Raw genomic sequence first — 70895 nt, 5'->3', positions numbered from 1 at the left:
TTTGACTTGTAAAATTCAGAGCCACACTCTAAATTCAGAAACTGTGGCCTTGAGCATTGGAATAAATTTAATTGCAGAGCTGAAGACCCAGTTTCATTTTGGTGAACCAGTTTTCAGCCCAATTCTCATTCTGCACACCAAATAATTTCCCAGCACAAATCAGACACTTCCGAGATTAGTGTTCACTTATAAGTAACTTCCATCCCATGTGAGCAAAAGTGATTTGAAATAACTAAACTTCAAAATGGCCATTTTGTACCATGCGATTTGTTTATTGCATAATACATCTATTGCAGCTGCTTGTGAATGTTCTGTCTGGGCAGCATGTATCTGTGTGTACATTTCAAAGTGGTTGCCTCCACATGTCTACTAAACACGTGAGACAAAGGTTAAAAATCATTTCATTTGTCTCAAGTGCTTTCCCATACAGTGCTGTCTTGCTACAAGCATGCACTTGTGCCCAGTATCTGAAATGTTGTCCTTACATGGGATATCCTAAGATGAAAGAGGTTACCTAGGTACAACACATTCTGCTTAATGTTGAGGGTTCTTAGAATGAGGCCATGTGTGTGTGTTTTATTTACAAGTCTCTCGTGTCATAGGCCTCTCCAAGTTAGCCTGTGTTCCAGCAGGCAGTGCTCTTGCTCCAGCTGCTGCTGCATCTCCGGCTGCTGGTGAAGGCGCACCTGCAGGTAGGTCTTGTTTTTGAGGGAAGGGAGTTCCTGGGTTCTGTGTGAGACTGAGAATGCTTCTCTCTTGAAAGAGGCTCTCTTATTATCAATAAACAGAAAATCCATGAAGAATCTGACCTGAAGCATGAGCCTTCATAGCATTCCTAATTGTAGGAGCTGCTGCTCTTGGTTTAAATGTAGAACTGCTCTTTAAAAAAAAAAAAAATTTAATGTACACAGTGCAAACTTTTAAACCAAGATTAGATTGGGAAACATTTTACAGGAGTGACTGTTCATTTTAGCATAACACTTTGGTGACTGAGGATTGTATTTTCAAAAGATACATGGGTGAGAGGCTCAGATATCCCATTAAATATCAGTTCAATTTTTGCACCTATGTCATTTGGCACTTTTGAAAGTCTCCCCCAGTTTGCACAAAATAAACCTTAAAAATGAGGGCCTGCCTGCCCAAAATTTCTTTTCCTGGAGCATAACTTTTATTGCCTTAAAGCGTAAGTTTTATTGCCTGCAAGTGGCGGGAAGGGAAAGGATTGTTTAAATTCATACATACTACATTTGTCTCAGTGTACATACACACAGTATTCCTTAGTCAAACACTAAATTAACATACACAAGGGTGATCCAGGCTTCTGTCTCAGCTGGAGCTACTGGACTTTCAAATATTAATTTACACTTTCTTTGACTTGCAGAAGAGAAAAAAGAGGAAGAGAAGAAGGAAGAATCTGAGGAGTCTGATGAGGACATGGGATTTGGGCTCTTTGATTAATCACCTTGTTCTGGAAAAACAATAAAAATAGCAAAACCCAAAACTATTTTACGCACAGGTTTGATTTACCTACTGAAGATAGACATCTTAGAAGGTACTCCCTTAGGCTCCTCTGAAAATTCCAGCATCCCTTCTTTATGGAAAGACAAGGAGCCCAGGCCCCTGGGATCTAATCCCAGCTTTCATACTGATTTATCAACCTCAGTGAAATCTACTAATGAGGTTTTCAGAAACATGTTTATTGCATTGCAATATTTTTAGTTACCAAGAGCATATAGTAGTATGGGAAAGAAATGGTTTCAGATCCTTGCATATACATGCTCTCTAAAATTAAATAGGGCTGTACGGGCCTGTTGGACAGCTGAAAACCAAATAAGCTCTCTGATCTTGCTGCTTTCACTGCTGTGGGACCTTGGTTATGAAACGTAACTGCTCTCTCTGCCTCACTTTCCCCATCTGTAAAATGGGAATAGTACTTCACAGGTGTGGTAGGGGTAATATTTATAAAGCACTTTAATATCTTTGGGTGAAAGGCACTATAGAAATGCAAACTGTTGCATTCAGAACCTGGACATGCTCCAACTCTCTGCACCAGACCAGGGTGTTGGAATGCTAGAAGTAACAAATGGGACTTAGTACCTGCAACTTCCACAACTGGGTGCCAGTATGCTTTGCTTTACTCAGTACATTCATGCATGCAATTCAGGACTGGGGCACTACTAAGCACCGTGTATACTTATATATAAATATTCATGTATTGCTTCCTGGCTTTATAAAATAGACTGGTTTGATCATAGAAACATAGCCAATCTATTCTGCTATATAACCATCCATTTTCCCATGTTCTACAGCTTCCCTATCCTGTAGGATCGCACAGCTCCTTTTATTGCACTTAAAAAATGCAGTCAACTTTGTAAAACAATTTGATCCATGAAAGAACTAAAAATCTAACTCTTCTATTCTGCTTTTCATCAGCTTCTCAAAGCAGATAAATCACCATTTTACAGCTGGGGAAACTCAGGTATATGGAAGTGAAGTGACTTGCCGTTGTCACAGAGCAGGTCAATGGCAGATCTGGAAATGGAACTCGGGTCTCTAATTAGTCCACTGTTCTAGCCACTAGGCCACGCTGCCTCCCTAGTAACAGCAGCAGTGGTAGAACAGGGGAAAATACAACTGATTGCTCAGCAGAAAGTAGGATTCTGTTCCTTAAAATATATCATGTTTTCCATCACCTCCGATTTGAAACTCAATGTTTCTGGTGTCAATACATTATTCGTTGTCCTGATGTCTGTATAGGTAACAGTGAAACCCTTCCTAATGTAGAGGATCAATGAAGTTCAGAGCAGTGTACCTACTCTTCTTTGACTCTGTTTAGAAAGCTAGCTTCCATTTCCCTTCGCTTTTGCTCTTGTTAACCTATGCCCTTGTACTTTAAAATAGGGTTAATGGGTGAGTCTTGCATTGACTGATAAAGCAGTGATTAGTCTAAAGTGCCTTCTTCGTAACAGGATTTTAAGCTGTAATGTGTATTATAGTGTTGAACGTCATGTAAACATTAGTAATTCCCTCTCCGGGACAACTCAAATGAGAGAGATTTTCTTGATAGTTGGGAGCTTTTCTAAATATCCCTTCTCTGTTGTAATTATTCCTTGCAGGCTGCCTTGTGCATCCACCCTATATTTAATAACCAAGACAACTCCCAACCTTTCATTTCATCCTCCATGCTTCTCCACTGTGGCTATGCATGGAACATCCTTCCTTTTTTCCATGTGCCAAATAACCTTGTTTTCTTCCATGTCGTAAAATTTCTCTTTTAGCTAGTCTGTTTGCCTCTCGCCGCAAATCATTTGCTCTTGTGCCTCACCTGACCTTGCACTTGGGTGGACCAGACTGAGTTGTTGTAAGCAAGACATGAGAAGTGATTCTTTCCCTCGGTGCTGATTAGGCCTCAGCTGGAATGCGATGACACCCAGAACTGGACACGTTTCAGGAAAGATCTGGACAAATTGGAGAGAGTCCAGAGAAGAGCAACAAAAGTAATTAAAGGTCTAGAGAACATGATCTATGAGAGAAAGTGGAGAAAAAAAGTGGAGTTATTGAATCTGGAGAAGAGAAGACTGAGGGGGAGACATGATAACGATTTTCAAGTACATAAAAGGTTGTTACAAAGTGGAGGGTGAAAAATTGTTCTTAACCTCTGAGAATAGGACAAGAAGCAATGGGCTTAAATTGCAGCAAGGGAGGTTAGGTTGCACTAAAAGAAAAATTTCCTGTGAGGGTAGTTAAGTACTGAAACAAATTGCCTGGGGAGTTTGTGGAATCTGTATCATTGGAGGTTTTTAAGAACAGATTAGACAAACACCTGTCAGGAATGGTCTATTTATTATTTAGGCCTGCATTGAGTGTAGGGGAGTGGACTAGATCAGTGGTTCTCAGCCTGTCATCTTTGGACCATGTCTAAGATTTTCAGATGGATTCGCACCTCCACTTGACATTTTTAGGGGTCCGTAAATGAACAAAGGTTGAGAATCACTGGACTAGATGACCTGTTGAGGTCCCTTCCAGTCCTATGATGCTATGACTGGTGATTCTGAGGCGTCTTTATTCACATTTTAAAATGGAGGCTTTTGTTGAATGAAAGTGCAATTAATGTAAAGTGCCACATGGTGGGTGCGTGGGGTTATGGAATAAACACATTAGTGGGTTTCAGAGTGGTAGCTGTGTTAGTCTGTATCAGCAAAAACAAGGAGTCCTAGTGGCCCCTTAGAGACAAATTTATTTGGGCATAAGCTTTTGTGGGCTAGAACTCACTTCATCAGATGCATGGAGTGAAAAATACAGCGGCAGGTATAAATACACAGCACATGAAAAGATGGGAGTTGCCTTACCAATTGGAGGGTCAATGCTAATGAACCAATTCAATTAAGGTGGAAGTGAGCTGTTCTCAACAGAAGGGGTGAGTACTAGTGAGGCCAATGTAATCAAGATGGCCCAATTCAAACAGTTGACAAAGGTGTGAGTATCAGCAGGGGGAAATTAGTTTTTGTGGTGACCCATCCACTCCCAGTCTTTATTCGGGCCTAATTTGATGGTGTCCAGTTTGCAAATTAATTCCAAGTTCTGCGGTTTCTTGTTGGAGTCGGTTTTTGAAGTTTTTTTGTTGAAGAATTGCCACTTTTAAGTCTGTTATTGAGTGTCCAGGGAGACTGAAGTGTTCTACTGGTTTTTGAACGTTCTAATTCTTGATGTCCGATTTGTGTCAATTTATTCTTTTGTGTAGAGACTGTCCATTTTGTCCAATTTACATGGCAGAGAGGCATTGCTGGCACATATCACATTGGTAGATGTGCAGGTGAACAAGCCCCTAATGGTGTGGCTGATGTGGTTAGGTCCTACGATGGTGTCCCTTGAATAGATATGTGGACAGAGTTGGCAACAGGGTCTGTTGCAGGGAATGGTTCCTGGGTTAGTGTTTTTGTTGTGTGGTGTGTAGTTATTGGTGAGTATTTGCTTCAGGTTGGGGGGCTGTCTGCAAGCGAGGACTGGCCTGTTTCCCAAGGTCTGTGAGACTGAGGGATCGTTCTTCAGGGTAGGTTGCAGATCGTTGATGTGCTAGAGAGGTTTTAATTGGCGGCTATGGGTGACAGCTAGTGGTGTTTTTTAAAAAAATAATAAAACCAGTGAAATAATTCATGTTGATATGTGCCGTTGTTAACGTTAACATTGTCATGAATTGAACAGGTTAATTTGAAACAGCAATTTTTTTTTTTCCAGTTTGCAGACTCAGGAAGGCAATTCAGCGTGGTCTTGCAGTCAGTTTAATATTTTTAAGGTGGTATTCTCAGCCATGACAATTGACAACAACTTTTCCTTTTCAAACAAAAATTCTGTGCCGTGGTTCTGTGGCCAGTGACTTTAATATACCAGGATCCACGCAACTGTTGAATCTGGCAGTAACAAGACAAATAACCCCATTCCTGTCACCTTTGTTACATCCCTTTCCTTGTGTATGCTTTGTCTAATGTTAGTAACATCTTTAGGCAGAGACTTTATTTCTCTCTGATTTCATTTGCTATACTGTAACACTGGAGTAACTCCTTTGAACTCAATACAGTCTAGGGTAACTGAGAGCAGAAAGTGGTCCCTAATCTTTTGCAGACCCGTGGGGAATGTTTTGTACATTATTGGTATTACACCAATAATGAAGGACGTCAATAAGCCAAGTTGCATGGTAAATTTTGGCACAATGTCCTACTCACAAATCTTTATAGTCAGGGAGCAAATAATTAAATGCAAGAATTAGCACTTAAATCCCTCTAATCCACAAAGCGATCCCTCTCTGCGTGTAAAGGCTATGCAAAAAAAGAAAAAAACAATTGCATGTGTGTCATTTTTGTTCTGCTTTTCAGTGCCCTCCAAATAGCAACTCCTGTCTGCAGGACTGTGTGGATTATAAATACACACACATAAATATGAAAAGTGCGGGGGAATTCACCTCAATGGCAGATTTTCTTTGTCATGCAGACCCAATAATATAAATTACATGGTATTTAATGCTGATGTTCAAAAGGATGCATCTGCTTGGGACGTCTCTCCAAGTGGCTCTGTAGGAAGATAGGTTCCTGGAGGATTATAGTAGCTAAAAATGGACAAAGTCCTATTCAATCCTCAAGTTAATTACCATAAGCAAAGGCAGAATCTAGTCAAAGGAATCTTTAAAATAACCATTTCTTCCAAGTGTAGTCAAGATGTTTGAGGTCGAGTCTGAAGCTGCAACATCTATGCCTCTATCACTTCTCAGAAGTTTCACACTTGATGTCATGGCTTTATTTTTGATTAATCACTGTTCTGGTATAACTTAACCACCTAGATCTTGTCCTAGTACAAGATGAACCATTCTGGATTTCAGTGGCTGTAAACCACACACACCCCGGTGAGTTTTCAGACCTGGGTGCCTGAAGTGCCACATCTAAATAGAGTGGCCTGTGCCTTAGTTTCCCTATCTGTAGAATGGGATTAACAACATTTAGAGTGAAATCCTGGTTCTATTGAAGTAAATGACAGAACTCCCATTGATTTCAGTAGGGCTAGGATTTCATCTTCAGTGTGCTTACCTCCTATGTACGTCATAGACTTAAATCCATTCATGTTTGTGAGGCACTCAGGTGCTATGGAAGTTCGTTAATATTTGGGATAAGTACCAGGGTGAATTAGATACTTTTTTTTAAAAAAGGGGGGAGAGAGGGATTTCTGTGGTGAGCAAGTCTGACTTCTAAGGACCCAATTGAAAGCCCATTGAAATCAGTGGGAATCTTTCCACTGACTGATGCTTTTTGTATTAGGACTCTAGAGACCTGCCACAGCAAAAAAAAAAAAAACAAAAAAAAAAACAAAAAAAACCACCCACTTTCACCTGCTGTCTTTAGCTGTGATGATGGGACCTTTAAGCATACGGTTTGCAAGTATTGCAACTGTTCGCTTATAACCTCAAGGAGCATGTTGGAAACAAGGCAATTCAGAGCGCTAAAAATAATGCTACTTCTAATTCACATCTGTCACTTCATAGGCAGCCTGCCAGGTAAGCAAATCATAGTAACAGTAGCTCTAACCTGTGAGCAGTCGCTCCGGTGCCTTCTGAACAACGTTCAAGTGCCTGCACAGCCCTCCTGAAAAGGGCAGTGTGGTAACTCAGCCAGAGCCTGGGCTGCCATTGAGGGACTGGCATAAGATAAAGATGCAACTGGAAAAGCCCCTGACCCCATCAAACATTTGACCGGGCCTTATCAATGAAAAGCCCAAAAGTGATGCCAGGATCATTCGAGCTGCCTTTGCTACATTCCCTGACATGGAAAAGGAGAAGCTCACCACTTATGCCCAGCTTCATCGCTGGTGTAACTCCATTAGTATCAGCCAGGGGTGAATATAGCCCAACATGTCATTTCTTGGATTTTCAGGCCGGAGGTGGGTTTGTTGAGAATTGGCATTAAATGGCTCTTTTGTCATCCTACTTTGCTGTCGGAATTTGCTTCCTTGTGGTAGATCCTGGACGCTCTGGCTCCATCGAAGCTGTAGAAGCAATGCATTTGGGGCTACCAGTTATGAAATATTTGTTCCCTGACTTGGTTAATGCTTGGTTTCTTACTGTAATGTAGCCAGGACCAACTGTATTTTAATCATGTACCTGAGCAAAAGTTACCACTTTGGACACAACAGGGCTATAACAGGGTCATAGTTAAAACACACTTGGGCCCAGATCATCCAAGGAATTTAGGCACTGTAATTTCAATGGCAGTTAGGTACCCCTAAATACCTTTCAAGATCTGGGTTTTAGGTCCTATCTAAAATGGAGCAGGATTTTTACCAGATTGTCCAGGACAGATGAGTGCCTTCATGTAGGAATTCAGGTGCCTGATCCATGCCTAGGGTTATTTTAAAACTAAATTGGGCAAAGCAGTAGCAAATCACCCAGTAGTGAATAATTCTGCACCGCCTTCTTGGGGGCCTGGGTGACGTTCCAATAAGAGTGGGAGGTTAGGGCAAGGGCATGAATCTGTAGTGATGCAGGTGCACTGGTTGTAAAGCTTCCTGTTGCCGGGACTCAGAGAACATGTCACTGTCCCACCCTACTGCAGGGTCTGGAAGAACAGTTCTCTGTCCCTCCACAAAAAGACCTCGGTCTTGGGCTTAGTGGAGGGAAAGGGAGCAATAATTAACCTTGTTGTGGGGCTGAATCCGAAGTCCATCTATAAGAGGTACTTTTGTGGGCCCCGTTATCATGGTATCTAAGTGCCTTAATCTTTAATGTATTTCTTCTTGCAGCACCCTCATGTGGCAGGACAGTGTTGTTATCCTCATTTTACAGATGGGGAATGGAGGCCCAGAGATACTACGGGTCTGCTTTTTAACAGTATATCAGAGCCTAAAGACACAGGTCAGCGTCCAGGTACCTAACTCCAATGTGAGTTAGGGTCAGATTATTAAAGATATTTAAAAGCCCTTCAGGAACCTAAGTGACTCACCCAGGGTCATGCAGGGAGTTTATAATAGAGCAGGGGTCTCTTAAATCCGGCTAGTGCCCTACCCACTGGACCGTCATGACTCTTGAAGTCAACAGGGAGTCTTCCCCTTGACTTCAGTGGGCTCTGGATCAGGTCCTTAAGCATGTGTTTATTGCAGAGGAGAAGAGACTGTTTCCTGCCAAAATGTCCTGGATGTCTCTCTTGGGGGGGGGGGGGGGTAACTGCTGACTGACACGTACCTGAGAGCGAGAGGGAAGCTACCTCTGTAACAAAGGCAGTAGGTGCTGAGGGAGGTTTGTTCCCAGGGGTATCAGGATGCTGACATTGTCTTAGAAACGAACAGTAAGTGCTGTGTTCATGGAGACCTGCTTAATCCCAGCACTGTCCTGCCTCCCAAGGGTTTGTGCAGATAGGAATGTTTAACAGATCGTGAGGCGCTCCGATGTGTGATGGTAATGGGGAGCGTACAAATACCATTAGGTAGATCTAGGCCAGAATTATGCCTCTGCCAGTGGCTGGCTTCAGAGGAAGGTACAAGAAACCCAACCGTAGGCAGATTTGGGATAATCTGCCTCCTAATCTATAATAGCTAGAGATTGGTCTAAACCCTGTAGCATGAGGTCCCATGCTTTTTTTGTAATATTTACTATGATAACTCTGGCTAGTCTTTTTAACTTTTAAATGCCCAGTCCTTTTTGGAACATTGCTAAATTCCCAGCCTCGGTGACATAATGTAGCAAGGAGTTCCTCAGTCTAAATTCATCTTGTGTGGGGAAAAAAATATTTCCTTTGAGTAGTTTTTAATGTGTGGCCCTTTGTCACCATTTCCAGCAGGTGAGAACAGGGCCCTAAATAGGCAAGAAGAGCAACAACTGCTATTGCACTATGGCAAAGGTAAAGGCTCTGGCTTTCCTTTGGTGCCTTTGGTTTTCACTAGCCCTGTTTCATCGACTCTGAGATCTCTGTGGGAAATGCAGAGGAGGCTTGCAAAGATTGCGAGGAGAATGTCAGGACAGAGGAAGAATGTCACACAGATGGTTGGATAGCCTTAGAGTGACTAGATGAGATGAAGAAAATATCGGGACACATGGGGGGGGCGGGGATAGCGGGGTCCGCCAGCGGAGGAGGAGGCAGGGAAAAAGCCAAGTGCTGCCAGCAGGGCAGGGCAGGGGAGGGGCGGGAGCCAAGTGCTGCCAGCAGAGTGAAATATCTGGACAAATTGCGTCCCAACATAAGATCGGACGGGACAACCACCCAAATATCGGGAAGGTCCCGTTTTATCAGGACAACTGGTCACCCTAGATAGCCTCAAAGCCTGGTAACTATGCTGTGCCTGGGGTCTATGACCAAAACTGGGATCTCTAGATTCAAACTGCTCTATCAGTTCAGCTGCATAATGGAAATTCTAACTACTGGGGGAGAGGGTGGCCATGCTATTTGGGGACAGGCATGTTTGGGCTGAGCCTGATATCCAGACATCTATTGATTTTTAGGGGTTCCTTTAGCTGAATTTGCTCTACAGACCACTAGCCATTTTTTTTAAGGCTTGTGTTTGTCCATTCATGTTTGTTTCACACCCATCAGCTTTCAGTCGAAGTGTCAGTTGCCCAGAAGGGACCTGGATTACTGGGCTTAGCTGCTGAGATCACCTCCTATGTCAGACAAGCTGCCTGAGAACACAGTGCTTTCTCTCGGTTAGAGGTAAGAGCAACCTGAATGAGAGTTTCAGCTGGGGTTTATCACCTTTTCACACCTCCAGTGGTCATTAGAGGAGGAGGGAGTGTGTTGGAGTAGGGACAGCAGGTTAGTAACATCAAAAGTCCAGGGCTCTCTTCCTGATTCTGACACCGAATGATTTTGGGACAGTCCTTTAACTGCTCTGTGCCTCAGTTTCCCTACATGTCATATTAGGATAATAAGACTGGCCCTTGGTAGATACCTGTATGGGCCCTGTCACTATAGCATCTGAATTATACTTGTCCACCTTTGTGCTTTGATGTTCTGGGTTGGAAGACGCCATGGAAGTGTATAGTTATTAGTGTCTATTACCTTAAACATCCCACAATGGGTGTTGTCAGAGCAGGGGTGTTAATCTCAGTGTCCTGGCTAAATTCCTAAATTAGGTAATTATATTCTGCCTACAGGTATTAAACACGCCTCCTTATAGCTTGAACTGAATGCAATATTCTTCCTCTCTTATGGTGCTGTGTAACATTGTTGTGCTCAGTTTAAAAACTACTGCATTTCACTTCAGAGAGAGCTGCATATCAGTGGCGCACGTGTTTATAGCAATATTTTTTAAAGAGCAGTTCTAATCTGACTCTGTAAGAGTCTCATGAGCTCTTTCCTCTCTGTACATTTCAGATTCTTACTTGCTCACTTTAGAACCCAGTGTTTGGCCCATACTGTTTTTGTTACTGATGATTTTGCACAAGCCATAAAAGAAACAGCTTGACTTTCAGATCTCAGGATGTGTGCACATCTTTGGCTGTGAAGGGAAAAAAGCTGCCATCATTTGACTGGTACCACACCAAAAACCGCTAAGGCTCGATAAACATGGAACACTAAGGTGTCACTTTCCAGAGTGGAACCAAACTTGGAATCTGAAGCTAGTGAGAGGAACAACCACACGGAAGGTAAGAGCTGAAGGAAACACAAGTCACAGTCAGAGATTATAAACTCTTTGGCGCACGGACCATCTGTTTGTTTTAAAGTTGAGCACGTGCTTTGCTGAACCGGAGCCTAGTACCGGACTTTACAAACAGATGGTTTTGCAGCTCCTATTGATTTGGTCTTCCGCAGGGTCTTTCCCATTAACTGAGCAGTGATTCATCAACAAAGGACTTAACTTTAAGACCAAGAGAAAGTCCTTCGTTCTTCCTAGGCAAAACTCCCCAGTGACTTCAGTGGAAGGTTTGCTTAAGTAAAGACCACAGGATTTGATTCAGATTAACAGACACATTTGTTTCACACTCACTCATTTCTTAAGATTTGTGGCTTCTCCTCTTCCCCTGATGGGGCTGGGTTAGTCAAGGTGCAGCAGCAGAAGGGCTATTTGTTTAAGCTTTTTGCAGTATATTTCATTGTGTAACTCTTACGCCTTTGCCTTCTGTATAATACCCCTTATAAGGGCTGTCTGGTGGGCAGAGATCAGCAGCTGCAGATCATGCAGTTCAGTGCAGATTGTTTCAGAAGACGCACACTGTGCTCGCTCTTGGAGACTTTATTTTTGTTCTTTCTTGCTTAGTTGTTCCCTTAAATCTAAAATAAAAGCTCTTCCTGGCTGAAAGTACCTATTTGCACATTGTATGTGGGAAACGCAACAGATGTAATCAGCTCTGATATATCGGAGGAAAGAGAAATCTTTATTATTATTTTATATTACAGCACCATAGCTATGCATAAAACAAACAAAAAACACAGCCTCTACCCCAGGTCCTTACAATCAGAGAGGAGTAGGGCACCTAACCTCATTCCAAAGGCCACCCCAGGGGTCCTTTGCTGGACTCTGAACCCCATCCCAGGGGTTGCACAAATAGTTGAATAAAACTCAGCGTGACACAGTGAGAAGGGAGGGCAGGCAAAGTGGGGTAGGAATGGGAGGGAGATGTACACAGGCTAGTAGGTTATCTGGTATCACAATTCACACTGTGTTAATCCCATTTCTTTACATACATATTATATATCTATTATTTATTATTATATTATTTATATATGTAAAGCCTGATTTCCAGAGCACCCATGATCTCAGCTGAAGTCAATGGCAGCTGTGGGTTCTGCGCAAGGAAACGGTGTCTTCACTTGGTCCATCCCTTTTGAAGGCTTTCAATAAGAAGTCGCCCTGGTTTAGATTTTCCAGAACAGCCCTCGTCAGCAGTTACCTAGAGAAAATAAAGAGAGATGATCCCTTCCCAGTGATAATATTTTGGACCACCATATGGTCAAGAAAATGGCAAACGCCACTTTGATTCCTCCATGTTGCCCCTACCACCACCCTGTAAATGCCGCTATTTATCCGCCTGCATGTTGCATTTCTGACCCATCTTTCCCGATTCTGCTACAAATTTAGAAAGGAAGTTTAGGAACCAGATTTCATTCTTCACCTACGCACTTGGGGTGGCTGGGTGGTGTTAGTGGCCTGTGAGATACAGGAGGTCAGGCCCTTCTGGCCTTGAGCTCTGTGACTTCATATGTACTTCAGAGTGGGCCCAGTAGTCAACTGGACAGCACAACAGCCTGCCCTGGTCCTCATTCCAGGCCTGATCCAGAGCCCATTAAGTCAGTGGAAAGACTCCCATTGACTTCAGTGGGCTTTGATCAGGCCCTTGCAGAGCGTAGTTATGCAGCTGCTGTCAGAATGGCCTCCTTGGAAGTTGGATTATTGGTTGTCTTCCTGTACTGAGCAAACATTTCTCCCTTGGCACAGATCCCTGGAGCTCTAATAAACAAAGGCCATCTCTTCAGTTACAAGCGTACAGCGGCACATTGTACCAATATAGCTGTGCTGCTGTAAAAGCGCTTGTGTGGCTGCATTATGCTGATGGGAGAGAGCTCTCCTGTCAACATGGAAAACCAGCTCAAGAGCGGCGGTAGCTATGTCAGCGGGAGAGCGGCGCCTGCAGACATAGCACTTATGCCAGCAAAACATATGTCGCTCACGGGGTGTTGTGCTTTTTTTTCCCCTCCCCTGAGTGACAAAAGTTTTGCCAATGTAAGTACTAGTGTAGACACGGCCTACATTGAATTCTTTTTCTTTCTAATTTGGATTCTTTGGGGATGGGGGTTTACAAAGTGACAATAAAAGGCTAGAAGAAGTTTATAGGAAGAATTATTTAACATCTCTACTGTAGGGCATTCTAATTCAAGGACCCCTTGTCCGAATCAATTCAAATTTTGCAAAACGAAAGTTGTACTTTGGCACTGGATCTAACCAATCGATAAAGTAGCTGCTAGGACTTTTCTTGTGGAATATATTTGGGGAGGGCAAAATAGGACGTCAAAGAGAAACCCAATTTAATTTTTAACCCTGGATTAGCCACTCCCACTGATTGATTTAGCTTATTAGAACTTATTCTTACACACCCATTCGGAGATAGATGCAAGCTAAGTGATTTATCCAAGGTGTCACAGCGAATCAGTGGCTGAACTGGGAGCAGAACCCAGGTGTCCTAACTACTTGTCAACTAAGGGACACACAAGTCAGATTCTCAGCTGAGGTAAATCAGAATAAGTCTAACTGGAGTCATTGGAACTATGCCGATTTACACCAGCTGAGAAGCGGTTCCATGCTCTCCTCCCTTAGGCTGTGTCTTCCTTAGGTAAAAAAAGTGTGTTCTTCCGTCAAATTAGCTGAACACCCCTGAGGAAGACAAGGCAGTGCGTAGTTTTCACACAAGTGAACTGGTCGAGCCTTGTCTTCACTCTGCTGCTAACTCAAATGAAGAGCACCCCCTTCTTTCCTGATGAAGAGAGGGCCTTTGTGGCTAATGCTGTTGTGAAAAGAGCTAAAATCCTCATACAGGTCGTTCTCACCTGTCAGTGAGAGGAAGTGACGGGTCCATGTGAAGTTTGCATGGCACAAGATGCTGTGATGTGATCTCAGCAGCTGAGCCCAAGGATCCAGGCGTCTCCTGGCTCTTTGAGGCAGGCAGAGCTACCGCTAAAAGCCAATGGAGGTGAAACAAACAAATGCAATCCTTAAATATCAAGTGGTCAATAAAGGCAAATTCAATTAAGATGAAACTCAAATATCTGCTCCCCCTTATTATTATGGGGTCAGTGCCAGGGGCAGAGGGGTAAAGCTGCAGACCAGCCACTGACCATAGAATCATCCTCAACTCCCTCCCCGCCCCCATTCAGTGTCCAGATTGGAGTGCATGCTCCTCTCGGAAAGACCCCTCTGGGGCTGCTGCTGGGCATGGCTCCCAATGCACATCTATGATGCTACATAAGTAATGAATAATCACCATATAAGACTGTGTGGGAGGGATAGCTCAGTGGTTTGAGCACTGGCCTGCTAAACCCAGGGTTGTGAGCTCAGTTTTTGAGGGGGCCATTTAGGGAACTGGGCTGAAAAATCTGTATGGGGATTGGTCCTGCTTTGAGCAGGGGGTTGGACTAGATGACCTCCTGAGGTCCCTTCCAACCCTGATATTCTGTGATAACCACCTCTGCCTCTCAGCCCTGAGGACGTGAGAGAGATCTCAGAGATACTGGCCTAAGTCAGCCCATGGGGCAACAGGGAAGAGCAGTATATTTGATGATGTTTCACACAGAACCAGCTCAGCAAGGTGCACCAATAAGTCACTTTAGTGAATATGGCCTTAACTCCCTCCCATAGGTACTGACTTATTTTTCCTCGCAGGTGCCCCACAACTCTCTCTGCCCCAAGGCCCCACCCTCACCCTGCCTTTTCTCACCATCCCCCTCCCTGAGGCCCTTGCTGCTCTCTGTCCTCCCCCAAGCCCCTCCCCAAGCCACCAATCAGCTATGGTTGGTGGGTGCTAAGCTCCCACTATTTTTTTTCCAGCCCTGAGTACCCACAGAGTTGACACCTATGCCCCCTCCCCTTCCTGATGTTCTCCTCACCACGTTCCTGATGGGTTTGCAAAGGAGGTACTCCATGTCCTTTCACTTCCTGCAGCATGCCGTAGAGATCTCAGTGTAATGTTACTCAGCTAGTGAAAACCAAGGGAAGAGAAGAAATACAGATCCTCTACCTTTGTCACAGTGCACAGGCGTCTGCTGCGGTATTTTCTTGTCCGTTCCATTTACTGTCCATTTCTCCCCTATTGATAGTTGCAAGAGTTACATGTTCACAAATAATCACATGAACTTGGGTGATGTGTAATGACCTGGGATTGTGCAAAAAATCCCAGTGATGCTTTGTGGGATGGAGCAAACTAGGAATTCCTAATTCACATAGGCCTGCCAATCTTTGTAACACTTACTGTGCCTCTGTAAGAAGAAAACGGCATCATGATATCCTTTTAAATAAAACTCATGTAGAACCTGCAGGGGAAACCACTCATCATTATAAAGGATAGTCATTCCAATTGCAAAAAAAGTACCCCTGTAGGCAGTAATCACAATGTTGCCAACTCTTGTCATTTCATTGTGCATCTTGCAATATTTGGTGTTTTTCTTGTGGAGTCATGTGATTATTATTTTTTTTACTTTGTTCTTTTATTTATTTATTTATTTTTGGTGAGCATCTCTGCTTTCATTAAACAACATTGCTGTGGAAAAAAGCCTGAAAATTTGAATTCTAAAGGCTGAAACATCAGAAGGCAAATAGAACCTACCCAGAATTTTTTTCTAAGGCAGTTTTTTTTTTAAGGCAATTTTTAAGCAATCTCATGATTCATGATTTATGATCCTCACATGCTTGGAGTTGGCAATACTGAAATGATCTGGCACTGTGCAGTCCCTGAGGTTACTCACCGAAAGACTGGGTGGGAAAATACTATAACTAAACCTGCACAAGTTCTCAACTGAGAGCTGGAAGGTGCTTCGGAAGAAGCCAATGCAGTTGAAATAGGCAGGGCAGTCCCTCGGGCAGATGTCGACCTCTCCTGTGTAAGGGGATACCGTGATCATGTTTTCCGACTCCGAGCCAGGCTGCACGTTAGTCATACCTCCATCAATGTAGCGCTGGGAAAACATGCAGTTTGAATCAGATAATGGTTCTTCTTTGGTGTGGATCACAGCATGCTTATCTCATGTGCACGCCTTAACATGAGAGCCAAATCCCATTAGGAAGTCCAGATCACAGCTTAGACACGTAAAATGGGAACTTTTGGGCCCGGTTCTCATTTACATTAAGGCCACTTAACGCTGGAGTGCAAATCACATTGATGCCCATTTTAAGGCCTTTTTACATTGTCTTAGTGCAAATGAGAATCAAGCCCTTGTGTAGCTAATGCCATTAAATGAAGGGGAGTCTCGTGGCTAAGGCAGCGGATTGGGAGTAAAGAGATCTAGGGAGTAAATCAGCACAGGTCCATTGCGTGTACTAGAGCTATTCCAATTCACAGCAGGTGAGAACATGGTCCCTAGATTCTAGGTGCCATTGTGTAGTTCTGGGTCCAGGACAGGCCCTTATATGCATACTGCAAATGAATATAAACTTGTGCCAGCCGGGCCCATGGTGGTGCTATTGGCTCAAGCAAACACTTGCAACCTGGACGGATCCATATGCCCAGAGCTTAACTCAACTCGCTGGTTTCATTTGCGCTTTCACCTCCACAGCTTCTAGCCAACTGGAAACTTACATCAAAACTCAAAGGGTGTGAAGTCCCATGGACTTATAGAATATCAGGGTTGGAAGGGACCTCAGGAGGTCATCTAGTCCAACCACCTGCTCAAAGCAGGACCAATCCCCAGACAGATTTTTGTCCTAGATCCCTAAATGGCCCCCTCGAGGATTGAACTCACAACCCTTTTGAAATTAACAAATATGCTTTTTGGACTAATAACCCGCTAGGACCCCAGGCAGTAAGAGCTGCACACCACAGCTGCATGCCTGAGATCCATGTCAGCCCACTGTCTGGTGGGATCAGAACATTTTCCGCCTGGAGCATTGGCAAAGAGCACTCACCATGCCTTGGAAGGAGGGAGGGTTGAATCCACAATAGATAGGAAGGAAGCAGCTACAGATCACTGCCTGTGGGGAGAAGGGCAGAGGGTTACAGGTGAGTAGAGATAAATATTTTAGAGTTGCATCATCAACCAGGAAATAATGTTTCCCTCTGAAAATGCTGCCCCATTGTTACAAGTAATACCTCAAACTGACACGATGGAGCAAGTGTAGAGGGGAAAAAACCTGGTTGTCTTTATTTCAGTGTGTTGATGCTGTGCCATTGCCAGCAGTTTGTGCACAGGCTCTTTGGCTGCTCTGCTGTTGGTTAGTTGCACTTCCCATCTGAGGTAGGGCAACGGACCAGCTGAAGCGGGGGCTATTCTCTTCTCTGCCACAGACTTGTTATGGGACCTTGTGCAAGTCACTTCCCCTCCCTGTACTCCACTTTTTCCATCTGTAAACTGGGCATACAGTCAGTGCTGCCCACTCGTCTAAGGCCAACACATTGTCGCAACTGATTCACATGAGGGCTGAATTCCAAGAGCCTGTTAAAGGTTTGTAAAAGCGGCAGAGAGTCCTGTGGCACCTTATAGACTAACAGACGTTTTGGAGCATGAGCTTTCGTGGGTGAATACCTCCAAAACGTCTGTTAGTCTATAAGGTGCCACAGGACCCTTTGCTGCTTTTACAGATCCAGACTAACACGGCTACCCCTCTTATACTTGTTAAAGGTTTGATTCCCATTGTGCTGCCTGAGGGAGAATTCCAGAGAAACAGATGGTGAATCCAGCCAGACAGCTCTGTAAATTGCTAGGTTGGAGCAGAACTGGCATTTTCACTCATGGGCGCAGTTCATGCAACAGGCAGAGTCAGTCACTATGGGTTAATTTGTATGTGGCTGCTGCCTCCATATCCAAATGGCTTCTGAATAAATAAGCCAACAAGAGTTAGAGCTGATGGAATATTTTGCTTATGACTTGATGCTCAGCTAGGGGTGGAGTCTCTGTGGAATTGGAGCAGGCTGGAGTTCTCCTATCCCAGCCTGCACTGCATGTTCAGTGGGGGAGGTTTAGGTTGGATATTATGAAAAACTTTTTCACTAGGAGGGTGGTGAAGCACTGGAATGAGTTACCTAGGGAGGTGGTGGAATCTCCTTCCTTAGAGGTTTTTAAGGTCCGGCTTGATAAAGCCCTGGCTGGGCTATTTAGTTGGGGATTAGTCCTGCTTTGGGCAGGGGGGTGGACTAGATGACCTCCTGAGGTCCTTTCCAACCCTGATACTCTATGATTCTATGCACCTGCAGTTTGAGTTAAGCTCAACAGGATTCCTCTCTCCCTAATAAACTCAGTTGTTATTTTCCTAGCTCATCATCAGTTTAATTACTTCCCCCTCTTTTAAATATATAGGAAACAAAGCCACCATTACCTGTATGAGCTCCTCCTTTGATCTGTACTCTGAAATGACGACATTCTGTAAGTCCAACAAGCGCGTGAGGGAAATGCAAAGCTTCCCTGAAGCCAGCTGGTGTGAGTTCTCCGACAGTGTTTGACTCAGCCGCTTCTCTATGATCCGAAGCATACGGTAACCTGGACAAAGGGTGAAACTACTTGCTTTCTTGGCTTCTTCCATAGCTTCATGAAAAAATTCTTCTATCAGACCTGGGAGGGAGTAACCGATCTCGATCACCAGTGCATATAGACAGAAAGGGACAAATTCTCTCACATCCCAATTGCAGATGCTATACAGTGATGAGTGTGGTATGAGAACCTATAGAATAGAATATTGTAAAATCTGGAGACAAGAATGTTGTTGTTACTTGTCTTGTGGTAGCAGCTAGAATTTCCAGTCAGAGGTTCCATAGTGCTAGGTGTTGTGCATGCAAGTAATGGATTCATTGGAGCCTATCGTGATGTATAAATAATTAGCAATATAAAGCGATCTCACCTAGCACTGGATTGTATGGGAAAACTGTTTCCAAGAAGAATCTCAAAGCATATCTTCTCCACGGTTGCAAAAGAAAGAGCTGTGAATCTGGGCTTTCCCAGTGATTCCTGCAGGGGGAGTTAGGTGGTGTGGTGTGATAAATATCAGGAGTCGAGGAGAAAACAAAAATCAAACAATCTGGCAGGAGGGAAACAAACTTTTCTCCCTTTCAGTTGCTATTTAGCTGACAGCTGCATTTTCACAAGAAAGCATTAAGGACATAAGGACAGCCTCCCACGGAGTCCTCGGAAGATGCTCTGGAACTGCTCCCCACAACGCCAGTCAGGACTTTGGGGAGCGTCCTCTCCCTTGGAGCAGACTGTCTTCAGGGCAAGAAGCTCACACGGCTTCACCTTCCTGGGTCTGACCTTGGAGCATTCAGCATCCTCTGCCCCTCTGTGCGCTTCCCACAGTGAGTCCGCCCAGGCGGAGTCCTGGGGAAGCCAGAGGGTCCTGCATGCACCCCCACTTCACAGTCAGACGTGACTCTTAGCCAGCCAGTAAAATAGAGGTTTATTAGATGATAGGAACACGCCCTAAAACAGAGCTTGTAGGTCCAGAGAACGGGACCCCTCAGCCAGGTCCATTCTGGGGCCCAGCAAGCCAGACAACCCCGTCTACTCTCACTTCCCATCCCTAGCCAGCTCCCAACTGAAACCCCCTCCAGCCCCTCCTTCTCTGCTGAGTTCCTTTCCCGGGCCTGGAGGTCACCTGACCTCTCTGTTCTCCCACACCTTTAGCATCACCTTGCAGGGGGGAAGGGCTCGGGCCATTAGTTGCCAGGAGACAGAGTGTCGGCCAGAAACTGAGGCACCCAAACAGTATTCAGAGGAAACACCAAGAACAGTCCCACTTTGTCACACGGCCATACTGAGTCAGACCAAAGGTCCATCTAGCCCAGTATCCTGTCTTCTGACAGTGGCCAATGCCAGGTGCTCCAGAGGCAATGAACAGAATAGGGAATCATCAAGTGATCTATCCACTGTCGTCCATTCCCAGCTTCTGGCAAACATGAGATTGAGCGACCAGATCTGATCCAAAGCATCCTGAAGTGAATGGAAAGACTTCAGAGGGCTTTAGCTCAACCGTAAATTGGCAACAATCTCAATGTTGTAGATTTCACCTCAGGAGCAGAATCTAAATATTGCATCATAGACGATGACTTTTGTAACTGAAGACGCTTGCACATGTTGCTACTAGGCTGTATCTAATACTCCCCAGTATGCTTCAGCCACACACAACATCACGAGACAGGTCCCTGGATTTGGTCCAACCTTACATCTCACCACCTAAACCTCCTTTCAAAACCATGTTGGTTTGCAGAAGGGCAAGCCCCCCTCACACTCATCTCTAAAAGAAAGGAATTGATGAGTTAAGAGAAACATCTTCACCCTAACACCCGACAACATGCAGAGCGCGCAGACTCAGCGCCTCCTCCAAACACAGAGAGATGCTCCGTCCCCTCGACCATCCACCTTGTGCTACCATGCCAGTACCTTAACTCTGACTCCTCAACAACATTAGCAGGTTGGCACAGGTACACCGGGGAATTGTGTTTGTGGCCCGTTGACAGGGAGACCTGGTCTGATGAGCTCCAGGATGCTTGTCAAACCAGTTCTGTGGGGGGAAAAGGAAGTAAGATCCCTGGGCCAAGGGGGTATGCATGAGGGATGCAGCAATCTGCTGGTTATGGCCCACCCAATCCTCATTTATCCCTCTACTATCTTCTTACACATTGTCCCTTGATCCAGACCCCCTCCAGTCTTCTATTCAGGACTCCTGTCCCCCATTGCCTGTGTCAGAGCTCAGGGCAACTGCACTTGTATTCCCCTCTGTGGTCCACCAACGGCACCCACTTTGTGCTCCCAGCAACTCAGCCATCACCTTTTGTGGGTAGAGCCCTGTATCTCTCTCCCTCTTGACCAGGGGTTTTCCATGCTGCACAGTTCCCTGCCCTGTAATATCCCCAGCAAGCCAGACTGCCAAAACAGCCCAGCATCTGTGCTTTGCTGTCTCTTCGAAGGCTAGGAACAGCTGTAAGTGGCAGCGATGACAAGTGACTACACAGCCCTTTGTAAGCAAGCACATTTATTCTTAACATGAAAGCATTCCTGAGGAAATCTATGAAAACAATAAAAGAACCTACACTCGTGCTAACAAACTTGCCAGAGATCATCCCTCACTCTGTGAGTCAGTCCTTCAAACCACACCAGGGGTTTTTCCTGTAGTTACAAATTCATAGCCTTAGCTTGAACTAGCACCCCCATGAATAGTTCAGTCTTTTCTTTATATAGCGAGGGCCTTTGATACTGAGACTCCAGGAGCAGGTGATCATCAGAAAATGGTCCCCTCCTCAAAGTGTAGGCTGGGGTTTTTGCATATGCAGAAGTGGGAAATTTGCATTCACCTCCATCTAGAGATTCCCCAGGGAAACCACTTGACCCTCTTTGCTCCCAAAGTCCACTCTTGCCTGGCACATTGTTTGGTATCATACTTTGAAGTTCATAACACTTCCCAATGTTCACATCCTATCTCCGCTCTGGAGGTAAAACAGGCAAAAGAGATGGAGAAGCGCCTAGTTTGGGACTCCCGTTGGGACTTAGATGTGAGTTTGGCACCAAGCTGCTCAGTTATGTCAGGACTGAGGGGGCCATATGCACGCCCAGCTGCAGAAACTTAGGGGTCAGAGGTCTTTGGGTGGCAGCTTAGCAGCGATTTTGTGAACGCCCATGATGCCTAAATTTTGGACTGAGGCACATGCATCTCTCTTGTGAGTAGCCCTAAGTCACTTGCCCAAGGGCGTACAGGAATCTGTGACAGAACAGTGAATTAAACCCAGGTTTCCTCAGTCCTAAAGTAATGTCCTAACCACTGGACTAGCCTTCCTCTCATATATACAAGTCGCTACCCTCAGGCATGGCAGGGGGACCCGATAACAATCTTCAGATATGCTAAGGGCTGTTATAAAGAGGACCAGGATCGCTTGTTCTCCACGTCCTGAAGATAGGATAAGAAGTAATGGGCTTCTTCTGCAGCATCGGAGATTTAGGTTAGACGTGAGGGAAAACTTTCTGACCATAAAGGAAGTTAAGCTCTGGAATGGGCTTTCAAGGGAGGTTGTGGAAGCCCCGTCATTGGTGGTTTTTAAGAACAGGTTGGACAAACCCATCAGGGCTGGTCTAAGTTTCCTTGGTCCTGTCTCAACGCAGGGGGATGGACTAGATCAGAGTTTCTCAATCTTTTTGATACCAGGGACTGTCTTCCTAAATGGTGACAGGGAGATCTCAGGGATCGGCACTGGTCCATGGACCGGTCATGGGGAAACACTGGAGTAGCTGACCTCTTGAGGTCCTTTCCAGCCTTCCATTTCTCTGATTCTCTGCCCATTGAAATACCCCTAGAAGAAGCCGTGTTTAAAAATACACACATATGGAATGAAGTAAATCGACACCTTCCTTACCTATGTTAACATCACATGCCACTGCTGCAGCTACAAGTGACCCACACGATGCTCCGTAGACCTTGGATGTTGATCTCATTATTTCAGGTGCCAATTCCCATAAAGCCTGCACCACTCCTACTTGGTAGTTTACAAGAAACCCACTACCTGAAAAAGAAAGAGAGATTGGGCCTCCAGGGCCCTTTGGATCTTCTTCAGCCATTGCCAACCACACTGGGAGCTCAAACCTGCAGTTTGCAAAAGAGTTTGTGGGGTGCCGAGCAGCACTTAGCAGATTGTGCTTCTAGTCAGTGACAGAACAGCTGTCTTTTGCTGATGAGCAGTCAGCACTGAGGTGTAGGCAGGGTTGGGTGGAGTCAGAAGACGCTTGGTCTTATTATCTGATGCCATTCATCAACTCATAGCAGTGGGATTGCTCCATACCACTTCACACTCGGTAATTATGAAGGTTGCTTTCTTCATTGGTAATCAGAGTACAAGCGCAACACAAAACCTTATGAAAAAGAAACATTCATATTTTTTGTGCAAACATTAATGACCCTGGTGACAAACTTCAAATGCATTTGTACCGAACTGGCACAGTTTTACCATATAGTAACAGTTTCCTTATCCACTACATGGGCATCATATACATTAGTGGAAACTAGAGAGGAGTGTAAAAATATTGCTTCAGCATGCAGAGGTGTAATCAAGAAGGCCAAAGCACAACTGGAGTTGTAGCTAGCCAGGCATGCAAAGGGTAACAAGAAGGGTTTCTACAGATATGTTAGCAACAAGAAGGTCAGGGAAAGTGTGGGACCCTTAATGAATGGGGGAGGCAACATAGTGACAGATGATGTGGAAAAAGCTGAAGTACTCAATGCTTTTTTTGCCTCGGCCTTCACGGACAAGGTCAGCTCCCACTGCTGCATTGGGCAGCACAGTATGGAGAGGAGGTGAGCAGCCCTCGTGGTGAAATAACAGGTTAAGGACTATTTAGAAAAGCTGGACATGCACAAGTCCATGGGTCCAGATCTAATGCATCTGAGGGTGCTGAGGAAGTTGGCTGATGTGATTGCAGAGCCATTGGCCATTATCTTTAAAAACTTGTGGCGATCGGGGAAGATCCTGGAAGATTGGAAATAGGCAAATATAGTGCCCATCTTTTAAAAAGGGAAGAAGGAGAATCTGGGGAACTACAAACCGGTCATCCTCACCTCAGTCCCTGGAAAAATCATGAAGCCGATCCTCAAGGAAACCATTTTGAAGCACTTGGAGGAGAGAAAGGTGATCAGGAACAGTCAACATGGATTCACCAAGGGAAAGTCATGCCTGACCAACTTGATTGCCTTCTGTGAGGCGATAACTGCCTCTGTGGATATGGGGAAAGTGGTTGACTTTAGCAAATCTTTTGATATGGTCTCCCCAGTGGCATAGCCAGGTTTTCGGCTTAGGGGGAGCACAAAACATAAAAAAGGCACCCCCTCCTTGGCTCTCCCTCTGGCCACTCCCCCAGATCGGATACCCCACCCCGCTCCGCTCACCTTCCCTCCTGCGCTTCCGTACGGTGTGCCACCCCGCGGCTCCTCCGGCCATGCGACCGGCAGGTGCCACTTCCATGCCTGCCAGCCTGAGCAGAAGCAGCTGCTTCCACTGAATCCCACCAGCTACACTACTGCGTCTCCCGCAGTATTCTTGCCAGTAAGTTAAAATATGGATTGGATGAATGGATTATAAGGTGGACAGAAAACTGGCTAGATTGTCAGGCTCAACAGGTAGTGATCAACGGCTCGATGTCTAGTTGGCAGTCAGTATCAAGCGGAGTGCCCCAGGGGTCAGTCATGGGGCTGGTTTTTTTCAACATCTTTATTAATGATGGATGATGGGATGGATTGCACCCTCAGCAAGTTCATGGATGACACTAAGCTGGCGGTAGAGGTAGATACACTGGAGGGTAGGGATAGGGTCCAAAGTGACCTAGACAAACTGGAGGATTGGGCCAAAAGAAATATGATGAGGTTCAACAAGGACAAGTGCAGAGTCCTACGCTTAGGATGGAAGAATCCCATGCACTGCTACAGGATGGGGACCGACTAGCTAAGCAGCAGTTCTGCAGAAAAGGACTTGGGGATTACAGTGGATGAAAAAGTGGATATGAGTCAGCAGTGTGCCCTCATTGCCAACGGGGCTAATGGCATATTGGGCTGCATTAGTAGGAGTATTGCCAGCAGATCGAGGGAAGTGATTATTCCCCTCTATTCGGCACTAGTGAGGCCACATCTGGAGTACTGCCTCCAGTTTTGGGCCCCCCGCTACAGAAAAGATGTGAACAAATTGGAGAGTGTCCAGCAGAAGGCAACGAAAATGATTAGGGGGCTGGAGCACATGGTTTACAAGGAGAGGCTGAGGGAATGGCTTGTTTTGTCTGCATAAAAGAAGAGTGAGGGGAGCCTTGATAGCAGCCTTTAACTCCCTGAAGAGGGGTTCCAAAGAGGATGGAACTAGACTGTTCTCAGTGCTGGCAGATGACAGAACAAGGAGCAACGGTCTCAAGTTGCAGTGGGGAAGGTCTAGGTTGGATATTAGGAAACACTATTTCACTTGGAGGGTGGTGAAGCACTGGAATGGGTTCCCCAGCGAGGTGGTGGAATCTTCATCCTTAAAGGTTTTTAAGGCCCAGCTTGACAAAGCCCTGGCTGGGATGATTGAGTTGGGGTTGGTTCTGCTCTGATCAGCACCTAGTGGGAGTTAGGCACCTAGGGAGGTTTGAAAATCCAACTAGAAGGTCAGTGGCAGAGTTGGGAATAGGGCCCAGGCTGGCAGCCATTCATAGATCAGCCCTAGAGTCTGGCAAACTTAAACCACGGTTTCCCCAGCTTTCACTGGTGTAACCTCCTGGTTGGTGGATTGGTCCCTCCACATACACCCCTGGTGTCTCATTGCTCCATGGCCTGGCATAGTTGCTACCATATCTATTCTTTCTCTCTCTCTCTCATGTTTTCTGCCTCTGTTCCTTTTCTTTCCCTTCTCCTCTGTGTCCTTTTGCTTGCCAGTAGACCACGTGCTGCCCAGCATGCAGAGGGAAGTGTCTGCACATGAGTGGCCTCAGTGGTTAAGCCATGTGCATTCCTGGGACTGACCAGGGTGCCACATGAGGAGAGAAAATAAACTTGGGCTGCTGAGCCCTGGATAGGAGCATTAGGGTCTGCTGCAGGAGCAGGGAAGGCAGATGCATGGGGATTGGGTACATCCTGTGTGGAGCAGCATTCTCCACTCACTGCTCCTCTCCTGCCCCTGGCTCTCCCTGAACTAGTCTGTCAACTACTCCGCCCCTGGTTGGGAAATACTGGTCTATGTTACTGAAGGCCCAGCCTGCCTATTGAGCAGGATGTAGCTAGTTCCAACAGGACTGAACAAAGAGGACTCATGAAGGCAACTCCCTCTTCAACACAGGCTCAGAAGATTTCATTTCCAGGCCAACTCAATAGCTAAGTGACTCTCATGTTTCGGTGGGACACGATTTCTCTGGCTTCATGGCTAAGTCGAGTCTATCACTTCTCAGGTCTCATTCCAGTCAGACGCACAGTCTTAACAGAAACTATGTGCCTCAGTTTCCCTATCTGGGTAAAGGAGGGATAATGACAAGGAGCTTCTTTGTAAAAGGGCTTTGAGATCTAGGGATGAAAAGAGCTAGGCATTATTGATGTGGATGAAAGCTCCATCCTTTGGGATAGTGAAGCCAGACAGCATGTAGCCATAGAAAAGGTAGCTGTGAGAAGCAGCCCTACACTCTGAGCACTGCTGTAACTTCCTCACCTGGACCATTTCCTGCTGCATAAATATACCAGCAGACAGAGGATGCCATAACCACAGGCTAAATCTCCCCATTCTGTGTGATTTCATTGTCTATATTAAGTACTTTATGAAGCTGGACTCCCCTGCTCGTTCTTCGATGGCTGTAGGGACACATAAAAGGTCAGAGAGACCTGTCGGGTCACTACCCCCAATCCCCCACCCCCCACGGGCAGGTCAGTACCACACTGAGCCCATCATGCTCCTGAGCAGGTCAGAGCACAGTCCCTGTGTAAAGCAGGTTAAGGACCGTCCTATGCACATCCCACTGCTGGGGCATGGCAGAACCCTATGGGCGGGGCAGCTCAGGGATGTGCCAAACCTATCTTCCTGCTGGGAGAGGCAGGCTTTGGCCCCCCTCCATCACTCTCCCATCCCCTCAGGGACTGGGTGGGAGAGTTGGGGTGCTGAAGAATGGCCCAAGGGAATGGGGGACTTATAGGGAGGGGGAGTAGATGCCTCATTGTCCTATCTCCCAGTTGCCCGGTGCTGCAAATACATACACCTGTGAGTAATTTTACATACATGCCTAGGTCCTCTGGCATCTAGAGCACTGCTCACCGGAGTCATTTACTCGAGTGCAGGACTGGATCCCAAATAAAACTAGCCTGTAACCTAAGGACCTGCTCCTGCCCCCATTGACGTTAATGGCTGAAATGCCCTTTTAAATTCACTTTGCACAGGCCTGGCTTTACAATCAAATCTAAATTACATGTCAGCTACCAGTGCAGTGCCCCAAGACACTAGCTGGGGAAGGCCACATGATCAATGAAATTAGTCATGTATAAACTGTTCCTCTGAAGAGTAATGATGAATTGTTGACAGTGTTCCAGTACCCCTGTAGAAAGCTGATGAGGTCACCCTTCCATGTACGTTAAGCTGACCTGGAGATTATAAGGTGGCAGGGTTGATTCTCATCTTGCTTTACACCAACGTGAACCAGGAGTAAATCCACTAAACTCAATGTAGTTGCACCAGTGCCGATCAGATCAGACCCAGCCTCTCATTCTGGACAGGACTGTTCCTGCTCCTTTGAAACAAGTTGGGGATTTTATTATTCATTTGATCACTGGGGCTGGGGGCTGGGGAGATATCACAGCTTTGCCTAGCATATGACAATGCTTTCATGACAACTGCAAATTCTGTAAAATAGTGCTGTGAGACATCTTTTATTACCAGAGTTTCTGCCTACAGCTCTGCTTTTTCCCTTCTCTCTCATTTCAAATTCAAGGCCCTTAAGTTACTAATTAAACATCCGTTTTCTATAGCTTGTGATTAAGTTGTATCATATCTGCCTAAAGAGGGTGACATGGAGCCAAACTAAAAGATGGATGTTGTATTTCTCTTTCATCCAAATGACTTTGTTTCTTGGACTTAGATCAAGTCGAATGGAGGAAAATCGAACCAGCTGTTGAATCAATGGGAAGATACTGTAGTAAAACCTCTGCCTTAAAAGAAGTACCCAGCTGGGATCTGTCTGCGTTTATTTGGGGGCTGAACATGCTCCTGTGCATTATGATAGAATTAGTCCAGAGTCCTTTCTAATCTGAAAGGCTCCACAAATGTCATTTCATGTGTATAGATGTCTATTATATCCCTCTTCCTCTGTTCTGTATAAACCAGCATCTAGAATGTCTCTTGATGGATGAATGCCAACTACATAGTAGCACTTGTAGTAACAGATTAAAGTTACCTTTTCACAGGTGACATTTAGATTCAGCCCGTTTTTCAGGAAATGGTTTCTTTGTCTGAATTTGTGAGGTTTTTCAGCTTTATCCCTATTCCTTGTTTGCCTTTCCCACCTATTGGCTTTTGTCTGTGGCTGCAGCTCCCAAGGGGGAGACAAAAAAAAGACAAGAGCAGGCTTGCTCTCGGTCACTGAGATTTCATCACAGGGTCTTGGGCATGACAAACTCCCCGGGAAACTTGCCCTTTCTCTGAGTAAAAGGTCGGAATCAGACACAGGAGCGTTTCTACCTTTAACAACTGTAGAGCCACTAACTAATGGGAACAGGATTTGGCTCATAGTGAGTTGGGTGGCAAAGAATCTTAGTGGTTAGAGCAATGGACTGAGAGTCAGGAGATCTGGATTTTTTTTTATGATTCTGCCACCAGGTCTCTATTCGCCAGATGCTTGCATTTTCAGTAACAGAGTATTTGTAAAAAGCTTCAATCTCTTTTCAGAAAAAAGGTGCTACATCATTTATAAAATATAATTAGCGCCTTCTGTGGGTGTGAGTGTGAACTGTATGCTGACCTGTACCAGAGTGGCAAGTTCTAGAGCTCTGTATAAAGGTGCAGAGCCCTTTTCCTGACTCACCCTAATGGTGCAAATTGATTCCACCTTACAATCTAGGGGTGGAATCCTGGCTCCATTGAAGTGTCAATTGCTAAACTGCAACAAAGAGTCCTGTGGCACCTTATAGACTAACAGATGTATTGGAGCATGAGCTTTTGTGGGTGAATACAAACTTCGTCAGACGCATGCTAAACTGACTTCAGTGGGACCAGGATTTCACCCTAGGAACATGAGTTGTGGTGTGTTTCTCAGCAGAGGCAATTAGGGTCAGGCCCAAAGACAATGAACAGTCAAGCTCAACCCGAGGCTTCATCTGAGGTTTATGTTGCCTTGTTGAAGTTTACATAAGTAGTAAAGGCAAAACCCTAAGACCGGATCCTATCCAGTGTTCAGTGACTGTGCCCGCAGTGCGCAGGCCAGGGGTCGGCAACCTTTCAGAAGTGCTGTGCCGAGTCTTCATTTATTCACTCTAATTTAAGGTTTTGCGTGCCAGTAACACATTTTAATGTTTTTAGAAGGTCTCTTTCTATAAGTCAATAATATATAACTAAACTATTGTTGTATGTAAAGTAAATAAGGTTTTTAAAATGTTTAAGAAGCGTCATTTAAGATTCAATTAAAATGCAGAGCCTGCTGGACCGGTGGCCAGGACCCAGACAGTGTGAGTGCCAGCAAAAAACAGCTCTCGTGCCGCGTTTGGCACGCGTGCCATAGGTTGCCTATCCCTGGCATAGGGTGTGCAAACTGCTCTGTGGGGGTGCTTTGAAAGAAATACTGTCTGTAGTGAGTTTCCTTTTGTCAGACCTTGGCAGTCATGAGACTCCATAGATACTGATGGGCATCTACGTAGCGCCTTGAACTCAGTTTGTAGTTTTGTTTGGGCAGATTGTTCAATTCCGGTGCTCCTTGGGGCTCATAGGCTGGGCTGCCAGATAGCTGAGAATAATCAGACAGTGTCAAAAATGCCATGCTTGCTTCTCGACGAAAAGCAGCAGCTGTGGTAAGAAGTTGAATTGCTTTAAATTGCCGCTGGAGAGGCGGTGGATTGGGATGGAGCTATTGATCTGTTGGAGGAAAAGGCAGTGTGGGGTCTATCAGAGGCGAATGATCCTCAGGCAGGGAGGTACACTGTATTTCTATTATTAATTATCACTTACATAGGGGCAGCTGTTGAGAGAAGGCTTTGCAAACAAGTAGGAAGACAAAGTCTGTGCAGCCAAGATCTTAACAGCTGTGGTCCTGATCTTGCACGCCGGTATTCACATGAGCCATCCTTACACAGCTCAGAGGTTCCATCTGATGGAGATGTGTGGCCACTATGGCTGGCGAGCGCATGGGAGGAGGGAGAAATCATGAAAAGTCCTGTGTGGTTTTAATCCAAAAAAAAAAATTCCTGTATCAACATTGTGCAGTTTCTGTGATGTTTAGGGACTGAAGGCAGCTTACAAAAACTGAAGGGACATTATCCATTTCTCGGAGCATGAGCCACATCTGCAGAATTGTCAAAAACATCCTTGAAACTCACTGGTCTCTGCTCACCTTTTCTAAGGTAACTGGCCATCGTGGAAAATTAAAACAGGGGTGACCTGCAGCTGCTCTTCCCATTGCAGGTCTTCAGAAGTGTTGGACCAAATTAGGACCCAGCCTGCAATCTGAACCTAACTCTTCTATGGATTCAGCAAGGTACTTAAATTTCTGTCTACATCATGTGAGTAGCTCCATTGTATCCTCAGGCTCCATCACTAGATTTGCCCAGTCAGACATTCTGATCCTTGTGGCTCCATTTTCCACAGCAAGATGTCTCTGGCAGGGCTTCCCAGCCACTGATACATCCCGGATGTGGTTGTTAAGTTAATTGCAAGGAAAACAGGCTACACCTCCCATGACAGTAAAAGACAAGCAGAAGACAAAATCTTCTGAGACGTTCCACCGGCTCACTTTGCCAGGGAGAGGAAGTATCGTGCAGGGGCACTGGAGACCTGCTCTGCTCTGTGGCAACCCTGTTCTCTTCTCTGCCACAGCTTCCCTGTGGGACCTTAGGCAGGTCACTTAGCAATCCAGTCAGTGGGATTTAGGCTCCAAAGTGCCTAAACCACTTTTGAAAATGAGACCTAGGCATTGCACCATTGAGTGCCTTTAAAAACCAGGGCCCTCATTTCTCTGTGCTTCTGTATGATGGAGACAATATCAGTGTCCTACCACACAGGGGGGCTTTGAGGACAAGCACATGAAAAGATTGTGAGATGTTTAGCTGTTACCGTGATGGGAGTGTGGGTTATAAATACAATCAGTGGGTGCCAGTATGTTGGCAGCTCCTTTCCACACTTCACTAGCATGGTGCTTGCACTGGATTGTCCCGAAGGAATAAACTCTTTCTGTTCTGAATGCGTTTTGCATCCTGTGCATCCTGTTTCAATGAGCGGTACCAGCCCTAGCGCTGCCCACAGCCATGTCCATTCTGAACACACAGTGTCCTGGGAGCCTTCCCGCTTCTGCTCTCCACATTCTGGGCATCCATTGAGCCCGTGCTGATCAGGAGCACCTCCAAACCGCTCTACATGGTGCTCATTGCTCTGCAGGTTTGAGCATCTGGAGTAAATGGGGATGGCTGATTTGGATCCAAGGGACCCTCACTTCCCAATCTGTCATGGATTTCTGCTGGATTGTCAGCTAGGAGTGATGTGGAGTCTATGGGGACTGGCACCTGAAATACCGAGCTAGGTATCTCTCCGGTCTAGAATATCGTGTGGGTCACTTGCAGCTGCAGCAGTGGTATGTAACATTGATAAGGAGTAGAATGCTTTTACTGATTCTCTATATAACAAATACTTGCCTCTTGTATTGCTAACTCTAGAACATACTCTATTCATAATTATTGCAATATAATTGTACTTCTAAAGAAGGTTTACATGGAAATGTCTGAAAGTACTGGCTTATAATATGCCTTTGAAAAAAGATCAGCTCTCACAATTAAGGTCAGATTTTCAGAAGAGTCCAGCACCCAATGTGCTGGTCTCTTTGAAAATCTGGCCCATAATTCCAATTTGTAGTGAGATATACTTCTCTAGCGCCTCCTTGGGGAGAGGGTGAGTGCTACTCTTGTCTCAGAGTCCAGAGCACTGCCCTCCAGCTGTGGTGTTCAGGGTGTGTGTGCTTGTGTGTGTGTGTGTGTTTGTGTTTCCCCAGTCAGCCGCTGAACTGCCACTCTGCCCTAAGCAGGGATCTTCCCTTTTAAGGGCCCACCCGCCTCCAGGCTTGGCAAGCCTAAAAGGTTCTAGTCCTATTCCAGGTTCCTTCAGTTAATTTACCACTGAACTCTTCATCCAATGCACAGGTTTTTACATTTCATACAGAGAAGCCTGCACTCTCCCTTCCACTTCTCACTTGGAAGCAAATGCAGGGGATTTGGGGCTCATCCCTCTGAACTGGCAGCAATGGGAAAGGAAGGCTGGAGATGCCCAATAATGACATTCTAATGTCTCATGGGTCTTTGTAAAATGCACGTGCTATTTCTCAGTACATCAGTAAAGCCTGCCTTCACCAAACACTTTGTTCCTGCTGCCCAGATGGTACATCCTCCCCTGCTACTGACCATTGTAAGTACATCCAGGTAACCATACCTCCTGTGCTGACCTATTTCAGGTACATCCCAGGTGCACTTGTCTCTGCTGCACTCCCATCATACTTTGCCTCAGCACCTGCTGTGGGATCAGCACTCTCAGCTCCATTTAAATACCCCAAACTCCTCCTCCCAGTGGGGTGCTAAGAGATCACAGCAGCATGACATGCATTTTAACGATCCTTTGGTGTGATATTTTGACAACAGATTACACAAAGGGAAACTTACACATGGGAAAGTCTTAACTCAATAACTTTAGAGATGCTGCAGCAACGAACTCAGAATAGCTTAAATGTCAAATGGATTCAAGATCTAGGTATATTCCAGTATTGATGAGTGGGAAAACATTCCCTGCTCAATGACTTTGTGATGTTGTCTTCTGCAACTTGTTAAAGAAAAACAGCTATTGAATTAGGCTGAGATCATCAAAGGCACCCAATTCCCATTGAAGGTCAATGGGATTTGGGCACCTAACTCCCTTAGACTGTGTTGAGAATCCCAGCCTTAAACATCGTATCATCATTTCAGCCCCGGTTCAGAAAAGAATCTCTATTGAAGACAGTTCTTAAGTGTGTGCTTCAGTCCCATGGCAATCCAGGGGAAAGTTTGTGGTTTAGTGGTTCCCTGAATTGGGGCCTTTGTCTAGTTATAAAAATCTGTAAGTCCCCCATGGACTGGCCCTGAGGGGGCTGGGTGCAGAGGGACTGGTGCTGAAGAGAGGCATGGAAGGGTTTGGGTGTGATTAGTGGATATCTGACTAGGCGGAGGCAGAAGCGAGTGGGGAAAAGTTGCAGGCTGGATTGTACCCAGCTCAGTCCAGCAATGTGGGAGGACAGAATACAAAGAGCCCTCGGAGGAGGGACAAGCCATTTCTTTCACACTCAGGGCCAGATCCTCAGCTGGAGTAGATCAACATAGCTCCATTTCCTTCAATGCCGGTTTCAGTGGGGCATTCACTTTCCGAAAGCTTTAGGATCTTTTTTTTAAAATCAGTTTTCACCAGCCCTCCTCCAATCTAAAATTGTGACAAGTCATAGAAATATTGGGTTGAGTTTATTCCAGATGCAGCTTTACAGCCATGAATGGAATTACAGTAGGGCCCATTGTGGTCACAATTCAGGAGTCCACGGTAGGACAGTAAAATGTGATGTGCCTTGTAACTGCAGCAGTGACACACACACACACACCCCTCCATCATTACACGCATCACAACCTAAAGCCAGTGCTTCGGTACACACGGGACATGTGGGGGATAGTTCTGAGAAACCTACAGTATCACACGTGCGGAAAGCATCTTGTTTCTCAGGTGGGAAAACGCAGTATCTTCTGTTGATGTGGGACCCATTGAATGAGTATGGGAAAGAAACACGAAAATCGGACTACTTGACTATCAAATTGTGTGTGTGCAGTGAAATGAAATGTCATTTCAAAAAGAGTTTGCTTCTCCAGTTAAACTCACAAGCCCTTTTGGATTAAAGGGAACAGGTGCTAGCTACCTGCAGAACTCTCTCTTTATCATAGGACCTGGCTGGCTCTGAGGGACTATTGGGGGTGTTAAATAGAAGCACCAATCTAGGAATTGTGATTTCAAATCCAGCCCAAGTCTGAAGTTAAAACAAACAAAAAAACAGATGAATTGCTCCAACCTGCCTCTAGCAAAGAGGGGTTTTATTTGGGGGAAATGTAATCTGAATACAGCAGAATAGTTGAAAGATGCTGAAACTATTGTTGGAAAGAAAATAAACTACATAAGCAAAGGCTCCCTGGGAGGGGAGGATGGTTATTAGAGTCAGAGGGTTAGACGGGGTCGCAAGGGTCACCTAGTCTAACCCCCTGCTAAAATGCAGGATTTGTTGTGTGTAAACCATCCACGGCAGATGGCTATCCAGCCTCCTTTTGAAAACCTCCAGTGAAGGAGCTTACACAACCTCTGGAGGCAGTCTGCTCCATTGTCTTGCTGTTCTTACAGTTAGGAAGTTTGTCGTGAGATTAGGTGTGGAAGTGTAGGTGGGAAGAGGAGGAGGGAGCTGAGGGGTGAGGGGATAGGGACGAGAGGATGAGGGAGGGGAAGGGTACGAGACTGGGAAGGGGGACATGGGTGTGAATGACAAGGGGAATGGGGCAGACTAGAGGCTGAGGTAGGGACATCTGTCAGCCCCACATTGCCCTCCCATGTGCATGGCACGATCTGGAGGCCCCTGCCCATCTGAAGTGATATGACCCTTCTCCTTGCTATCCTCATGTGAGCAAGGTTCTGGGGGGTTGCTTTTCTGGGATGGGGGGTCTGAGCCCTTCCCCTACCTCCTATGGAATTTGGAGGTGCGTGCCCCCACCAGTGGTGTCTGAGCCCCATTCCCTGCCACCTGTGTGTATGCCAGGATCTCGGAGGGCAATGCGGGGGCTGACAGATGTTCCCAAAAGTATTGGCATGTCCAATATTTCGGGAATGCCTCAGTGGCCACCAGTGGTGGAGCTGGGCAGAGCATCGGGGGGCACTTTGGAGGTGTGGTGGGCTGAGTGGAGCTGGAACATGACTGGGGAAGCCTGGCTGAAGCAGGGGCCAGAGTCCCAGCTGGGGGTGGGAAGTGGGAGGCAGGGCCTGGCTCAGTGTGCAATTCAGGCTACAGAACCAAAGTAGCATGTGATCCTCGGGTAAGCTGCTATCTGTGTTATGCGCACACAACAGCACAGGGCAGGAGACAGCAAGAGGCAACTTCTTATATGTTAATGGCTTCTACTGTGCCAGCTAAAGGCTTAATGGGACAGGGAGAGGAGAGGGAGCTGGAAATGTTGGCGGTAGGGGACTACATATTGCAAGGAATAGTGGGGCAGGGAGTAGGGAAGGAGAGAGACACACCACACCAGTCTTCTCTCACATGCTTAAAGTTACTGTAACCACCATGTGCTAACACTGCCAGGCTGGGGGACATAGAGCAGGGATAAGATTTCTCTCATTGGCCCTGTGAGCAATTGCACATTGCCAACATTTCAAATCACATAGCAACCGTGCGGCTTAGTGGAACAACCACTGGACTGGGACTATTGTTAGCTCTGCCACTGGCCTGCTGCATGACCTTGGGCAAGTCACTTCACCGCTCTGTGCCTCAGTTTCCCATCTGTAAAAGGGAGATAATGGTGTAAAGTTCTTTGAGATGTACTGATGAAAAGTACTATATAAAAGCTAGGTTTTGGGGTTATTACCTAGCTTCAGTTGCATATCAACTGCAAATCTAGGTGAGAACTACAACTGCCTAAATGATCAGTAACTCCTCCCAATGAACATTTCTCTTTCTGTTTGAAAGCTAGGAAATTAAATGGCAAAAAAAATTGTTAAAGTAAGGTTGACCAGTGATATCTTGCCCTTTCAGATCATTGAGGTCAGCAAAACTCAAAGTTCTGAAAGCCAAGAAATACAGAATTAAGATAAATTCTCACACCAGCTTAATTCTGCCCTCTTTGAGCACCCACAATGCTCACAACACACAGACTCCCACTCTGCCATTTCACGAAGTGGACAGGTGCTAGCTGCACGTTTCTGTACTCTGAAACACTGAGCCTGCTTCCCCACCATAATACCACAATTGTGAAATGTAACCACCACTTCTTACTCTTTTACAACCCCTTCACATAGGGTACCACCCAAACATGGGCATTCCCCTACCCATCTTTAAATCCAGACTGCTCTCATATCCTATTTCCCTGCTGGCAATACCAATGGCAAGAAGACCCCCAGAGCCCTGACACAGTCTACACAATTCTGTGTGGTAATGAGGCAGACTGGAACCTCAAGGTACACGCACACCTCTTGCTTCCACATGGGGGGACTCAAATCCAGAGCTCCTCATATCACAATCACAGCTCTTTCAAGCTACTCCAGCCTATTTCTCCATCATTCAGTACAACTATGTTCAGCACAGTGAATGCAGCTGGAGTGATTGCAGATAATTCTCAGTGCCTATTGCCAGCGCTGCGGGGCAGAGTTAAGGTTGTGTAGGCATTCACCTTAACTCTGCATTTCCTGGTTTTTGGACGTTTGAGTTTTGCTGAAGTCAATGTTGTGGAAAGGCATGAGCAATCACAGGGCAGCGTTAACTCTATGTCAATGACGTTTTTTTGCCATTTAATAATTATAAAGATGCATTGATTTCCATCTCACCAGAACAAATCTCTCCTTGGAATATGGTGCACTGGGATAGGCTGAGTGTGACAACCTTTTCTTGAATATTTCTTATAGAAGGGATAAGCTCTTGGCAGCATTAGAAATCAAGCTTGCCCCTTCTGCGTTCAAGAACATGTCCTCAGAGAGGCAATAGTGACTGTGTGAACTGAGTCCCGATTTCAGCTGTCACTGCTTAAGCCATTCAATCAGCAGCACAGTTGCAGAGTCACTCAAGCGTTAATACTGCAGCATGCCCAGTGATGACAGTCACCTAAAGAAAGCAAATGGACATTTACTACATATGATCCACTTCCGAAGAAAAGCTGTGCATATAACCCCATGCCTCCTAAAATGAGAGCTGGGCAGGAAATGGTTTTCCTATCCTGTGAGAATTTTTGAGAGTTTCAAACATCTCCCATTCCCCCCAGGACAGAAAGTCAAATTTCGTAAACAGACCCCCGCCCCCACCCCACCCCCCCAAAAAAAAATTCAGTTTGGGTTGATCAAAACATTTTATTTTGATACTGCCCTTTTTAAAAAAAATTTAAATGAAACTCATATTTCAAATGAAAAGTTATTTTGAACCAAAAATCGAATCATTTTATTCCAAAAATATTGAAATGGGACAATTCTCCTCCCTCCGCCCCTTCCTGCAATTATTTTTTCTAAAGGAACAATTTGTCAAAACTGATGCATTCCCGCTGGAAGTTTCGGTTTTGATGAATCAACATTTTCAGTGAAAAATTCCCAACCTAACACATTGTTATGAGAGTGATGGGCTAAACCTTTCTCCTGCTCTGCTTAAAATGATGTGTTCCCCGGGGACCAGGAGAGATGGCACATAATGACTCAGTACAACTTCTTCAATATCATCATGGCCCTGCTGAAATCAGTGAGAAAACTCTCATAGATTTCTATAGGCTTTGGATCGGGCTTTTTTCTAGCTGAAAAAGAGAGCCCTCCGTGAAGCTAGATTCCAGGCTGGACAAAGCTCTGATGAGGATATCACACAGAATCATCAGGCATAGGCTGAGGGAAGGCATTACAGTGAAGATGGGCTAGTTATCCAAGTGGTCTAAGTTCTGTGAAGTGACATTGGGCAGGGCCGCCCAGAGTGGGGGGCAAGTGGGGCAATTTGCCCCAGGCCCCGGGTCTTACGGGGCCCCCACAACAAGAATATAGTATTCTATAGTATTACAACTTTTTTTTTATGGAAGGGGCCCCTGAAATTGTTTTGCCCCAGGCACCCTGAATCCTCTGGGCGGCCCTAATGTTGGGGTAGCTCACTGAAGGAAGCTAAAGTTTGTCTTCTCCCCACTTAGTATGTCTCTACAGAGTTGCTGAGCCCCAAACTTTTCAAACCTTAAAATTAGCCTCCTAAGTAGCCTGATTTTTCTCAGGGTTGGAGCACTCTCAAAAGTCAGTGAGAGCTGCAGGCCCTCAATATCTTGGAAAATGGGGCCACTTTTCCTTTAGAACCTCCTTCTAGGCACGCAGGTTTGTACATTGTAGCTGAAGTCCTTTGACGGTTCCATGGCCAATGACTCTCCTGCAGGGCTGACTCTTCTCCCCATGAAACTCCATGGGGGAGATTGTCAAAGGCACCAATGGTCGTAAGGCACCTAACTCACCCTGACTCAGCGCCGGTGCAACCATTTAGGCGGACTAGGTGGTTGCCTAGGGCGCCAAGATTTGGGGGCGCCAAAAAGCAGCACCCCTCAATTTTTTTTTAAGTGGTTGAGCGGCCCGCTGCTGCTGGGATGGAGAGGGAGTCTGAGCTGCCGGCAGCAGCGACAGCAGGCAGCCCAGGGTGTCCCCTGGGTCAGTGCGCCGCCACGGCAGCCAGCAGCCCAGGGGGTCCCCTAGGTCAGCGCGCCGTTGCGGCAGCTGGCAGCCCAGGGTGTCCCCTGGCCCAGGGGATCCCCTGGTCTGCCGGCTGCCGCCGCGGCGCACTGACCCAGGGGCCCTGGGTCAGTGAGCCGCCGCGGCAGCCTGCAGCCCAGGGTGTCCCCTGGGTCAGCGCATCGCCGCCAGCAGCCGGCAGCCCAGGGTGTCCCCTGGGTAAGAGCACTGCCGCCGGCAGCCCAGGGGTTCCCCTGTGTCAGCGCATCGCCGCCAGCAGCCGGCAGCCCAGGGGTTCCCCTGGCTCAGCGCATCGCCGCCAGCAGCCGACAGCCCAGAGGTTCCCCTGGGTCAGCGCGCCGCCGCCTGCAGCCCTGAGGTTCCACTGTGCAGTCGCTGCTTCACTTCTCCCGCCTCCCAGGCTTGCGGCGCCAATCAGCTGTTTGGCGCCATAAGCCTGGGAGGAGAATTAGAGCAGGACAGCATGCTTGGGGAAGATGCAGAGCAAAGTGAGCTGGGGTGGGCAGGTACCGCAGGGCTCCTCAGGCCAAGGGGTGGGGAGCTGCCACGGGGGTGGGAGGCTGCTGCAGGGCTGGGGGGGCGCAAGGTGGAAATTTTGCCTAGGGCGCAAAACTTCCTTGCACCGACCCTGCCCTGACTTTCAGTGAAAGCTAGGTGTTTATCTCCTACTGAAATCTGGGGCCGGCTCTATGCACCAGCAAAACAAGCAGGTGCTTGGGGCGGCACATTTCCAGGGGGCGGCATTTTGGCTATCTTTTTTTTTTTTTAAACTCACTTCCTCCCCTCACAACCCTCCAGAAGCGGAGCCACAGAGCACCTGGGGATCCAGCATGGGAGCTGAGAACCCATGGGACCCTGGGAGCTGTAGTTCCTTGCCTAGCTCCCTGCCTATAGAGCCAGCCCTGAAGTAAGGAAAGAACTACATTTCCCACCAATCCCCTGGTCGCTATCAACAGGAAAGGGAGGAGTAGGGAGTGAGCCATGCTACAAGTCAAAAGGGGTAGCACTGTGAATGGGGAACAAGTGTGCCCAAGGAGTAGAAGGTTTTGCCCCAGATATCCCCTTCAGAAGACTTCCCCAGACTGCATTAGGGATACTGGTGTGACCTCACCTTGCAGCCCACAAAGAAGGAATTGGGTGGACTAAATGGACAGTGCACCTCTCTATCTGAAGCCTAGCAAGGGAGGTATGTGGATCCCACTAGAATTTAAAATGAAAAGTAAGGGAGGGGAGGCTCTGCTAGGGGACTTCGGCAGCTTTAGATACAGTACCCAGGCACATACGAGGATTTCCACTTCTGAGCTATGGAAGCAGAAATTGACTTTTCCTTTCCAGATTTAGCTAATATTCAGAAAGGGAATCTGGCACCTGCCTTCCAGATTTGAACACCCTCAAAATTCAGGAGTGCTCAAGCTCAATTTGGGCAGCTGTTACTTCATTTCTCCCAAATCAAATCTACTCATCCACTGTAACTTGCTGTAGAAAAAGTAGGATAAGAAATGAAGAAGCAAGAAATGCTTCCCAGTGGTTTTTAGGACTGGAATTGCTATTTTATAATAACAGAAGAGAAGAACTGGAAGGGACCTTGAAAGGTTATTGAGTCCAGCCCCCTCCCTTCACTAGCAGGACTAAGTACTGACTTTTGCCCCAGATCCCTAAGTGGTCCCCTCAAGGATTGAACTCACAGCCCTGGGCTTAGCAGGCCAATGCTCAAACCACTGAGTTAACCCTCCCAGCTAGTGGCTGGCTGGGTGGCTGGCTGGCTGGCTGGCTGGCTGTTTGTTTGTTTGTTTGTTGACAGTGATACTGCATTGGCAAATTCCCCATAGAAACAAAGAGTAGAACAAAAGAATAATAAAGGCATCTCAGCTTTTCCTCATTTATGTAGGATAGTCTTATAATATGCATCCAGTTATTCTCCAATCACACAAGCTGAAAATTGTTCCACTTTACTGCAGTTCTGTAACCATATGGGAACCAATCCTGTCTGTGTTCTGTGCACATCCAAAATTCCTGCTGAATGACCTGCCCTGGGAGCGAGTTACTAGTGACCCAGGGCCCCGGCGGAAGGAGGATGCAGGTTGTGGGGGAGAGCCCAGGGCTGGGGCAACAGGGGAGTGTGGGTGGGAGGAGGGCACTGGTGGGGGGGAAAGGAGGGAGCCCAGTGCTGGGGCAGCAGGGGAGTGCTGGGGGGAGCAGAGGGCTGGGGTGGGGGGCAGCCAAAATTTTCTTTGCTTAGGGCAGCAAAAAACCTAGAGCCGGCCCTGCTGAAATCAATGGGAGTTAGGCACTTAAGCCCAGGTTTTCAAAGGTATTTAGGTGCTGTACCTTTGACTATCTTCTCCTAATGCCCCTCCCTCCTCGGGAGATCCCAATTCTCCATCAAGGTTGTAAAGCAACAGAACCTCTTACCTCTCTGACGCCACTCCGTTTGACAAACCAGCAGCAGTGTTTCTGACCAAACGCCTGGTCCTTTTGAACTGTTGTGCCATCCAGCACATCTCATCCAACAAGCCCCAGAGCTGTTCTATCCTTTAAAAAGAAAGACATGGACTGCGGTCACTGTGCTGTGAATGCAGAGCCAGGCCTCTCGAGGAGACTGGGGATATGAGGAAAATGAATGACCGTTCCCTTGAGCCATTCCAGTGGGTTATCCAAATTGAAATAGTTCAAGTTTTGTCCAAATTATTTTAGTTTTCTGGTGTGTTGCTTTTGGATGAAAAAAAATTAAACTTTTCCTCAGCAAGCAGACACTTTTCATTTAATTGAAAACCCAGTTTTCCATTAAAGAACAACTTCAATAGAAAATTTTTGACCAGCCCTAAGAATGAGGAGTAGAACCCTAAGTCTCCCAACTCCCACTCCCTGGCAGTAGGCCAAATGGTCTCGCCAAAGAATCACAGCTGAAAAGCCACCAGAAACTCTCATTCACACAAACTCATAAGACCATAAGAACGGCCTGTCATAGTATAATTCCCAAATCTGGACCTTAGCGTCAAAAATATGGGTAATAGCATGAATTCCCCTAAGCTTAATTACCAGCTTAGATCTGATAGGCTGCCACCAATCAGGACTTAAGCAGAGCGCCTGATAGACTCTGGTGTTCCCCAAACCCTTCCCTGGGGACCCCCAAGACCCAGATTCCTTGAGTCTCACTACAAAGGGAAATAAACCATTCCCTTCCCCCTCTTTACCTCCTCCCAGATCTTTCCTGCCCTGGGTACCCTAGGAGATCACCGTAATTCAAATCCTTGAATCATCACTCCCCCCTCCCTTCTTCCCCGGAGAGAGATACACAGATAAACGCCGAGAGCAGGTTTTTCTTCCCTCTTCTCCCAGAGGCAATACAGCTTCAAGTTCCGTGAATCTAACACAAAAAGGAAAGTTACCTTTCCTTCCCTGCTCTCTTTCCCTTCCCCCCACCAATTCCCTGATGAGTGCAGACTCCCTTCCTTCGAGCCTTAACTAGGAGAAAAAAATCAGACAGGTCTTAAAGCAAAGCTTTTAATAAAAAAAGAAAAAAAAAAGTAAAAGGTTTATCTCTGCAATTTAGATGGTAAACAGTTACAGGGTCTTTTAGCTTACAGAAAATGGATAAACAGTCTTATCCAGAGAAAATACAATTTAAACTATTTCCAGCAGACTACACATTTGCAAATACAGAAAAACAATGGAAAAGCCTATATTGTCTTTCTACCGTTGTACTTACAAATTGGAAACAGAAGATTAGAGAGCCCGGAGATTCGTGTGGTCCCTCTCAGAGCCCAGAGAGAGAACAGACCAAGAACAAAGGACTCACACCCAAACTTCCCTCCACCCAGATTTGAAAAAGTCTTGTTTCCTGATTGGTCCTCTGGTCGGGTGTTGTTTGTTAACCCTTTCCAGGTGAAAGAGACATTAACCCTTAGCTATCTGTTTATGACACGGCCACACTGGGTCAGACCAAAGGTCCATCCAGCCAGTATCCTGCCTCTGACACTGGCCAATGCCAGATGCCCCAGAGGGAATGAACAGAACAGGCAATCAAGTGATCCATCCCCTGTCGCCCGTTCCCAGCTTTTGGCAAACAAGAGTCTAAGGACACCATTCTGCCCATCCTGGCTAATACCCATTGATGGACCTATCCCCCAATGAACTTATCTAGTTCTTTTTTTGAACCCTGTTATAGTCTTGGCCTTCACAACATCCTCTGGCAAAGAATTCCGCAGACTGACTGACTGTGTTGTGTGAAGAAATACTTCCTTTTGTTTATTAATTTCATTTGGTGATCCCTAGTTCTTGTGTTATGAGAAGGAATAAATAACACGTCCTTATCTACTTTCTCCACACAGTGATGATTTTATAAACCTCTATCATATCCCCCCCAGTCTTCTCTTTTCCAAGCTGAAAAGTCCCAGTCTTATTATTCTCTCCTCATACGGAAGCCGTTCCATACCCCTAGTAATTTTTGTTGCCCTTTTCTGAACCTTTTCCAATTCCAATATATCATTTTTAAGATGGGTTGACCACATCTGCATGCAGTATTCAAGATGTGGGTGTGCCGTGGATTTATATAGAGGCAATATGATGTTTTCTGTCTTCTTAACTATCTCTTTCTTAATGATTCCCAACATTCTGTTCGCTTTTTTGACTGTCGCTACACATTGAGCAGATGTTTTCAGAGAACTATCGACAATGACTTGAAGATCTTTTTCTTCAGTGGTAACAGCTAATTTAGACCCCATCATTTGACTCACCTCTTTCTAAGAGAAAACATCATCTTTGTAGGAAGCTTATATGACATAAGACACTGTGATATTATCTCAGCCACCAAGTTCAGCCATCCAGATGCCTTCTGCCTCTCCCAGGCAACTGGAGTAACAGCCAAATGCCAATAACAGATAAACAAACACAAGGCTTTAAAAAATGACTCATAATTTATGGAGCAAATTCAGCTAAAGGAAACCCCAAAATGAATAGTTTTCTGACAATTGTGCTGAGTCTAAACACCCTGGATCCTAGTTCTTGTGAAACCAGCCAGCTCTGCAACAGGCTAAACTTTGAGGGAACATCTTACTTTCTGAGATAGGAGAGGAAACTATTGATAAGTGTAGACCCAGGTTGCGTTTTATGATTTTGCTTTGTATTGTAACCATTTGTTTCCAGCATTTTCTCTCGTTTCTAGTACCATAGTAAAACCTACTTTTATTTTGTTACACGAGCTCACAAGTGCTGTGTGTTATGCAGGAAGGGTGGTTTAAGGTGAAATGGGACACAATGCACCTCTGGAGGCAAAGGATCTGGGATTTCTGTGAGCATCTAGCGTCAGGGGCTGGACATCACGGGGGAACAAGTCAAAGGCTCTCAGGGACTGGGGTGCACCTATTGTTCACCTGCAAGCTGAAGTTAGGGCTGGCATAGCCCGAGGCTGAAACACTGGTGGTGGTAGGTAACTGACACCCACCCACCACAAGAAGACCCCTTCTCCGTGGAGACAGAGGGTAGCAAGGTGACTGTCTGTCCGAGGTGCCCCAAGAACTGTCCTGGTAAGTGCTTCAGGATTTGGTTCAGTAATGATATTTCTTAGGCATCTGTCCATCAAAAGAAGGGCTTAGCTGCTTTATTTCAAGCACAGCAAAGCAGATATAAAAGACCTAGTAAAGCCATAAAAATCCCACTGGACTGCCGGGCTCAAAGGCCTTCACCTCACTGAATGAGGCCTGGAATCCCTTCCCATCCCTCCCATACAATACAAAGCAAAACCTGGTAGGCCACATCCCTTCTGTTACCACAGCACAACCCCACAGATCCCAGGGGAAGCATTACTCAGCTAGTGTGAAACTAACAAGAGGAAAGAAATCAGACTCCTCTACCTTTGTGCTGGTGCGGGGACAGCTGTGGCTGTATTTTCTGGTCTGTTCCATTGAGTGTCCCGTTCACAGCAGGAGCCTGCTTTGGGGGCAGGTCTCTCAGAGCTGGCCTGTTGGATTCCAGCCGCCCTGTGTTTGGGTTCCGGTATGAGGACTCCTCATTGGCTCGAGACAAGTCATTTTTACTGAGCAAACTGGCAAACCGGAAGGTCAGCAAGTTGGCAGGATAATTTATACCAAAGGCATCTATGAGACATGACAACAAAGGGTAAAATTGTTCATAAATAGTCAGGTAAAACTAAGTGATGTTTGATTGCAGGGGATAATGTGCAAGAACCTGGTGACACTTCATGAGACAGGAAACATTAGGACACCTAATTCCCATCAACTTTCATGGCTTGTTGACTTTCACTAGAAGCCTGCCGTGCCTTTGTTAACGTTCCCCTCATAGGCTAAATGTGCCTGGCCAGCAGGTTTGTCTGAGCTTCTGACCCATATCTCCTGGGGCTTTAGCAAAACCAAGGTTAGTATTGATTCTTATTTCATGAGGCAGTGAGTTCCATAGGCTCCTGTGGAAGTCCTATTGCCTGTGGATACAAGCCTCCCTTTGTTGCTGGACAGTTCCCCCTGTTTTAGAGGAACATAGCTGTCATGGAAGGCCATGGTCACAGAGAGTACAACAGAGAGATGTCTCCAGCCATATCAGATTGACCTTATAGGTCTTATAGGACAAAGGGTTTGGGGGTATGGAGGATTTGGATGTTCTCTTTTTCGATCTGTGTACGGTCCCTAGGGCAACTGTAACTTCTGGTTCTTCTTTTGAAGTTTTCAATTAATAAAGATGAGCAGAGAGAGATGTCTCCAGTAGCCTAGTAAAAAGCAAGTCATTTACATTGTTTCCTTTATTGCTCTGTAGTGGAGGTGCAGGGGATTTGAAACCATGTGTTTTATCATTTCTCCTGCATATCAGTCTTAGAATCATAGAATATCAGGATTGGAAGGGACCTCAGGAGATCACCTAGTCCAACCCCCTGCTCAAAACAAGACCAATCCCCAACTAAATCATCCCAGCCAGGGCTTTGTCAACTCTGACCTTAAAAACCTCTAAGGAAGGAGATTCCACCACTTCCTTAGGTAACCCATTCCAGTGCTTCACCACCCTCCTAGTGAAAAAGTTTTTCCTAATATCCAACCTAAACCTCCCCCACTGCAACTTGAGACCATTACTCCTTGTTCTGTCATCTGCCACCACTGAGAACAGTCTAGATCCATCCTCTTTGGAACCCCCTTTCAGGTAGTTGAAAGCAGCTATCAAATCCCTCCTCATTCTCTGTATGGAAAGCAATGCCATACAGAGAATGCCTCCTGTCTCTTTACAGGCTCAGAGTACCACTTACTGTTCCTGTGTAAGAAAAGGACAGCATCCTGATACCCTCGGAAAAAAAACTCATTCAGGACCTGTGGAGGAAAGCACCTGGCATCAGAATGAATTCCAGCTGCAGGAACTGTTCTTCGAGGAGCAGAAGCCATGTCTTCTCTAATGCTGTTTGATATGCCATGGGGGCTTGATCCTCAGTTGGCCTCACTGCTTAAAGGGTCCCTGGCCGAAAGGGGCCATAGACCCGGCAAATAATACTTCTGCAACTCAAGCTGGTCACTGAGGGGTGCATGGCCTGGAGGAAAACCCCCTCTGATTACTTGCCCTCCCCACTTCCCTGGCTCCTGGGATAGAGCAGCTAATTGGAGTGTAATTTCTGGTTCCTGTCCTGCTGCAGGAAACAGGCAGAGCTACCTGCAACTCCCCCAAAGCCCTTTGCACTGAAGGGGAGGAGAGAGCAGAAAAAACCCACCAACTCAGGGCAGCTACCCTCCCCGTTCTCCTTCACTGAGCAACAGGGGCAGCACCTCTTTTCCTCCCTACTCCCCCCCATGCCACAGCACCTGGCCTGGGAAAGCACCGGGGGGAGGGGAGGAGAAGAACCTCTGGGATCACTCCCAATCCAGCGTAGAAGGAAGGGAGGAGGGGACCCCTGTGCAGGTCTCGTAAGGGGGGTGAAGTACCCTAGGGGCAACAGGAGGAGGTGAGGCAGGGGCAGGGGGGCAAATGAATGTGAGGGCAGAATTGATGGGAAGCAAGAGAACCTGCAGCTGTGATATTACCAAGAGTTATGCCTGTCTACCCCAGAAGAGGATCGGCACATGGCGTCTGGAACTGGAGGTGCACATTAATCCCAGGACTGCGTGGCACAATCCTGGTTGAGTGGCACAGCAACAGAGGTGTGCTGGGCCAGAGCTGCAGCTGGTGTAAACTGGCACTGACCAGTGGGGTTGATTACGTTAGCTGAGATTCTGGCCCCTCGCCTGCAGCGTAGGGATGTAGGGGTCGCCAGACTGGAGCAGACCCCGATATCCATCTCTGACAGAGGCCAGTCCCAGAAGCTTCAGAGGAAGGTGTAAGAACCCCATAATAGCAGATGTGGGATGGTCTCCCACCACCACCACCCACCTTTGAAGTTTTCAGCCTAATCCCTAATAGAGATCGATTTAAGCATGGAATGGTGGGTCCGGAGCTCACTAACTGTGATAGAAGTAGCGCCAGTGGGTAGGGTTACCAGCGCAAAGGCTATTTCATCTGGGACAGCGACCTCAAAAAAGGGACGATCCTGGGACAACCTGGAGAGGTGGGAACCGTATCTGAGGGTAAAGGCAATGGTTACACTTGCAGTTGTAGAGCACTGGGAGTTAAGACCGCAGCGGGAAAAACGCTCTCAGCTGGAAGCGCACTGGCGTGGCCACATTAGCAGCTCTTGCACGCCACAGAGAGCAGTGCATTGTGGTAGCTATCCCAGCCTGCAAGTGGCTGCAACGTGCTTTTCAAATGCGGGGGGTGGGGTGGAGTGTGACAGGGATTGTGTTGTGTGGAGGGCCGGCTTTAGGCCAATTCCACCAATTCCCCCGAATCGGGCCCCACAGCCAGTACGAATCTCTTCCCTGGCTAAAGGCACCTTTTTAATTTTTACTCACCTGGCAGCGCTCTGGATTTTTGGCGGCACTTCGGCGGTGGGTCCTTCGCTTGCTCTGGGTCTTTGGTGGCAGGTCCTTCAGTGCCACCAAACACACCTGGATTGAGTGAAGGACCCACCGCTGAAGTGCTGCCCAAGACTCGGAGCACCGCCAGGTGAGTACAAGCCCCATGTGGTTTTTTACATTATTTTTTTTTAATAGTCATCCCTGCTGAGGCCCTGTCGAAACTGTTCGAATTGGGCCCCGCACTTCCTAAAGCCGGCCCTGGTTGTGTGTATGTGGAGGGAGAGAGAGTGGGTTCGGGGAGGTGGGGGGGCTGAGAGTGTGTTAGCATGCTGTCTTGTAAATTCAGACAGCAGCAGACTTCCCTCCCTCCCTCCCCGGCTGCCTCTGTCTCACTCAAAGCAAGCAGCGTTCCTCAGTAATGGTTCCTTTGTCCCGGAGCAGATAAGCAGCTGGCTGACAGAAACAGAGCTTTGAAAGGGCATATCTGCATTCCTACAGCATTCCTACAGCGAGTTCAAAACAATGATAAGAGTAGCCACTTGATTTAAGACGATTATGGGACGTTTCTGGAGGCTAATCAGAGCGCAGTAGTGCAACACTTCATTCACACTGGTGCCGCAGCACTCCAGGGGAGGCACAGCAAATGTTATTCCACTCACCGACGTGGAGTTCCAGCAGCGCTGTAGCCAGGGAGTCAGAGCGCTCTACATGCCTTGCCAGTGTGAACGGGGAGTGAGCTAGGGCGCCTGGGGCTCCTTTATTGCACTGTAATTCGCAAGTGTAGCCAAGACCATTAAGAAGCACTGGGGCACATTGGTATGGACCACTTACCAGGTAGCTAGGTGGAAAAAGAGCATAGCTAATCCTGCACAGGTTTTCCACTGAGATCTGAATGCTGCTGTTAAAGATCTGAAAAGAGTAGAAGATAGCCGGGCAGTCCCGGGGACAGATGTCCAGCTCGCCTGTGAACGGGGACACCGTGATCACGGCCTCCAGGTCAGAACATGGCTGCAGGTTAGTGAAACCTCCATCGACGTAGCGCTGGGGAGAGGAGTGGAAACAACAGGGGAGTTTGTTTGGAGAAGATCATAGTTTAAAATAGGTAGGAGCATCACAGCAATCAGGACAAGTGATTGTGTAAACAATGCAGGCCTGGTTTGTTACATCTGGTGTCTGAATAGGGAACCTGCAACCTATGTAAATTAGTAGCATGTATAATAATCCCTAATCTAATCTAGTGCTTTTCATCAGTAGATCTTAAAGTGCTTTTCAAAGGAGATCATCATCATCACCCCCATTTTATAGTTGGGGAAACTGAGTCAGGGAGAGGTGATGTGACTTGCTGGAGGTCACCCCGCAGGCCAGTACCAGGAATAGATCTCAGGTCTCCTGAATCCCACTTCTCTCTGATCTCAAAGGGCCAAAGATCAATTTGTGGCTAAGGCACAGGAACAGGAGTTAGGAAATGTGGGAGCTATTCTTGCCTCTGCCACAGATTTGCTATGTGACCTTGGACAAGTCACTTATCCCGTCGGTACCACAGTGTGGGACAATGAAATCTGCCTATACCCAAGGGATATTGTGAGATTGAATGCATTGCTTGCTTGTAAAAGAGCTTTGTAATCCTTGTAGGGGAAGTGCTAGCAAAGTGCACCACACACCTATTTTTTGAACATTCTGGGAATCCTTAAGACACTGGGGTGCCTTCAGGGATGGCCACTTTGCTGCACTGTTTTCTTTGCTGCGTTACATGGATAATTGTAGGGTGCATTGTGCCAATGAGGGAGGAAAGGTCTGTAGTAGGGGGTCAGGATTCCTGGGAGGAGCTAGCCCCACCATACTCCTACTCCTATTTGGAACTTTGCCTATTTCCCCAACCTGTCTTGCTTCTGCACACCTCCTCCCACTTCCAGGTTCTCCCCACATAGCTATGGGCCAAGAGCTGAGAGGAGCAGCTTGAGAGAGACTTATTGGCCGGAGACCAGGGCCTGCCTGCATGGGAGGTGTAGCCAGTGGGACATGAGGATGGATGGGAAAGTTAAACCAAACCCCACCCCAGTTAAAAAACACAGGTTACTATAGAGCAGCCATTATAGTAGCAAGTGGCCTGTTGCAATGAGCGTGATGACACAATCCACAGTGATTATTAAAGGCTTGTTGTCAAGATTATATAAAGGCAACAGGGCAGCTCATGAAGGCTTTAGCCCACGTGGGAGGGACTATCCCAGCTACTCCACAGGAATATCCAGCTACTCATGAGCCTGTTTGTCAAGCTTGTAAATACTAGATCCATGGCAGAGCACTATGAGATCTCTGAATTTAAGGAGCTACTTTAAGGCAACAGCCTGCGTCTTGTGCTTTTTTGTAGCAGAACTCGTGCTGGCTTTGGCAATTTCTGTATGGAACAATCACTTCCAACCCCCTAGTGAACTCTTTACAGACTGCACTGAGCTGAATTCAACTCGCAGGTTACATTTGGGCTTTTATCCTCTCCATTCGGGGCTCAAGAGACCCTGAAATTTACAGCTGATATCAAAACGGTGCAAAGCCACTGGACTGAAACAGAGCAAACTAAAAGTCAATGAAACAGTAATAATCAAGTGAACCCCCAGCAGCAAGATTTCCGGAGCTACAGGTCACACCCACCGCAGGGAATTCATGGATGAAATTCAGTGAGTTGGGTTATGCTGGAGGTCTGACTTGATGGCCCTTTAGATCTATGGAATGGATAGACCCTTAGCTAGTGTAAACTGGCAGAAGTCTGTGGAGCAACTCCTATTTACGCCAGCTGAGGATTTGGCCTTATGAATCTATGTCTGAGAGCAGAGTCTGGCAACAGATTGGTGAGATCAGAAATCGTATCCCCTGGAATATTTGCTAAAGAGCACTTACCACACCTCGGAAGGAGGGAGGGATGAATCCGCAATAGATAGGAACGAAGCAGCTGCAGATCAGTGCCTGTGAGGAGAAGAGACTCACAAAAGGGTCACAGAAAAGCATGCTTCACCCCAAACTTCCCCAAGTTGACAAGTGATTGGATTTATTGCCCAGAGATTCAGGCTTCTTTACGGAAATAAACTGAGGCTGAGGTGCTGTGATCTGGATCCAAACTAGAGCTGGCCAAAACTTGGAATTTTCATTCTGGGAGAAATTCTAACATGTCAAAAATTTTCTTTCATCCCAACACAAAAGCCAGCATTCCAAATTTTCCATGAAACCAAATTTCCAAAACTTTCGTTTCAGAAATAGCAAAATGATCCTATTGAAACAAAATGTCCCAGGGAGTTCAAAGTGCTTCATTTCAATACTGAACTATCATCGAACCAGGGTGGAAATGATAACGTCTAAAGGAAGCACTTTGGCAAATTGTGCTAAATCCGTCCGTTCCCACGAAAAATTTCAATGTGGCCAAATCGGCATTTTCCAACAGAAAAATGTTTATCAGACAATTTTGACCAGCTCTAATCCAGACTTTTAAATGTGAGGTGGATCTTAGGGCCTAGTCAGTGATGCATCAATCTGTATTTAAATCAGGACAGGCATTGCTAAGAACAGCATTAAATGCAACCTATTGGGGATGAGCACGGGAAAGGGACTAGCATATAGGCTGCCTTCTGTCCCCTTGTTGGAATACAGCAGCAGAGGTGGCCTGCTGAATTCTCCAAGCCCAAAGCCAAAAAGTCTGATTGAGGGAGAAGGGCCAGCTGGAACCAAGGCTGGCTGAGGGTCTGCAGCTGCCCTGAATGAGAGCCCAGCTCCAGGAGAGCAGCTGGGGGAAACTACTGCCTTGAGAAGGGCTGGAGTAGCTGGCTGGGAGGCAGCCCAGCTCCAAGGGAAGGGGCTGAGGATTTATGTCCTAAGGAGAGACGGGGCAACTCCACAGAGCACAACCCAGCAGCCAGAAAGATTTGCAGAAGCTCCTCAGAAGCTGGATGGGAAGAAGCCCCTCAAGATAACCGAACTACGGAGCAGGAGCAATGGAATCTTCATTCTGGCGAGGGGTGCGGGGAGAAGGTAGGAACAGCCCAGGAAGGTGGCAAGGGATTGGAAAGAGCGATCCTGATCTGCCTTACACAGGATTCCTGGGCCGGCGCCCAGAGAGTAGAGGGCAGGCAGGGGCTCCCCTACCTCTTCCCCAACAGAGGAGATGGTATGAACTTAGGATTGAGAGAGGCAGCCTGGCAATTGTGGAAGGGGAATGAGGCCTCAACATAAAGGCCCCTAGATATAGGGACTTGGCTTGTTTAGACTGAATGGGAGACAAGGTTTGGACAGTGCCGTGGCTGGGAGGCAGAGGTCGCAGCCTGCAATAAGGTTATGTAAGCAGAGTCAGGATGAGCTCTGCCCTGACATCTGGTGGTGAATTATGCGGAGTGTGGAAAGGAATTTTAGGTATTTGCATTGGCACACCCACCCCACCTAGCATAGCCCACGACAGCCTGGGATGGTTATTTTGACAGCTCTGGGATCCCCAATTTCTTTGTTATTGGGGCAGGAGGAATAAAGTGTTGTCACCCTGATGATGTGAATGAGAAACTATGAGACTGCTTTATGACAGAGATGTCTCAATATCAATTAAGTAGCACTTGCTAGACAAGGGACATGGGTGCCAAAATCCAATGAAATGAGGAGAGGTTGGGAACTGGTATGTGTACCTGATGGTATGGGTCCGTTTTGAGGGCCTGGAACACCAATTGCACATCCTCCTCTCTCTATTGTTGAAGAGTAGAGCTAATTTTGATTCCATCTAGAGGCTACTGAGCTGAATTCATGTTGGGCCAATGGTGCACCAGCACCAGGGCTCCCCTACTAAGAGCTGAAATCACTAAAAGAGCTAAGCTTACTGAGCTGAGATCACTGAGTGCTGTGTTAACTAGTGGGGGAGCCTGAAAATCTATCGCTAAGAGGCTGGCAGAGCGGAGCAGTTTGCAGCATGTTGGAGCAGCCCGTGGAACAATGAGCGGAGTGGAGCGCTTTGCGGGGACGGCTGGAGTGGCTCACGGGTCGGCTGGAGGAGCGGCACAGCTGGTGTAGTGGAGCTGGTCATGGTGAAGGCTGCAGCAGAACTCCACGGAGAGGCAGAGCAGTTGGCCCTGGCCCACGTAAGGTGCCCCTTAACACCCTGTGCGTGCCCCCCCACACCCATTTCCACCCAGGCTGGGGGGTAAAACTCTGCAGATAAACTTTTGAACTCGGGGGTGGCACTGACCAGAGACTTTCGGGTGTTGGACTTTGGGGTGATTGGACTTAAGACGCTAAGGGGGAAAGGACATTGCCAAACGTACTTGGAGGTGGGTTTTTGCTTCTGGTTTGTGTTATAATCCTGTTTGTGGTGTTTCTCCAATGTGATGCCGCATTGTTTCCCTCCTTTATTGAAAGGATTTTGCTGTACTCAGACTCCGTGCTTGCGAGTGGGGAAGTATTGCCTCCTAGAGGCGCTTGGGGGGGGGTGATATGTAATTGTCCCAGGTCATTGGGTGGGGGCTCGAGCCGGTTTTGCATTGTGTTATTGAAACGGAACGCCTGGATACTGAACCCGGCCCTTGTTGCTGCCAACTCAGAGGGGCAGAAGGGTTACGGTTAGAAAGCTTGACAACAAGAGGCGCTAGGAACACTTAGCATGAGGGGTCACTCCTGCAGTTGGCACACACTGAACAGGCTGTTTCCAGGAGCAGGTACCAATGAGAGCTACTTTCTGGCCACATCTGGTGCTCGTAACTTAATATGTTGCTTCTGAACCTAGGACCAGGGTGGAATCTCTGGACCGGGACAGAGGTTGAATTTTCTCCTTCCTCCTCCTGTTCATGTTCATTGAGCTAAGCTCCATGGACTTCACCTCTCCCTCATGAACTCAGCTTGTGGTTTTTTCTCATTTAATTGCATTTCAGGCGCAGCAGAGAGGAAACCCCATTACCTGAATCAGATCTTCCTTTGAACTGAACTCAGAAACCATGACATTCTGTCCGTCCATCACCCGGGTGAGGGAAATGTGCAGCCTCCCCGAAGCCACCTGGTGAGAGTTCTCTGGCAACATCTTGTACAATCTCTTCTGTATGGTGCAGAGCATGTTGCATCCAGGAGACAGAGGGCCGAGAATCGTTTTCCTGGCATCTCTCACCGCTTCATGGAAAGATTCTTTTAGGTCCTCTGAGAGAAGGAGGGAAAACAGCGGTCATTTATCACCAGCTTGACGGCCCAATAGTCCTAAGATTGTCCAACATGATACCCCTGTGTTTTCAGTCTCGTGTCATTTTGGTGAGCTGTAATCCTTTGGATGGAAATTTCCCACATTCACTCTCTGCCCTAAGTGGAATATTTTCAGAAAGTTTGATCCACAACAGAGCAGCAATTTTGAGAAAGAAGTTAGTGATAAACAGGCAGTTTGGTCAACATTCATTATTTGTTGGTGTCCTTTTGAGCAGTGGTAGCCTCTTAGGGTACGTCTACACTTCTCGCTCATGGGGGGTTGAGGGGGAGATTCCCAGGAGTTCCAGCCTGAGGAGACATAGCCACAGTAGTTCTCATCAAGCTCCATGAGAGCTAGTGTGCGTATGTCTCCTCCAACTGGGACTCCGTGACGGTCTTGTGGCACCCAGGACTGAAAATTGCCATGTTATCCTCTGCCTCCACCGAGAAGGAGTCATTTCTGTGCCTGCCTGGGAGTCATCTCACAGACACCACCAGCCTGTCAGCTCCTCAAGCGCTCTCCTCTGAGCTACGCCAGCCGAACTTCGCCTTGTGGGTTAGCAATAGGCGTACCCTCATCCCCGAGTCCCTTTGACATGTTCCCCTGTGATATGCAGCCCCTGATGCTGGCTGCTTATAGAAATCCCAGATCCGCCACCCCTAGAGGTCCAGTTTTACATTAAACCACCTTTCCTGTACAACACACAGCACTTGTGAGCACGTACCATTATTTTGGTATAAGTGTATTTAAGAAAAGGTAAAGATTTAACTAGACAAGAGAGAAAGTGCTGGAAACAAATAGTTACAATACAAAACAATATCATTAAATTCAGACCTGGGTCTACGCTTATCAATAGTTCCCTCTCCTGTATAATAAAATAGGCTTTTCCCTCCTAGAGTTTAGATTGTTGGAGAGCTGGCTGGTTTCACAAGCAGTGGGATTTAAATGTTCATGAAAATACTCCCTCTCCACAAGGGGTTTCCTCAGTGGATGGACTCAGAGCACTTCTCCCTCCTCTGTGTTATCCTGAAACAGTCTTTTGCTTCTATTCACAGACAGGGCAAACACCTGTTTTATAAGGTTCCTTTTTTACCTTCCAGTGGTTTTGATTGTTTGCAGCTCCCTCTGATGGCTTTCCATTGAAAGTCTTGTTATTGCCAAGGCGAAGCAATTGAGCTTCGTATTGCATCATGGGCTAAACAGGGTGGGGAGGCAACTCTTTCCTGCCAAAATGGGCCATCACCAAGATTGTCCCCTGGTGACTAATTTTTACTCCCAGTCCCTAAACATACATTCACTATCAATACATTATTGCTTAAATATTACCCATATGGACATCTTGCAAAGATTATGACAAGTGACAAGCTTTCTGTGGATTCCTTACATGTTACCCTTTATGGAAAAATATCTTGTAAGATGTGTGCTTGGTGTAGTGAGTTTGTCAGGTCTGAGGTGAGAGTTGTCTGTGCAGAACAGGGGACCCTTTGCTTAAGAGCCTCTGTGTCACAGAATCACACGCACACAGAGCTCAAAGTGTAGACATACCCTTAGCAGCTTCGAGAAGGAAGGTGAAATTTGGCAGGGGGAAAACCCTGAGGTCGCAGAAGTGCCTTTTTGCTCTCCCAGAGAAAATCCATCCAAATAGCAGCTGCAAGGTGCTGTGGCTTCCTGTGAGGAACAGGCAGAATGGATCTGCCTCCTCCTCCCACAATACCCTTTGGCTAGAGGCAGGACACTGAGGTAGACACCAGGAGAAAGTAAGTTCTAGGTTTGCCTCTTGCACTGACTGGCCTTTGATGAACTGGATTTCACATCCCTTCTTAGGGAGCACAGTCTCACATCTGTACCCGAGTCTCAGTCTGAAGACTGAGGGCCAGAGAAGTTGCACAGGGCCATTTCTGGCACAGCTGGGACTGGAACAGTTCAGGAAAATCTAGATGAACCATGTTGTTTCAGCAGGAGGCTCAGATGGTCCCGAGTTTAGCAGAGGAGCTGAGCGTATGTGGGAAACTGCCGGAGTGCTGCCACCGATCAGTTTGGGTCAGATCATCCTGTCTTCTGGTAAAATCCTGACTCGGGTGGCTCAGGAAGTAGAAATCACTGTGAGAGGATCCTCCTGTGATTCCCTCATGACCTCTCATCACAGGGAGGGGTGGGCTCTGCACTATTCATCAGCCCAGCCCTGTGAGGATAGGTAAATATTATCATCCTCCACCTCACTTGGGAGGAAACAAGTTGCCGTTAATAATTACATCAGCCCTGCAAGGCTGATAGGGACTGGATCGTCCTCATTTGATAGCTGGGGAAACTGAGGCACAAAGCCGGGACATGACTTGCCCGAGAGAGTCAATGTCAGAGCTCAGGAATTCCTGGTTCCCAGTACTGGGCTAAGAGCACTGTCTCTTTTCAGCAGCATGAAGAGAGAGAGGGGAGAGGGCTGTGGAAGAATGGCTGATGGCCTTTCAGCTCCAGCATGTGGCTGCTTACAGCTTAATTGTACTTGGTCCTGATGTAGGCAGGCTCCCACTGAAGCTGTGAATAAGAGCAATGCCTCAGGATCAGCATTGTGGCTCCTGTAGATTAGAAACTGCCAGACCAGGTCAGACCTGGGGTCCATCTAGATCAAGATTCTGTCTCCTGCTTCACAGGAAGGTGCAAGAAACTCTTTGAGTGTAAGCAAAGGGATAACCTGCCACCAGGGGAAGTTTCTTCCTGACATCTGTTAGTTAGAGGTTGGCTCACACGCTGAAGCAGGATGCTTTGGATTAGGACCTGTCTATCTGGCCACACAGAAGTGAGATCATTGGTAATTAAACAAACCCTTGGACCCCCATTCAAGCTCTAGATGATTTCATGTATGGCTGGAAGCACATTCAGCTGTGATCCTGCAGAGATTTCTGCACGGGCTAAAGTTTGCACATGCATCAGTTCCACCGGCATCCAGGAGGCTCCTCACATGTGTAAAGTTGAGCCATGCAGGGCTAGGGCCTAATCTGGGAAGAACAAAGCTCGCTTGGGGCCCTGTTCTGGCTGTCCCAGTGCAGCAACCCCTGAGATTGCTCTAGAAAGACAGGCAGACAGACCGATTAGACAGAGCAAAAATATCTTAGTGTCCTGAAGGCACCAGAGCAACCCAGGAATTAAGAGCAGTTATAAATGTTTGAGCAGATATTCCGAGCATGTGACATAACAACTAATGCTTTGCGGGGTCAAGTGAGGTGGTAATGGAGCTGAATTTCAAATCAAAGTTGCTTGAAAACCAAATGACAAACGTTTGTGATTTTTGCCATAATAAACCAGAGCAGCAAGGACCTTCCTTTGGTCTGCAGCCTGACTACACAAGCGGGCTCCAAACTGATCTCTGAGCGCCAGAGCTACTGGCTGTGATTGCCCAAAAGCGGGACAACCTGGGAGCTGGAGGATGCTACTGGACGCTATCATTACAGCTGCCTCTCCTATAGATTTCCTAGAGGTATCTTTCTTCTTGCAAGCACAGGAATATGCCAGTCAGAAGCCACTGTCTTACAAGCAGCAGCTAAGATATTGGTACGTAGATGGATATGCATTTTTTTTTCTGCCTTAAAAAATTCTTTAAAAACAGCAAGGTTTGGGGTGTGTCCACATGGAGTAGAACTGTGCACGGCATGGGTGGGATTTCTAAAGTGCGTATTAACTGGTCTGTGTATACCTTGCTGGTTTGAACCGGAAGTTCCCTAGTGCACTTTAATATAGTGCCTTTAATTTTCTACAATAAAACCAGCACCTGGAGATAGAGGGGCCGCTCCTCTTGGTCCCACTGATGCCAATGAGACGTTTGCTGTTTCTTAAACAGAGGCAAGCTCAAGCCCTTACGTTACAAGATCACAGGGATTTGGGGTACATCTACACTGTAATTCAGGCTGGCCCGAATCAGCTGACTCAGGCTCATGGGGCTTCAGGCTCGGGCTGGAGCCCAGGCTCTGAAACCCCATGAGGGGAATGTCATCCCTGCAGTTTTTGGCTCTGCAGCCTAAGCCCTGTGAGCCTGAATGGGCTGACACAGGGTTTGAGACTCGTGCTGGGGGATTTTTATTGCAGTCTGTACGTACCCTTGTGGCTGGAAAAGGCACTGTATTGCTCAGAAAGGAAGATGCATCCTCTTCTCCTGAGCGGGGAAGCATTTAGGGCTGAACGTTCAAAAGGATTTAGGTGTTCTCCACCTCGGGAAGGTGGGGTATTGAGCTGAACAGGGATTTGCCACCTTGCAAGTGGCTGTGCTAACCATTGGGCTATTCTCTCTAGCCTGCATAATTCTTTGAGAGCAGGAGTAAGAGCACAAGAATGAGACTGTGCCAACAACCAGGCTTTGAAGTCACTCACCCAGGCGGTGGGTGATCCAGGATCCAGTCCCCCTGTTTCAGGGAGCCATTCATTTCTCCACAGTGCAACCACTTCAATGGGAGCGACTGAGGGGCCCCCTCTGTTAGACTGTCCCAGAGCCCACTGGTTAGAGCACTCACATGAGAAGTGGCAGATCCCTGTTCAAATCCTTTCTGAACCAAAGGTCTCCCATCGCCCAGGTGAGGACCCTAACCACGGGGCTAAAAGCGATGATGAAGGCGCTCCTGCTCCCAAGCTCGCCTATGGGAGGGCCCACTCTGGTAGGCAGCCTCTGAGTGTCTGCTGGATTCGGCCCCTCAGACAACTTAGGCAGCTGAACGATTATCTTCCCCAGTTGATGAATCGCTCTGGAGCTTAGGAAGGAGATAGGCATCCGGACACCACCGGGGGGCAGCAGGGCATGTGCACAGAGGCAGAAACATAGGCACTGAGGGATCTTTTACTGCAAAAGCTTACTGTTTCAGCGGGAGCTTTGTACATCACAGTTCTCCCAACGCTGGGACTTAGACAGTTAAAACAGGGCCAGAGGCACCTGGCTCCTTTAGAGTACTCCACCCCTACTGACTAGTCCAAAGAAACCTGACCGCTGAATAGGATGGTACCAGGTCAGAGGCTCCCCTGGTATCAGTTGGCGTAGCTCCATTCAGTGGAAGGACATTGATTTCTATCAGCTGAAGATTTGACTCACTGAGCATGTGCAATGATCTAGATGGAGACACAGGTCGAGATCCACAGCTGATGTAAATCAGGATCACTTTACTGATTTCAATGCAGCTGCACTGATTTACACCCGTTAAAGATCAGGGCCACTGGCTGAACAGGTGAAACAATATATTAATATATGTTGGTCTAGACCGATGGCATGGAATTGCATTTCCTGGCAGGCCAGATAAGGGAATGTCCAGATCTAGACAGGCCAAAGTGCTCTTCACATGTGTGCTCTCTAGGGAGTCTGCCAGCAGCCAGGGGTCGCAACCTTTCATGAGCGATGTGCTGGATTGTATTTAATAATCTCAAAATAAAAAACTGGGCATTCATAGGTAATATTCCAATGAAATCTTATAAACAAGTGATTATATAAATAGACTATAATGCTATTAAAACATCATGCTGTCAATATTAATTTACTCTTAAAGCTATGAAATGAAAATAAGTTTAAAACGCACAAGAAATGCAGGCATGTCTAATTTCCTTGATTGCCTGAGATTCTGACAACTCCTTGGCATCATCTTTTTTTTCTGGAAAAGGACTAGGCAGAAAGCAATCAAGCTAGCTACGGAAAGCATGTCAATTACGGATCGCTCTGTGTCTGAATGGGACTTAGACAGTTAAAACAGGGCCAGAGGCACTGAATGTCTGATTAAAAGCGTACTGCTGTAAGTCTAAATGTATCAATGCAGGCTAGCGCCAAGGTGTTTAAATGGAAAGGGAAAGGTTTTCAATTAAGTACATGGCAGGATGGTAAACAGAGGGAAAATAAACTGAGCTGCATCTGCCCACTCCCCATCAATCCTGCCGCTAGCCTGCCATCTGCCCAGCCCCCTCATCAGTTGTGGGGCCCCCAGCCTCACCTCTGCTCTCTTTGGGGTTCTTCGGCCCCCTCTCTGAGGCCAGGCAATGGATAAGCTTGGATCCTGAGGGGAGGGACAAGAGCTCTGCTTCTTCCCAGAAGGCTGGCGGTGGGCCAAACAGTAGACCTATGGGGGCAGGATCTGGCCCATGAGCTCCCAGTGAAGAACAATGGTTTAGATCCTCAGCTGATGGAAAGCAATGTACCACTACTGACTTAAACGCAGCTAGTCCGATTTACGCCAGCTCAGGATCTGGCCCTGTAGGTCCCCTGATGCTGTACGATTACGTTATTAGTTATTGTATTATTATACAAATCATTCCTTTCTGATCCTTTCATGGCATTAAAATCCATTTTTTCAGTATTATTATTGTTAATATAAACATTATATTGTTAATATAAAGCAAAGCATTGCTTACCCAGGCTAGATTCACACACCACTGCTGCAGCTATAAGTGACCCAGCTGATGCTCCATAAACTTTGGATGCAGATTTTAGTATCTCAGGTGCCAATTCCAAGAGCGACTGGACTACCCCTATCTGGTAAAGTGCAAGAAAACCGCTGCCTGAAAAAGAAAGAGAGAAGGGGGTGCTGGTGCCATTTTGGTCTTCTTCAGCCATCCCAGCTGCTCAGCCTGCAGAGCCGGGGTTTTGTCAGTGGGCAGGTGCCCTGTCACTTCGATGTTCAGTTTTGCTGTTACTAGCTAAACTCTGAGCCCGCTCTCTTTCTGCCCTCCTCTGACACGTTCACTGCTTCTTTCGCAGTTCACACGAACGCGTAAGATGCTCTTTTTGCCCTTTTGTGCCAGATCCCTGAGATGTTTTCAGATTCGATGCCTGCTTTAATTACCTCTCTGGCTAAAAATAAAACTCTCCCCCCATCAAAGCAGCTCTAGCTAGATTAGACCCTAACTAGCTATCACGCTCCCGGCTTAAGTGAGGAGCTCCTTTTAAGACAATAACTCACAAATCTTCCCACAGCCCGCACACTTTTAGAGCGCGTGAAGCCTCCTGCATCTCATGGCTCTAGCTTGGCTTTTTCCGAGCATCCCTTGCAACATTTCCTCTTTTTTGTTTTTTTCCCGCTCTTCCTCGAGGGTGTTTTTCTAAATTGGATTCTCCCTCAATCCTGTCTTAGGAACAGCTCAGTGCTGAATGAGTAGAGCTTTGCTTGAGGAGCTCAGAGCTGGTGGGTGTTACACAAGGGATTACACAGAGGGCTGGGCTATGTTATATTTGAAAACTTGCTCAATTAACCCTATACTGCACTGTCTGTATCCACTGAGAAAATGGACCTTGAGCCTGTTACTTAGTTCTTATAAAGACACCACCTCCAAAGACTCCCATTTCCTTTGAATGCTCCATCCAGCTGTGCGCTTGACATGTCACTTCAACAGGATTCTGTCAGGTTTAAATCTCAGAACTTCCATTCCCCGTCCTGCTATCAGCTCAATAGTTTATTAAAGCTGAAAGGACCGTTAAAGTCTAATGGCCTTATCACTGGTTCTGTTGGTACTTTTTAATACCGGTGATTGCACTGCAGACAATGAAAATTATTTAGTCAGATTCAGAGTCTATTTCCAACCCCCAGTCTGACTGCCACTGAAGTTAGTGGCCCAAATCATGGAGACTGGCCTTTCTACAGCCAGAACAGCTTTAGAGGCTTATGACGCTGGTGCTGCCAGGTGATGGGCCACTTCCCCAAGTGCAACTTGGAGCAGCCTCAGACCTGCTCTAACTCACACCAGCTGCCAGGGGCCCTCCAGGGAGCCACCAAGGCAGCCCACTGTCATAAACAGATAGCTAAGGGTTAATGTCTCTTTCACCTGAAGCACCTGACCAGAGGACCAATCAGGAAACCGGATTTTTTCAACTTTGGGTGGAGGGACTTGAGTGTCTGAGTCTTTTGTTTTTGTTTTCCGTCTGCCTGCTTTCTCTGAGCTTTGGAGAAGTAGTTCTACTTTCTAGTCTTCTGTTTCTAAGTGTAAGGACAAAGAGATCAGCTAGTAAGTTCTATGGTTTTCTTTTCTTTGGTATTTGCATAAATATAAGTGCTGGAGTGCTTTGATTTGTATTCTTTTTAAATAAGGCTGTTTATTCAATATTCTTTTAAGCAATTGACCCTGTGTTGTATCATCTAATACAGAGAAAACATTTGTATGTATTTTTCTTTCTTTTTATATAAAGCCTTCTTTTAAGACCTGTTGGAGTTTTTCTTTACTTCAGGGAAATTGAGTCTGTACTCACCAGGGAATTGGTGGGAGGAAGAAGTCAAGGGGAGATCTGTGTGTTGGATTGCTAGCCTGACTTTGCATTCCCTCTGGGGGAATAGGAAAGTACTTTTTGCTTCCAGGACTGGAAACAGAGAGGGGGAGTCACTCTGTGTAGTTTCACAGAGCTTATGTCTGTGTATCTCTCCAGGAGCATCTGGAGGGGGGAAGGGAAAAAGGATTATTTCCCTTTGTTGTGAGACTCAAGGGATTTGGGTCTTGGGGTCCCCAGGGAAGGTTTTTCAGAGGGACCAGAGTGCCCCAAAACACTCTAATTTTTTGGGTGGTGGCAGCAGGTACCAGGTCCAAGCAGGTAACTAAGCTTGGAGGTTTTCATGCTAACCCCCATATTTTGGACGCTAAGGTCCAGATCTGGGACTAAGGTTATGTCATGGTGTGCAGCTGGTGGGATATAGACAGAATCCAGAAGCCAGTAGGAATATTATATTTTTCTCTTCTCTGCTAAGGGCTTTTTAGCAGAGAGAAACAGTTGGTTTTAAAAGGGAACCAGAGAGATTTTTTTTTTCTGCTCTCTCTGGCAGTTTGTGGCTTGCATGTTAAGCGAGAAGCCATTAAGAAACTGTTGAGGGTCTTTTGTCATGCAATAGCCCTCCCATTAGGAGGCAAGTACCAGCACTTATATGCATGCAAATAAAGTGGTTTTTCTGGTTTCCTTTCATTGAACATTAGCTAGAGAGAGAAAAGGAAAAAAGCACTGTTGCTAGGCAGACTTCAGGAGGCAACAGAACCTGCAGTTCAGAAGATAAACACCGGAGGGCACCCCAACACAAGAAAACAGGAACCATGACTTCTAAGGCAAAAATTGAGGCCGAAGGACAAATCAAAGAAGCTGAACACAGGCGACAGATGGAGATGAAAGAAAAGGAAGAAAGCATGAAACTGGCAGCCTTCCAAAGAGAACAGGCAGCCCAAGAGGCAGCACACAAAAGAAAACTAGAAGAAGAAGAGATAGCCTACCGAAGGAAACAAGCAGAAGAAGAGTTGGCCCACAGAAGGAAGCAAGAAGAAGAGGAGGCGGCCCACCACCGAGAAATGGAAAAACACCAAAAAGAAATGGAAAAACACCAAAAAGAAATGGAAAAACAACAAAAAGAGAATGAAGAGAAGGAAAAACAGAGAAAACATGAACTGGAGTTGGCAAAAGCTGGGCTGCATGTGCCAGCCAACCCTAACAACCCGGCGCCAAATATTGCTCCACAGCACAGGAAATTTCCCACCTACAAGGCAGGTGATGACACCGAGGCCTTCTTGGAAAATTTTGAAAGAGCCTGTCTTGGGTACAACATCCCCGAAGACCAGTACATGGTAGAATTGAGGTCACAGCTCAGTGGACCTTTAGCAGAGGTGGCAGCTGAAATGCCTAAGCACCAAATGAATGACTATAAACTTTTTCTAACCAAGGCCAGATACAGGATGGGGATAACCCCAGATCATGCCCGTCGGCGCTTCAGAACCCAAAAGTGGAAACCCGAGGTGTCATTCCCAAACACGCCTACTACATTGCAAAAAACTATGAGGCCTGGATAACAGGAAACAACATTCAAACCTTGGAAGAACTAAACCTCCTCATACAAATGGAACAGTTCTTGGATGGTGTTCCTGAAGACATCACACGGTACATACAAGATGGAAATCCCAAAGATATCGCTGAGGCGGGGGAGATTGGAGCCAAATGGATGGAACTGGCAGAAAGCAAGAAAGCTACTGTCAAGGGGAACGATTACCCCAGGGGGCACACAGACCATAAACCCTACAACCGAGGACAGCCAAAGACCCCACATACCACCCAAGTAAAGCCACAGATACCCTACCCTTCAACCTCACCAGTCTCCAGTAACTCACCTCGGCCCAGTGACCCATCAGATGGAAGATGCTTTAAGTGTAATGAACTGGGACATATCAAGGCCAAGTGTCCCAAGAACACCATGCGAGTGCAATTCATTACACCACCATCACACCAAAGATCCCCAGGCCCGGATGCCTCTCAAATACCCTTGGAGCGAAGGGAAAATTTGAGAGTGGGCGGAAAGAAGGTTACTGCGTGGAGAGACACGGGGGCACAAGTGTCAGCTATCCACCAATCCTTCGTTGACCCCAAATTCATCAACCCAAAGGCCAAAGTTTACAATTTACCCCTTCATGTCACAAGCTGTAGACTTGCCTACAGCTCAACTGCCTGTCCAGTACAAAGGCTGGTCAGGAATTTGGACTTTTGCAGTCTATGACAATTATCCTATCCCCATGCTACTGGGGGAAGACTTGGCCAACCAGGTGAGGCGGGCCAAGAGAGTGGGAATGGTTACACGTAGCCAAACCAGGCAAGCTTCCAGACCCATTCCTGTTCCTGAGCCGTCCACAGAGGCCCCGTCTGTGTTACCAGAGACCCAGACAGAGGTAGTGGACCCGGATTCCATGCCAACCACTGAAACAGCCACAGCACCTCCAGTCCCAGGCCCGGAACTGGAACAGCAACCAGCACCAGCAAGTGCAACCACATCTTCAAACTCAACGCCAGAGGGCGCCAGCGAGCCACAACTGGCAGAAGCAACAGAGAGCCATACCCAAAAGGCTCAGCCAGAGCCTGAAATACCTCAGGTGCACCAGCGGAGAGCGGTTCACCAGCAACGGAAACAACCCCATCACCTACATCGCTTCCAGAGGGACCAAGCCCAAGTCCACAGTCTGAGGAAGAACTGGTGACCCCAGCCTCAAGGGAACAGTTCCAAACTGAGCAGGAAGCGGATGACAGCCTTCAGAAAGCTTGGGCGGCGGCACGGAGCACCCCACCGCCTCTCAGCTCTTCTAATCGATCCCGGTTTGTTATAGACCAAGGACTTTTATACAAGGAAATTCTTTCTGGTGGACACCGGGAAGAATGGCAGCCGCAAAAACAGTTGGTGGTTCCAACTAAGTACCGGGGGAAGCTCTTAAGCTTAGCCCATGATCATCCCAGTGGGCATGCTGGGGTGAACAGAACCAAAGACCGGTTGGGGAAGTCCTTCCACTGGGAGGGGATGGGCAAGGACGTTGCCAAGTATGTCCGGTCTTGTGAGGTATGCCAAAGAGTGGGAAAGCCTCAAGACCAGGTCAAGGCCCCTCTCCAGCCACTCCCCATAATTGAGGTCCCATTTCAGCGAGTAGCTGTGGATATTCTGGGTCCTTTCCCAAAAAAGACACCCAGAGGAAAGCAGTACGTACTGACTTTAGTGGACTTTGCTACCCGATGGCCGGAAGCAGTAGCTCTAGGCAACACCAGGGCTAACACTGTGTGTCTGGCCTTAACAGACATCTTTGCCAGGGTAGGTTGGCCCTCCGACATCCTTACAGATTCAGGGTCTAATTTCCTGGCAGGGACCATGGAAAAACTGTGGGAAACTCATGGGGTGAATCACTTGGTTGCCACCCCCGTACCACCATCAAACCAATGGCCTGGTGGAAAGGTTCAATGGAACTTTGGGGGCCATGATACGAAAATTCATCAACGAATTCTCCAATAATTGGGACCTAGTGTTGCAGCAGTTGCTGTTTGCCTACAGGGCTGTACCACATCCCAGTTTAGGGTTTTCACCATTTGAACTTGTGTATGGTCACGAGGTTAAGGGGCCATTACAGTTGGTGAAGCAGCAATGGGAGGGGTTTACGCCTTCTCCAGGAACTAACATTCTGGACTTTGTAAGCAACCTACAAAGCACCCTCCGACACTCTTTAGCCCTTGCTAGAGAGAACCTAAAGGATGCTCAAGAAGAGCAAAAGGCCTGGTATGACAGACATGCCAGAGAACGTTCCTTCAAGGTAGGAGACCAGGTTATGGTCTTGAAGGCGCAACAGGCCCATAAGATGGAAGCATCATGGGAAGGGCCATTCACGGTCCAAGAGCGCCTGGGAGCTGTAAACTACCTCATAGCATTTCCCAATTCCTCACTAAAGCCTAAAGTGTACCATGTTAATTCTCTCAAGCCTTTCTATTCCAGAGATTTACAGGTTTGTCAGTTTACAGTCCAGGGAGATGATGCTGAGTGGCCTGACGGTGTCTACTACGACGGGAAAAAAGATGGTGGCGTGGAAGAGGTCAACCTCTCAACCACCCTGGAACGTCTGCAGTGGCAACAAATCAAGGAGCTGTGCACTAGCTTCGCCCCATTGTTCTCAGCCACCCCAGGACGGACTGAACGGGCATACCACTCCATTGATACAGGTAATGCTCACCCAATCAGAACCCCACCCTACCGAGTGTCTCCTCATGCCCAAGCTGCTATAGAACGGGAGATCCAGAACATGCTACAGATGGGTATAATCCGCTCATCTACTAGTGCATGGGCATCTCCAGTGGTTCTGGTACCCAAACCAGATGGGGATATACGCTTTTGCGTGGACTACCGTAAGCTAAATGCTGTAACTCGTCCGGACAACTATCCAATGCCACGTACCGATGAGCTATTGGAGAAGTTGGGACGTGCCCAGTTCATCTCTACAATAGACTTAACCAAGGGGTACTGGCAAGTACCGCTAGATGAACCTGCCAAGGAGAGGTCAGCATTCGTCACCCATGCGGGGGTGTATGAATTCAATGTCCTTCCTTTCGGCCTTCGAAATGCACCCGCCACCTTCCAGAGGCTGGTAGATGGTCTACTAGCTGGACTGGGAGAATTTGCAGTTGCCTACCTCGATGATGTGGCCATTTTTTCAGACTCCTGGCCCGAACACCTACTACACCTGGAAAAGGTCTTTGAGCGCATCAGGCAGGCAGGACTAACTGTTAAGGCCAAAAAGTGTCAAATAGGCCAAAACAGAGTGACTTACCTGGGGCACCAGGTGGGTCGAGGAACCATAAACCCCCTACAGGCCAAGGTAGATGCTATCCAAAAGTGGCCTGTCCCACGGTCCAAGAAGCAGGTCCAATCCTTCTTAGGCTTGGCCGGATACTACAGGCGATTTGTACCACACTACAGCCAAATCACTGCCCCACTGACCGACCTGACCAAAAAGACCCTGCCAAATGCAGTTAAGTGGACTGATGAGTGTCAAAAGGCCTTTACCCAACTTAAGGCAACGCTCATGTCGGACCCTGTGCTCAGGGCCCCGGATTTTGACAAGCCATTCCTAGTAACCACAGATGCATCTGAGCGTGGTATAGGAGCAGTGCTCATGCAGGAAGCAACAGATCACAACTTCCATCCTGTCGTGTTTCTCAGCAAGAAACTGTCTGAGAGGGAAAGTCACTGGTCAGTCAGTGAGAAGGAATGCTATGCCATTGTGTACGCCCTGGAAAAAGCTACGCCCATATGTTTGGGGACGGCGGTTCCAACTACAAACTGACCATGCTGCACTAAAGTGGCTTCATACTGCCAAGGGGAACAACAAGAAACTTCTTCGTTGGAGTTTAGCTCTCCAAGATTTTGATTTTGAAATTCAACACATCACAGGAGCTTCTAACAAAGTAGCTGATGCACTCTCCCGTGAGAGTTTCCCAGAATTCAGTAGTTAAAAAGTGTTCTTAAAATGTAGAAGTCTGTTAGTTATATACTTAGGAGTATATGTAAAGGTCTATGTGTTGTATTAATCTGTTTATTTTCAAGTTCTAGAAGGAAATCGCCGCCAGTGAGCTTCCCCACTGTCTGCAATTTGGGGGGCGTGTCATAAACAGATAGCTAAGGGTTAATGTCTCTTTCACCTGAAGCACCTGACCAGAGGACCAGTCAGGAAACCGGATTTTTTCAACTTTGGGTGGAGGGAATTGAGTGTCTGAGTCTTTTGTTTTTGTTTTCCGTCTGCCTGCTTTCTCTGAGCTTTGGAGAAGTAGTTCTACTTTCTAGTCTTCTGTTTCTAAGTGTAAGGACAAAGAGATCAGCTAGTAAGTTCTATGGTTTTCTTTTCTTTGGTATTTGCATAAATATAAGTGCTGGAGTGCTTTGATTTGTATTCTTTTTAAATAAGGCTGTTTATTCAATATTCTTTTAAGCAATTGACCCTGTGTTGTATCATCTAATACAGAGAAAACATTTGTATGTATTTTTTCTTTCTTTTTATATAAAGCCTTCTTTTAAGACCTGTTGGAGTTTTTCTTTACTTCAGGGAAATTGAGTCTGTACTCACCAGGGAATTGGTGGGAGGAAGAAGTCAAGGGGAGATCTGTGTGTTGGATTGCTAGCCTGACTTTGCATTCCCTCTGGGGGAATAGGAAAGTACTTTTTGCTTCCAGGACTGGAAACAGAGAGGGGGAGTCACTCTGTGTAGTTTCACAGAGCTTATGTCTGTGTATCTCTCCAGGAGCATCTGGAAGGGGGAAGGGAAAAAGGATTATTTCCCTTTGTTGTGAGACTCAAGGGATTTGGGTCTTGGGGTCCCCAGGGAAGGTTTTTCAGAGGGACCAGAGTGCCCCAAAACACTCTAATTTTTTGGGTGGTGGCAGCAGGTACCAGGTCCAAGCAGGTAACTAAGCTTGGAGGTTTTCATGCTAACCCCCATATTTTGGACGCTAAGGTCCAGATCTGGGACTAAGGTTATGTCACCCACGAGTGGACAGATGGAGCATTCCCTGGCCAGCCTGTCTTCCTCCAACCATGCAGCCTATATTTGGAGATGGCGTGGGAACTGCAAAGATGGTTCTGTGGCACCTGGAGCTTCCTCCCATGTCATGAATAGTCTTTATGTTCGTAGTCTGATTGCTCAGTTCTGTTCCTGCAGCCACATGACGCAACGGCCAAATCCTGCGAGACCCTGAGCCTGTGCAGCTTGGAGCACAACTCAGTATTTGGCCCTATGAGGTTTCTGGGTGGGATTTAGGGCCCTTCTACTCCCACAGGCTTCAGTGGGAGTTTGAGATGCTAAGCACTTCGCAACATTGCTCCCATAAAGCTTAGCCACAGGAGTATGAATCCAGGGAGAGCCTTTCTTGTGCAGATTGCAGGCACTTGCCTCTTTGAATCTCCAGCCAGCGTTGCTATGATGTGCCTAGTCTAAGCAGGTTTAATGGACTTTTGTGACAAGGAAATGAAGTTGGAAGCAAGTTTACAAGGGATGCATTTTGAATCTGATCAGCAAATTACCAATAATGTCTGAACCTCACCTGCACTGCCTACTGTGGGTAGCTACTATGTACAAGTTCTGTTCCACGTTAGGACCCTTGGCATGTTTTTGCTCTTAAGCAAGTCAAGGCTAGGAGGAAGAATGTATTCTTCTGTCTTGCGTTTCTCTGGAATCTATTGACCTGGAAGAAGGAGATTATGCATCAAGGAGCTCTGTTGGGGGTATCATTTGAGGTCAGTTTATCACATACTTACATGAATCACTTAAGTATGCACAGTACAAAATGCCATGTACTAAGCTAAATTTAGATTTGGAGCATTTGGGTGGACATGGTAGTGTCCGCGATTCTTCAGAGATGAAATTCAGCCCCGTGCTGCAAGCCACCTCAAAGCCAATGCAACGCTGAAATCTCACATTGAATACTCAGACTAGAATTTATGTGGAACTTTAGTATTGCCCGGACTATGCACTGGCCCTCTGCACTGGGATGAATGAATTTCACTCTATCTAGCTATTCTAATAATGCAGTTTGTAAGTTGCCTGGCCTAGTGGAGTGAGCATAGGACTTGGTGTTAAGAGCCTTGGGTTCTGGTCTTAACTCTGCCACCAACTGGCTGCATGGCCTGGTTTAAGCCACTTCGTCTCTGTAAAATGAGGATGTTCTTATTTACCAACAGTGGGTCAAGTTCCTCCGTCATCTGCTTCCCAGAGGAGCTCTGGTCCTGATCCAAAACCTGTTGTTTATTAGGGAATCTTTCTACTGGCTTCTCATCAGACCCCGAATGGACTCATGCTGGGATCTCATGGTACGGAGCTAAAGTGCAGTTCTGCTCTTCAATAGGAACTCTGCAAAAATGGCACTTCTGAGTCAGCAGCCCAGTTCATCACATGGAGCAGAGTAACATCCAACTTCAGTGACCGAACCAGAACAGTGCGTGCCTGCTTCTCACTCCTGTTAGCTCTGCAGAGAGGAGAGTGAGCTGCAGTATATGCCATCTCATGCAGCACCCACAGAACTGTATGTCCTGCTTGTAGACTCTTTCGTTATTCTTGTTAGCCATGCACAACAGTAACATGATGCAATAGAACCTCTGGGGCACTATCCAGGAAGGCCGGCTATTGTGCTACCCTTAGAAAAGCTATGGCAATGCACTCCGCTCTGCTCCCCCTGCCCTACGGGAGCACAACACTTGTAATCGTGGCTTGTCCTTGTACAGGAGATGTGTCCACGGGAACTTACAGCCTCCCCTCTTTGCCCAGGGGCTGGCCCATGCTTTGCTGAATGTGGCACCCTACATTGAATCAGCTCTTTTCTTCTCTGCACCTAAAAAGTAGTTATCAGGCTTATCCTCCTTATACATCACCCACTGCCAGTCCTGGCAACTCTCATGATTCTTATTGTGAGTCAAGTGATATTTAGTGTTCTTCTTAAAGCTTCAGCTCCTGGAGTCAAGTGGTTTGCTGATCATCTCAGCTTCCATTGAGGGGGGGAAATAAAGCAAGTTTTTAGCCTTCCTGGTTGCAGAGAAAAGCTTGAAAATGTGACCCAAGTACATCCCTAAGGCTCAAAGTCCACAAGGCAAACAAAAAGAACCCATCCTTTATTATAATTTTTTTTAAATTCATGATTTTAAGCCAATCTCATGATGCAGGGGGGCAGGAGGCTGGCAATACCTCACGACAAACAGAATCAGGAGACCTACTTCTGACGACAGATCTTTCCCATGTCTTCTCATGATTTGCTCCAACTCCAACCTACATTTTCAAGTGAGACAGGGGATTCTGAGCCTCGCAATTCTGGGAGGATTAACTTGAGAGGCCTAAAAAGGGGCCTGACCTTCAGAAAGTGCTGAGCACCCATCCTTTATAAACCAGGTCGGTGACCCAGAAATGGAGCCCTCCAGAAAATAATAGTCACTTTTGAAAATGTGGCAGCCTACTTTCATTTGTTTCATCGGATGAAAATTCCTGCTAGCCCAGTTCTGACTTCTTTCGTGCAGGTCTCATCTCGGCAAGGCATGTTAAATCAGGACTGTCCTTTGGCCAGATTCTCAGATCTACTTTCCCAGCTAAATTGAAATCATTCAGCATCCCTTCCTGTGATTTGACCTGTTATGGCACCATGCGCCCCTACGTTTCTATGCTTCTGTATGTCATTGTGTTGCTTCAGACCCAAGGAAATGCTGCAGAACAGATTCCCTAGTAGCTCAACACTTGGGGCGTAAAAATGTATTTGCATGTTATGTTCCTTTCACTTGCAATTGCCATGAAGAAAAATATGAAATGG

General features: G+C 46.8%; 3 protein-coding genes across 4 annotated transcripts in view; 1 reads left to right on the top strand and 2 right to left on the bottom strand.

The window, feature by feature from the left end:
- The window catches only part of LOC127052641 (60S acidic ribosomal protein P2-like), a 12896-nt gene extending 11392 nt beyond the window's left edge, over positions 1-1504 (top strand). For both annotated transcript variants that reach the window (XM_050956522.1, XM_050956523.1), the window contains exons 4-5: positions 603-692; positions 1382-1504. In XM_050956522.1, coding sequence (XP_050812479.1) covers positions 603-692; positions 1382-1458 — 167 coding nt within the window. In that variant the 3' untranslated portion in view covers positions 1459-1504. The remainder of the gene's footprint in view (positions 1-602; positions 693-1381) is intronic.
- A 9524-nt stretch (positions 1505-11028) lies between these two features.
- On the bottom strand, positions 11029-22706 carry LOC127052586 (omega-hydroxyceramide transacylase-like). Its single transcript, XM_050956427.1, has 4 exons — positions 22505-22706; positions 18487-18719; positions 17080-17145; positions 11029-16133 (listed from the first exon to the last, which is right to left on the bottom strand). Exons 1-4 carry the CDS (start codon positions 22704-22706, stop codon positions 15837-15839), a joined length of 798 nt encoding a protein of 265 aa, XP_050812384.1. The 3' UTR covers positions 11029-15836.
- Positions 22707-44113: 21407 nt separating this feature from the next.
- Positions 44114-59912, bottom strand: LOC127051461 (omega-hydroxyceramide transacylase-like). The gene is made up of 6 exons (XM_050953791.1): positions 59711-59912; positions 53069-53301; positions 50047-50112; positions 47986-48195; positions 45522-45582; positions 44114-44370 (listed from the first exon to the last, which is right to left on the bottom strand). Exons 1-6 carry the CDS (start codon positions 59910-59912, stop codon positions 44114-44116), a joined length of 1029 nt encoding a protein of 342 aa, XP_050809748.1.
- Positions 59913-70895: the final 10983 nt, after the last annotated feature.

Source organism: Gopherus flavomarginatus, chromosome 5 (assembly GCF_025201925.1).
Source record: "Gopherus flavomarginatus isolate rGopFla2 chromosome 5, rGopFla2.mat.asm, whole genome shotgun sequence".
NCBI lineage: Eukaryota > Metazoa > Chordata > Testudines > Testudinidae > Gopherus > Gopherus flavomarginatus.
Note: the sequence above shows the minus strand (reverse complement) of the source record. Positions and strands in the feature narration are given on the sequence as shown.

Coding starts and splice junctions, on each gene's coding strand:
- LOC127051461 (XM_050953791.1), bottom strand. CDS start 59,912: ATGGCTGAAGAAGACCAAAATGGCACCAGCACCCCCTTCTCTCTTTCT. Junction 50,113..53,068: donor CAAAGGAAGATCTGATTCAG/GTAATGGGGTTT, acceptor TTCTCCTCACAG/GCACTGATCTGCAGCTGCTT. Junction 44,371..45,521: donor CCTTTTCTTACACAGGAACA/GTAAGTGGTACT, acceptor CATGTCTCATAG/ATGCCTTTGGTATAAATTAT.
- LOC127052586 (XM_050956427.1), bottom strand. CDS start 22,706: ATGGCTGAAGAAGATCCAAAGGGCCCTGGAGGCCCAATCTCTCTTTCT. Junction 17,146..18,486: donor CAAAGGAGGAGCTCATACAG/GTAATGGTGGCT, acceptor TTCTCCCCACAG/GCAGTGATCTGTAGCTGCTT. Junction 16,134..17,079: donor CTCCCTCCTTCCAAGGCATG/GTGAGTGCTCTT, acceptor ATGTTTTCCCAG/CGCTACATTGATGGAGGTAT.